This window comes from Scyliorhinus canicula, chromosome 8 (assembly GCF_902713615.1).
Source record: "Scyliorhinus canicula chromosome 8, sScyCan1.1, whole genome shotgun sequence".
NCBI classification, from domain to species: domain Eukaryota; kingdom Metazoa; phylum Chordata; class Chondrichthyes; order Carcharhiniformes; family Scyliorhinidae; genus Scyliorhinus; species Scyliorhinus canicula.
This window is the reverse complement of record NC_052153.1, coordinates 181,228,857-181,298,571: the sequence shown is the minus strand read 5'-3', so window position 1 is coordinate 181,298,571 and position 69,715 is coordinate 181,228,857. Positions and strand designations below refer to the sequence as shown.

At 50.1% G+C, this 69,715-nt stretch overlaps 1 protein-coding gene across 1 annotated transcript; it reads right to left on the bottom strand.

Annotated features, from left to right (window-relative positions):
- Positions 1 to 20,605: 20,605 nt before the first annotated feature.
- On the bottom strand, positions 20,606 to 44,313 carry LOC119970716 (scrapie-responsive protein 1-like). The gene is made up of 3 exons (XM_038805787.1): positions 44,158 to 44,313; positions 43,154 to 43,401; positions 20,606 to 20,973 (listed from the first exon to the last, which is right to left on the bottom strand). The coding sequence occupies exons 2-3, from the start codon at positions 43,387 to 43,389 to the stop codon at positions 20,919 to 20,921; spliced, it is 291 nt and encodes a 96-aa protein (XP_038661715.1). The 5' UTR covers positions 43,390 to 43,401; positions 44,158 to 44,313; the 3' UTR covers positions 20,606 to 20,918.
- Between the last annotated feature and the right edge of the window lie 25,402 nt (positions 44,314 to 69,715).

The following is a 69,715-nucleotide window of genomic DNA, read 5'->3' as shown; positions in this document are numbered from 1 at the left end:
AGTCCCTGAGGTGCAGGTACACCCACAATGCTTTATGAAGGGAGTTCCAGGATTTTGCTCCAACAACAGTGAAGGAACGGCGATATATTTCCAAGTTGGGGTGGTGAGTGTCTTGGAAGGGAGCCTCCAGGTGGTGGGGTTCCCAGGTACCCACTGCTCTTGTCCTTCGAGGTGGTGGTGGTCGTGGGTTTGGAAGGTGCTGCCGAAGGAACCTTGGCGAATTCCCGCAGTCCATCTTGTGCAGATGATACAAAAGGCTGCCATTATTTGTCGGTGGTGGAGGGTTTGAATGTTTGTGGAAATGGGATCAATGAAGCGGGCTGCTTTGTCCTGGATGGTGTCGAGCTTCTTGTGTAGTTGGAGCTGCACTCATCCAGGCAAGTGGGGAGTATTCCATCACACTTGTGCCTTGTAGATGGTGGACAAGCTTTGATTTGGGGGGGGGGCATCCAAGAGGTGAATTACTCCCCGTAGGGCATCCAAGAGGTGAATTACTCCCCGTAGGACTTTTAGCCTTTGACTTGCCCTGGTAGCCACTGTATTAATATGGCTAGTCCAGTTCAGTTTATGATCAATGGTAACCAACAGGATGTTGAGTGTGGGGATTTAGCAATAGTAATGCCATTGAATGTAAAGGGGTGGTGGTTAAATCCTCTCTTGTAGGAGATGGTCATTGCCTGGCACTTGTGTGGTGCAAATGTAACTTGCCACTTGTCAGCCCAAGCCTGGATATTGTCCAGCTCTTGCTGCATTTGGACATGGAATGCTTCCTTATCTAAGGAGTTGTGAATAGTGCTGAACATCGTGCAGTCATCTGAGAACATCCTACTTCTGACCTTATGATGGAAGGGAGGTCATTGAAGCAGCTGAAGATGGTTGGGCTTAGTCCTGGACTGAGATGATTGACCTCCAGTCACCACAACCATCTTCTTTTGTGCCAGGTATGACTCCAACCAGCGGAGAGTTCTCCCCCTAATTTCCATTGACTCCAGTTTTGCTAGGGCACCTTGATACCACCCTCAATCTAATTCTGTCTTGATGTCCAGGGCAGTGCCCCTCACCTCAGTTTTACCATTGGTTCTCCTGTTGTGAGCCAAGTTAATGACATTTGACAGGACTGTGCTGCCCTGGGAGGTGGCCCTAATGTATCTCGAGAAAGTCTGAAGATCAAACCTGGCTTTCTTCCCATTCTGAGATGAAGGGGGACACTCTAGAAATTCACCAAATTGGAGTAAACTAGGGTGGCATGGTGGCTAGAATTGCTGCCTCACTGTGCCAGGGACTCGGGTTCAATTCCGGCTTTGGATGACTGTGTGGAGTTTGCACATTCTGCCCATGTCTGTCAGTTTCCTCCAGGTGCTTTGGTTTCCTCCCACAGTCCAAAGATGTGCAGATAAGTGGATTTGCCATGCTAAACAGCCCCTCTGTGTCCACAGCCATGCAGGTTTGGTGGGGTTACGGGGACAGGGTGGGGGAGTGGGCCTAGTTGGGGTGCTCTTTCAGAGGGTCACTTATGCTCAGTAGGAATTCTATGGTTCTAAAAATGGTATTCTTACAAATGCCCCTTCGAATTAAGGTGTAGTGAACCACGCAGAGCCAAAAGATCCAGATGTTATTTGCTGTACAAAAGTGATCTTGTTTAGGATTTAATGAGGGGCCTATAATGGTTTCTAATGTCCTTCCTAAAGAAGGGAAATAACCACCCAAAGAGCTATTCCTGGTGTTTGTTGATCATTGGTCTAAAGTGTGCGTGTATGGACGTGAAGAGGAGGATTGGGATGTAGTTATCCACTCCCACAGTCGCTTTTGAAACTTTGGCTCATTATGAAAGTTTGGTCCTTGGGGGTAGGGGGTGGGGGTGGGGGGGGGGGGGGGGGGGGGGGGGGAAATATCCAGAACAAAAACTATTGTTGCAGAGAGTTACTTGCTTGAGTGTAGAAAAGGAAAACATTTGGGAGTTGACAAAGATTTTGTAACTTTTATCGTCATAATTTCCACGGGTTAATTTGAACGACATTGCGCTACAATTGTGGAGAAGAGTGAAATTTGAGTTGCATTAGCTCAAACAAGTGCCTTGTACCAGCCAGATTGATACGCCCATTATGGATTATTTTCTAGCCAGTTGACTGTTGCGCATTTTGGAGTGCTTTTACTTCAAGGTTGCAGACCGTGCCTCTTCGAAGATTAAATGGTTTTTGTGCAATGAATGACAGCCTTCGAGGTCAAGACTGCTCAAGTGTGGCTTCCAGTTTGTGCTGAACTTGCTGATTTGAAGCAGGTGTGCTATAATTAACCATCTACTTTTTGGGGTTGGAGAGAGGAGGTGGAGGAGCAGAATTCTGCATTCCTGCTCTGGGCTGCAATATAGTCTTTGTGTGTTACCCATTCCCCAACTGACAAAAAAAAGTGTCGCTAAGACAAAGGTCAACGTTTGCAAGGTACCTGGAATGTTTTTTAATTTTACTCGTTCACAGAATGTGGGTCTCGTTGGCTCTCATTTATTGCCCAGCCCCAGTTTCCCCTGAGAAGATGGTGGTGGTGGTGAGCCATCTTCTTGATATCCGAATGGTTTGCTCGGTCATTTCAGAGGGCAATGACGAGTCAACCACATTTCTGTGGGTCTGGGGTCAATGTCTGTGTGGAGTTTGCACATTCTCCCCGTGTTTGCGTGGGTTTCGCCCCCACAACCCAAAGATGTGCCGCTAGGTGGATTGGCCATGCTAAATTGCCCCTTAATTGGAAAAAATTAATTGGATACTCTAGATTTATAAAAAAATAAAATAAATTTCTGTGGGTCTGGAGCGACATAGAGGTCAGACTGTGGCAGCACAGGAGAGTTCCTTCCCCAAGGAGCACTTATGAATCGGATTAAATTTTTTTTGACAGTCTTCATTGATCGCATTGAATAAACCTAAATAAAGTTAATTAACGTGTTTACAATTCCCCACCTGCTGCAATAGGATTTAAACACGTCCCTGGATCATTAGTGCAATAGCACGATAGTCTTGATTATTAGGGGATCCGGGGTTATGGGGAGAAAGCAGGACAATGGGGATGCGAAACATATCAGCTATGATTGGATGGGCTGAATAGCCTCATTCTGCTCCTATGCCATATGGTCTAATCCTCTGTCCCTCTCGGAGTTGGTTAACAATTGATCACTCGCAAACCTGCATGTTGCTTGAAAGTATCCAAATATACACTGGACATTGGAAAACTTAGCAAGGAAAAGCAAGACTGAGGATCAGACTAAACTGGCAGGATCTACATTTTAATTTTAATTGTAACTTAAGTATTAAAAAAACCTATTTATTTTACACACACTAGTTTAATTATATATACAGAGACCATACAAGTCTTGAAATGTATTACTGGCACGCAAAACCTTAGAGTGACTAAATGAAGACTTGGGCCACTTCTGAAAGGCTGCCGACTCCTGGGTTGTACCTACAAGAGAAGGTTGAACAGACTGGGGATCTTTTCTCTCGTTACGAGAAAATTGAGGGATGATCAGGCAGTGTCTTAATGCACATTCTGTTCAATTGTTTCATTAGCATAAAGAAATTGTTTCCTTTTGTGATCAAGGTCACAACGAGGGCCAAAGATAATTTATTCACTAATAGATTCAGGAGAAACCTCTGAATTTGGAGCCTGGTTAGAACGTGGAACTGAATCGCTTCTCAGCGAAGAGCGTGAGGTCAGGTGTAATGCCTGGATCTGGTATGTCTCTCTTGTGGAGACCATGAATTGGATTAGGGATTTGCCCCTGTCCACACACTTGAGCTCTGCTCTGATAAAATAATAATAAAAAAGGAATGTGGAACTTGTTACCACAAGAGGTAATTGAAGCAAGGAGTATGCATGCATTTATGACAGAATAGCTCGAGGGAGGAAGAAATAGTGTGGTACTATGAGATTAGCTGAAGACCTTACCTAATGCACGATTTAAAAAAAATGTTGCTCAGCAAATCCATGCCAGCGTCTAGGCTCCCCACAAGCCAAGGTCTATGCCTCTGTATTCATTAATAGGCCAGTACTGCAAACTGAAGCAATACTTACTGTAATGCATGTGCATTATAGAAATACTCCTTTAGTTAGTGAAAGATGTAGGGGTGGAGAATTCGGGCTTTGATTTAATTTAAAAAAAAGAATTATTCTCCAGGTTAACCAAAACTGAACTTCAGCTTTTATAACAGCTGGGCAAATGTACAAGCAGCAATATTTCTTTATTTGGCTTTCCTGTTCAACTGGAGTGTGTAAGCATAAGAAAATAACAGCTGTACTTGGGCTACATCCACTACACTACTACCCTGCACCCCACTGGAGTATTCAGACAGGCAGATGCTCTGCTGAGGAAATAATCGTAAGTGGCCTTGGAGGAAGGTGTTCATTGGGGTGAGAACCTTCTTATCTGTTAATTTGTAAATTGTTTAGGAAAAATAATGTTTGTTGCTTCTAAGTTGACCATGCTCTCTATTTTTAAATCATCTACAAATGTTGATGTTACCACAACTTCACCTATTCCCTGATCATTGAGGCATATGTCGAAGAGTAATGGACTCAACACTGACTATTGGAGGATTCCACTATTTATACCTTTATGTTTTGATCTACAAGGGAGCAATAAGATCCTCCCTAACAGCACTGTGGATGTACCACAGACTTCAGTGGTTCAAGAAGTTGGCTCACCTTTAGAAGGGCAATTAGGGATGGACAATAAATGCTGGTCTAACCAGCGACACCCACATCCTCTGAACAAATAAATAATTAAGAAAAATAAGTACAGTAGGCTTTTGGCCCATTGGGCATGCTCTGCCATTCTGTTAAATCATGGTTGATCTGATTGTGGCTTGTAACTCCACTTTCCGGCGTGTTCCCATTGCCCTTGACGCCCTTTGTCGATCATAAACTGTCTAACGCACCCTTGAATATATCCAATAGATCAGCCTCCACTGCTCTCTGTTGAACAGAATTCCAAAGACTATAGACCTGAGGAGAAATTCTCTTCATCTCCCTCTTAAATGGGACATCCTTTATTTCTCTCTTCCCCCCCGCCCCTTTTGGAGTCCCCTTTCCTCATAAGACAACTTCTTCTTCCCAGGAATCAGCCGAGTGAACATTCTCTGAACTGCTTACAATGTAAGGATGTCCCTTACGGAAGGAGACCAAAACTACACCGTACTCCAGGTGTGGTCTCGCTAGTGTCCCATACAGCTGGAGCAAATATTCCTTATTTTTATATTCCATCCCCTTTGCAATAAACAAAAACATTCCATTTGCCTTCCTTATTACTTGCTGTACCGGCATATTGTGATTCATGTACAAGGACATCGTCAGCACTCCATTCTACAGTCTTTCTCCATTTAAAAAATATTCTGCTTTTCTATTCCTCCTGCCAAAGTGGACAACACTTTCCCACATTATATTCCATTTAGCAATGGGCGGCATGGTGGCGCAGTGCTGCCTCACGGCGCTGAGGTCCCAGGTTCGATCCCAGCTCTGGGTCACTGTCCGTGTGGAGTTTGCACATTCTCCCCGTGTCTGCGTCGGGTTTCGCCCCCACAACCCAAAGATGTGCAGGCTAGGTGGATTGGCTACGCTAAATTGCCCCTTAATTGGAAAAAAATGAATTGGGCACTCTAAATATAAAAAAGAATTCCATCTAGCAATTGTTTTTCCCATTCACTTCATCTTTCTATATCCCTTTGTAAACGGTGTCCTCACAGCATTCGTAACTATCTTTGTATCATCAGCAAATTTGACTATAATACAGTCTGCCCCTTCATCCAAGTCATTGTATAGATCTCAAGTAGTTGAAGCCCCAGCACTGATCCCTGTGGCACTCCCATAATCACAGTTTTCCAAGCTGAAAATAACCAATTTATCCTGCCTCTGTTTCTTGTTGGTTCATCAATCCTCGATTCACCCTAATATATCACCCCCAACACCTTGAAACATTTTTGTTCAAACATCTCATAAAACACCATTTAGAAATTCAAATAGACGACATCTACAGGTTCCCTTTTATTCACCCTGCTCGTTACATCCTCAAAAATAAATTTGGTCAACACAACTTCCCTTTCACAAAACCATGTTGAGTCAGCTTGATAGCATTATGATTTTCTAAATGTTTTTAGGCGGCATGGTAGCACAGTGGATAGCACTGTTGCTTGCAAGCTCCACGGTCCCAGGTTCGATTCCCAGCTCGGGTCATTGTCTGTGCGGAGTATGCACGTTCTCCCAGTGTCTGTGTGGTTTTGTGGGTTTCCTCTGGGTGCTCCGATTTCCTCCCACAGTCCAAGGATGTGCAGGTTGGGTGGATTGGCCATGTCAAATTGCGCTTAGTGTCCAAAATAAAGTTAAGTGGGGTTACGGGGAAAGGGTGGAGGTGTGGGCTTAAGTATGGTGCTCTTTCCAAGGGCCGGTGCAGACTCGATGGGCTGAATAGCCTCCTTCTGCACTGCAGATTCTATGATCTATGACCTGAGCCAATGCGCAGTTAATTCCAGCCCCACTTGACCCGCAGTCACAACACAATTGAAATAAATAAATAATTCTGAGAAAAACACCCAAAGTCTTTGGCCCTTAGTTGCCCAATGCTACAGTCACCAGGTAAATTTAAACACAAACAAGTTTATTGATAACAGTAACTATAATTCAATATGCAATAACTACAGGCTAGCTATTGTCTAATTCCAACCCCTCACTTAAACTCACCCCACCCTCTATATACACACACACACGGGACAAGAGGGGTGTAAAATAATAACAAAAGTAAAAAGCTAAAATTTGTTTCAGATGGTTATTTCGAGCACCTTTCTTCAATCTAGGCTTTCAGTTTGAGGTTTTCTGTTTCCAGTCTGTCGTGGTTCTCCCTGTAGATTCATTCAGGTCTTTGCAGTTTCAGAAAAACATCAGCTTTACAGCTTTTCTGGAGAAAACAAGAAAATGAGAGAAAGAGAGAGAGAGAGACTCATACAGCTCCTTTCCTCTTGAGTGTCCAGGACCCCAACTTTTCTCCTTGGTTCTCTGAAAAATCAACCCACGTGGGCAGGATCCTAGCACTGCCTGTTAATGGGCAGAATATGGCCTTTTGGGTGATTTATTGGCCACCGGCCAACCGATCGAACTGAGTCTCACCAATCTCTCGGGTGCCGAAAAGTCTGAGTTCTGCTGTCCGAAAGATAGCAGAGTGTTCTATTTTGTAACTTTTGAATTCCTCATTTCCCCAGCTCGACTTAAAGATACATGTCCATTCAGCTTCCATGGATCAAAAATGATAACAGCAAAAATAAAGAAAGGGAAAAAAAGGCAATCAACAGGAAGGGCCTTACAACACGCTACTACTATTACTTTAATAATGGATTCTATAATTTTCCCAACGACAGATGTTCGACTAATTGGCTTATAGTTTGCTGTTATCTGTCTCCACCTTTTCTTGAATAGTGGTGTTATCTTTCTTGTTTTCCCATTACTGGGACCTTTCCGGAATCTAGGGAATGTTGGAAGATTACAACCAATGCAACCACCACTTCTGCAGCCTCTTCCTTTAAGACCCTATGATGTGTTATGGGCCAGGGTTTAGAAAACTCCAAAGTATATCATGGAGTTCACCTGACCTACAACTACTTATCGATTTTTGGTTACGATGAACATAAGGGCCTGTCTTTCAGGTGTTATTCAAGAGGCCTTTAGCACTTTTAATCAAAAACAAGCTTTATTCTACATTAATTCATAGTATGTGTTTTTATGCAAACATAAATATCCCACAGAGCTACAGTAATCTATGTATAACCCTTAATAAATTCCCCCTTTAACTGTTCCAATTTAATAACAAGATCCCATAAACCAGTAACCCCATTTCAAAGGTGTGGCTCAACATACAACACTCTTACTATCTTTAAGACTTGGTATGGATACACCCATTTCCTTTCCAAAACAGTAGGGTTGAATTAATTCCAGAACACAGTCATCATTTTTAAGTTGTCAAGTAATCTGGAAACAGCTTTTAAACTGAAGATAGAGACACACACCAAGATACTTCCCTTTGAGTACAGTAGCCAAAATGTGAAAATGAAAGCAAAAAACTCCGATCCACAAACCAGCCCCAAACCAAAGCGAAAATAAAACCAACTCCCAGAGCCACAGCCCAGCTCCACCCACACAATGACATCACTGAAGCCATGGTATAAGACAAAAATATTTTTTGGTGAAAACCATCAGGTCAAGACAGCTTGTCTGCCTTTAGTCCCATTAATCTTTATGGTATTTTTCCTTTGGTAATCATGATTGCTTTCATTTCCACTGCCCTTTTTGCCCCTCAAGTTTCTCCTATTCTTGGGATGCACTTATTTCTTCTACTGTGAATATTTACTATTTCCTTGCTTCCCATTATTAATTTGCAATTAATTCATCCACTAAGGGATCAATGCTTATGGGAGTGGTATTTTCAGAACCCCAAAATGTATCATGGAGTTCAATCAGCCTCTCCCTTTAATGTATTGTTGCTTTTGAAGCACACGGCTTGGTCTCCAGGTGTGATATTACAATTATGGACACGTAGGTTTTTAAACACAAAACAATGTTTATTCCATGAATTCAACTTAACCTTTTTAAATAAACATTGGATCCCTAACACCCCTTACTTCAAAGATAACCCCGAAAATAATACAACACTAAATAATTCCTCAAAATGTTCCTTCAAACCTCCAAAAGATTTAACACCTTTAAACAGAAACACATCAGGTTGAAGACATTACTATTATGAGTTTAAATCACCCAAGTGATTCAGAGATAGTCTTTCATGGCAGAGATCACAGCAGAATCCAGCTCACTGCAAACGCAGACACACCCAAAGCTCTTTTTCTTCATGCAGCTCTCTCAGTAAACCAGCCAGGCACTTTTCAGCTGCTCTCTCAAAACTGAAACTAAAAGCAGAAGTGAGCTCAACTCAGCTACCCCCACCCTCTGACATCACTTCAGTAATATGAGCTGCTCCATTTCTTAAAGGTACATTGCTTAAACATCCATTTCTTAAAGGTACCCTCACATGACATTAGCTACTCTCTTCTTTTTATATACACTTTGAAGCTATTACTATCTGTTCTTATATTTCTTTCTAATTTTTTTCTTGGACTGTAATTTTGCCCTCTATTATTTTTTTTTAAGTTATCCTTTTCTGATTTCTATAGATTTCCCAATCCTCTGGCCCAGTGGTGGGCAACCTTTGACCCGGGGGCTAAATTTGACCCGGAGGAAACCCACGTGACATGGGGAGAACATACAAACTCCGCACAGCAGTGGCCCAAGCCGGGAATTGAACCTGGGACCCTGGCACTGTGAAGCAACAATGCTACCGTGCAGCCCATGACTGAAGTGATATGCATGTAAAGCAAGAGCAAGTGAATTGAGGTGCATACTGATTGCACACAGCATTGAGTGGGAGAGCCGTGAAATCCCTTTGCATCCAAATTTTAAATATTTATTTTATTTTCCGCATTTGAAGTTGATGATAGTTCTATTCATATATAAATGGTTAAGCATTTTCTGTAAAAATGAAATACGTGTTGTATTTAATTTGAATCATGGGGTCATGGACAATTGCCTGATTTCAAACTTGCGACCTACTGAGATGAAAGAGGGCCACTGATGTGACCGACTCACTAGCTTAGGTTGCCCAACACTGCTCCGGCCTATCACTAATCATTGCAGCATTGACCCTCTTTTCTTTCAGTTTGATACCATCCTTAACTTCCTTCATTGGCTGCAGATGGTGCACCCTTTGTGTCATGTCTTTATTTCTCAATGGAGTATATCTTTGTTGTGGGTTACGGAATACCTCCCTAAATGACTGCCACTGCTTCTCTATCATCTTACGTTTTAACTTATTACCATAGCCGACTCTGACTTCATATCCTTGTGAATTCCTTTATTCAAGTTTAAGACAATAGTTTCAGACCCAAATTTCTTCAACTGAATGTGAAATTCTATGATGTTATGCTCACTCTTATCTAGAGGATCCTTTACTATGAGATCATTAAGTAATCCTGTCTTGTTACACATTATCAGTTCTAAACTAACCTGTTCCCTAGGTGGTTCCAGAACATAATTGTTCTAAGAAACTGTCCCAAATATATTCTGTGAACCCATCCTCTAGGCTACCTTTGCAAATGTGTCCAATCCATATGAAGATTAAAATCTTCCACAATCACTGCAGTACCTATCCTTTAATCCCTGTTATTTTTGATTTCTACTCTGCCTTACAATGTAGCTACTGTCAGGAGACCTACAAACCACTCCCATCAGTGATTTATTTCCTTTGTTATTTCTTAGAACCATAGAATTTCTACAGTGCAGAAGGAGGCCATTCAGCCTATTGAGTCTGCACTGCACTTCTGAAAGATCACCCTAACTATGCCCACTCCCCAACCATATCCCAGTAACCCCACCTAACCTGCATATTTCTGGACCGTGGGAGGAAACCCACGCAGATATGTGGAGATGTGAAAACCACACAGACAGTAACCCAAGGCTGTAATTAAACTCTGGTCCCTGGCGCTCTGAGGCAGCATTGCTAGCCACTGTGCTGCTGTGCCGCCCCAACTCCACACAAAGAGATTCTACATTTTGATTCACTGAACCAAGATCATTCCTCACAATTATACTGATCCTTTATTATGTGATGGGTCAGGGTTTAGAGAACCCAAAGTGTATCATGGAGTTCACCTGACCCACGACGTTTACTAGATCGTGGTTTGGGGAGCACGTGGCCCACTATACAGGTGTGGTGCAGCAGAAATTTAAAAGTATTTTTTTAAAGCTAAACAATGTTTATTCTATGAACTCAGTTAACCTTTTTAAAAACACACAGTGAACATATTAGCACCAATCAATTCAAATGTAACCTCCAAAGAGCACAACATTCTAAGTAATACTTAAACTTTCCTTTTAACATCCATAAGACACCAGAACCCTTTGTACAGAAAGACATCAGGTTTAACTTCACTCCTGAGAACAGTTACCACGTTGAAATCACCAAATAGACACACATAAGCTTGCAGAGCTTCACACACATCCTGCTGTGATTGCAGCTTCTCCAAAACTAAAAATTAAACTAAAAAACACAGACACACTCAATCTTTTCCTCAAAGCGAAACTAAAAAGCAGAACCAGGGCCCAGCTCCACCCACATTCTGACATCACTGCAGCCACTTGAGCAGACAAACATTTCTTAAAGTGACATTCCCATGATACCTCCCACCCCCCCCCCCCCACCAAGAAAAAATAAATAAACCGGCAACTCCAAGATGGTTTCATTTTTTACCTTTACACTTTCCTTTAGGAAATGCAGACAGTAAATATTCTTACTTGTTTAAAAAAAAAACAACACACACAAACAGGCATGATAACATAGTCCATTTCAGTTCTTCTTCCTGTAACTCGTCATCACGTTCTTGACAAAGTATCGGCTATCACGTTTTATCGTCCTGCCACATGTAATATTTTTAAATGAAATGGCTGTAACAATAATCTCCATTGAAACAATCTGGCACTGTTATCCTGGAATCACGCCAAAAACGTCAGTGGATTATGATCAGTATAGATAAATGTGTCAGACGGATTGTTGATCACATAAATTTGAAAATGTTGCAAAGCCAGCACCAAACTCAAAGTCTCCTTCTCAATCGTGGAATACTTCTGGTGAGAATTAAATTTTTTTGAAAAATGACCAATAGGCTACTCTAGCCCTTTGTCGTTGTCTTGTCGAAGCACCGCACCTACACCCTCATCACTCGCATCAACCGCCACTTTGAATGGTTTTACGTAATTTGGGATGGCTAACACAGGAGCAGTGGTTAACATAGCCTCCAGGCTGTCAAATGCCTGCTGACACTGGTCTTTTGAAATTTTCGACATTTCTTCAGCAAGTCCGTCAGTGGAGCGACCACACTGCTAAAATTCGGTACAAATGTCCAGTAAAATCCACTCATACCCAGAAATCGCATTATTTCCCTTCGTGTTGAGGGGATTCGAAACTCCCCAATAACTTTTGTTTTCACATCCCGTGGGACCATTTGACCCTGTCCGACTGTATGGCCAAGGAAAGTGACTTGGGCTTTTCCAATTTCACTTTTGGCTAGGTTTATCACCAAACCCACCTCCTGAAGTTGATCGAATAATTACATCAGTTGTTTTGAATGTTCTTCCCATGTCTGGCTGAAAATTACCAGATCATCGATGTATACCGCACAATTGGGTCATCCTGAAACAACTTTGTTAGTTAACCGTTGAAAAGTAGCTGGGGCGTTTTTCATGCCAAATGGCATAACTTTGAATTGGTATATAACATCTGGAGTCACAAAAGCTGAAATCTCCTTCTCCCTTTCAGATAAAGGTACCTGCAGGTAACCTTTAAGTAAATATAATTTGGAAATACTAGCTGATTGCATTCTCAATGCAATCCTCCCACTTTCTCAATGCAATCCTCCAAACGTGGGATAGGATAAGAGTGCGTTCTTGTAACTGCACTAACCTTTCTGTAGTCCACACGCAACCATTTGGTACGGTCTGGTTTAGGTACCATCATTATGGGTGAGCTCCATTGGCTGCAACCCACTTCAATTATGCCATTTTTAAGCATATTTTCAATCTCTTTGTTAACCTGTGCCAATTTTAAAGGGTTAAGTCTGTATGGATGTTGTTTAATTGGAACTGCATTTCCCACATCTGCATCATGTGTACCCATTTTAGTGCTTCCCCACTTATCTCCACAAACTTGCCCACGTTACATCAATAACTCTTTCAGGTCAGTTTGTTTTTCCTCTGGAAGGTAACTCAACAATTTATCCCAATTTTTAAGAACATCTTCATTTTCCAATTTAATTTGAGGTATGTCAAATTCACAGTCATCTGGATTTGGTTCGTCACTTTGAGTTTGAATGATTAAAACCTCCTTTTTCTCTCCTTCCCTTTCAATGTACCTTTTAAGCGTATTGACATAACACACTCGGTGAGTTTTCCTTCTATCTGGCGTTCTTACCACATAATTCACCTCACTTAATTTCCTTTCAATCTGATAAGGTCCATAAAACCTTGCTTTTAAAGGTTCACCAACCACTGGTAACAATACTAAAACTTTATATCCACAGGCAAAAATACGAACTTTGGATGTCTTGTCCGCTGCCCGTTTCATCACATGTGCAACTTTTAAATGTTGCCTAGCCAATTCCCCTGCTCTATTTAATTGTTCCCTAAAATTTGACACGTAATCCAATAATGTAAGTTCTGATTTCTCACTCACCAATTTTTCCTTAATCAATTTAAATGGTCCTCTTACCTCATGACCAAACATTAGTTCAAAAGGACTGAATTTGGTTGTTTCATCAAGTGCATCCCTAATTGCAAACAGTACAAATGGAATTCCTTTATCCTAATCCTCTGGATAATCTTGACAATAAGCCCTCAACATTGTCTTTAATGTCTGATGCCACCTTTCTAACGCTCCCTGCAATTCTGAATGATACGCAGTTGACTTAAATTGTTTTATTCCTAAGCTATCCATAACTTCTTTGGATAACCTTGAGGTAAAATTTGATCCTTGATCCGATTGTATTTCCTTTCAGCTGTAATATTACAGACTGGAATGGCCTCTGGAAACCCAGTAGACACATCCATTATCGTCAAAATATATTGATTCTCACTTTTCGTTTTAGGAAGCGGTCCTATGCAACCAATTAGGACCCTTGTAAAAGGTTCCTCAAATGCTGGAATAGGTGTTAAAGGCGCTGGTTTTATGACTGCTTGAGGTTTCCTTATCATTTAACATGTGTGACATGATTGACAAAATTTAACTACATCTTTATGTAGTCCAGGCCAATAAAAATGTTTTTGTATTTTATCTTGAGTTTTCCTTATTCCCAAATGACCTGGCACTGGTACCTCATGTGCAACTCGCAACACCTCCTTTCTATACCCTACCGGCACTACTATTTGATGAACTTCTGCCCACTTTTCATTCACCTGCATATGTAAAGGTCTCCATTTTCTCATCAAGACATCACTTTTACGGTAATAACACTCTGGTATACACTCGGATTCCTCTTCTGTATATGCTTTCTGATACATCCGTTTTATTTCTATATCTTTCTGTTGTAACTCCGCCAATTTTCCTGAACTAAAAATGTCCGCCTCATCCTCCAGCTGTTCTTGTTCTTTTTCAACCATCTGATCAAAAGTCGTTTCTGATAATTGCACTTCCACTTCATCTTCACTCTTTGATTTCTCCTCTTGTCTTAACCTGTGACTTTGCGACCTTGTTATGACACAATCCGGAAAAATCCCAGGATATTCGTCCTGCTACACTTCAGTTGTCTGATTTTCCACTGGCTTATTAACCATAGTAGGCATCACTCCCACCTGCGCTCCAGCTACATCATTACCCAAGATAAACTGTATTCCTGGACAAGATAGTTTCTCTATTACTCATACTACCACTTCACCACTCTTCACTGGACTTTCCAACCTTACCTTATACTGTATAATGGAACACTACTCTTCCCACCCTGAATTCCACATATTACCGCCTTTTATGGCAATATTCCTTCCAAACTACATAGCTCCTCATCTCTTACCATTAAAGATTGACTAGCTCCCGTATCTCTTAAAATTGTGACTTCTTTACCTGCTCCTCCTGATACACATGTGTAAACTTTACTCACACAAGTAAATTCTGTAAAGAGGCCGGGTATCTTTTCATCAATCACCTCTTGATCAGGCTGTACAATCTTTTGCACTTCCTTCACTTCACTTGGGCTTTCCTTTACCACTTTAACAAACCCCACTGTCTTATCCTGTTTTACCCCAGCCTTCCCAGTGCTTTTCTTCAACGACCAACACTGTGACTTTACATGGCCTAGTTTATAACAGTGAAAACATTCTAAACTTTTCATGTCTCTTCCGCCCTCCTGGATTTCCCTTTTAATCTGAGGTACTCTCTCCTTATTATCTCCCATCAGATCACCTTTACCTTTACCATTTGAGTATTTCTCATGTCCCCAGTTTCTATCCCTCACAGGCTGAAACTGATGTCAGAAACCAAACTTTGATTTATGAACTGATTCATAATCATCTGTCATTTCTGCTGCTAACCTCGCAGTTTTATTTATTTTGAAAATAATTTTTATTCAGATTTTTCAACAATTAATTTCATCCCAACAAAGAAAATGAAAAAAATGAAAAAACAGAACCCCCCCCCCAATACAAAGCAATAAATTAACAACAAGAAAGGGTAATAAACATAGAACCATAAGAACAAACCCCCATAACCGACTCAAAATCCCCCCACCCCCGGGTTGCTGCTGAAATTGACCACCCTCTAACACTCCGCCAGGAAATCAACAAAGGGCTGCCACCGCCGAGAGAACCCTTGCACCGACCCCCTCAGGGCAAACTTGACCCTCTCCAGTTTAATGAACCCAGCCATGTCGCTGATCCAGGATTCCGTGCTCGGGGGCCTCGCGTCCCTCCACTGTAAAAGGATCCTGCGCCGGGCTACTAGGGACGCAAAGGCCAGGACACCAGCCTCTCTCGCCTCCTGCACTCCCGGCTCCGATGCCACCCCAAAAATAGCGAGCCCCCAGCCCGGATCCACCCTGGAACCAACCACCCTGGACAAGGTCCCCGCCACCCCCTTCCAAAAACCCTCCAGCGCCGGACAAGCCCAAAACATACGGGTGTGATTCGCTGGGCTACCCGAACACCTCCCACACCTGTCCTCACCCCCAAAGAACCGGCTCAGCCTGGTCCCAGTCATATGCGCCCTGTGCAGCACCTTTAGCTGAATTAAACTAAGCCGTGCGCAAGAAGATGCAGAATTCACCCTCCAGGGCGTCCGCCCACGTCCCCTCGTCAATCGCCTCCCCCAGCTCCTCCTCCCATTTCACTTTCAGCTCTTCCACTGAGGCCTCTTCCCCCTCCTGCATCACCTGATAAATTGCAGAGATCCTACCCTCACCGACCCACGTCCCCGAGAGCACCCTATCCTGCACCCCCCTTGGCGGCAATAGAGGAAACTCCGCCACCTGCCGCCTAACAAACGCCCAAATCTGCATATACCTAAAGGTATTCCCTGGGGGGAGACCCCGCTTCCCCTCCAACTCCTCTAGGGTCGCAAACTTCCCGTCGAGGAAGAGGTCCCCCAGCCGCCTGATACCTGCCCTATGCCAGCTCAAAAACCCTCTATCTATCCTCCCTGGTACAAACCGGTGGTTCCCCCGTATCGGGGTCCAAACTGAGGCCTTCACCTCGCCCCTATGACGTCTCCACTGACCCCAGATTTTGAGGGAAGCCACCACTACTGAACTCGTAGAGTACCTTGCCGGGGGAGTGGCAGCGGGGCCGTCACCAGTGCCTCCGAACGCGTGCCCAAACAGGACGCTACCTTCATCCTCTTCCATGCGGCTCCCTCCCCTTCCATCACCCACCTACGAATCATTGCCACATTTGCGGCCCAGTAATACCCACACAGGTTGGGCAACGCCAGCCCACCCACCTCCCTGCCTAGCTCCAAGAATACCCTCCTCACTCTCGGGGTCTTCTGCGCCCACACGAACCCCAAAATGCTCCTATTGACCCTCCTAAAGAAAGCCTTCGGAATCATGATGGGTAAACACTGGAAGAGAAACAAAAACCTCGGGAGCATCGTCATCTTAACCAACTGGACCCTGCCCGCTAGGGAGAGTGGCAACACATCCCACCTCCTAAACTCCTCCTCCATCTGCTCCACCAGCCTCGTAAAGTTGAACCTATGCAGGGCCCCCCAGCTCCTGGCTATCTGGACTCCCAAATATCTGAAGCTCCTCTCTGCCCTCTTCATCGGAATCTCTCCTATCTCTTTCTCCTGGTCCCCCATGTGCACCACAAACAATTCACTCTTCCCCATGTTGAGCTTATAGCCAGAGAAATCACCGAACTCCCCCAGGATCCTCACCACCTCTGGCATTTCCCCCCCCCCCCCCCCCCCCCCCCCCCCACCGCCGGATCCGCAATGTACAGCAGTAAATCGTCCCCGTACAACGACAGCTGGTGCTCCTCCTCCCCCCCCCCCCCCCCCTCCCAAGCACAATCCCCCTCCAGTTCCTCGATTCCCTCAGTGCCATGGCCAGGGGTTCAATCGCTAACGCAAAGAGCAGGGGTGACAAGGGGCACCCCTGCCTCGTCCCCCGGGACAGCCGAAAGTCCTCCGACCTCCTCCCATTCGTCACCACGCTCGCCACCGGAGCACTGTACAGCAGTCTCACCCAACTAATGAATCCCTCACCAAACCCAAATCTCCTCAACACCTCCTACAGGTAACTCCACTCCACCCTATCAAAATCGTTCTCCGCATCCATCGATGCCACTATGTCCGCCTCCCCGTCCACTGCCGACATCATTATGACATTAAGCAGCCGCCGCACATTGACATTCAGCTGCCTCCCCTTCACAAAACCCGTTTGGTCCTCGTGAATGACCTGCGGGACCACATCCTCCACCCTCCTGGCCAGTATTTTGGCCAGCAGCTTCGCGTCCATGTTGAGGAGCGAGATCGGCCTGTAAGACCCATACTGGAGGGGGTCCTTATCCCGCTTCAAAATCAGAGGAATTAGTGCTCTAGACATCGTCAGGGGAAAAGCGTCCCCCCTCCCTTGCCTCGTTCAGGGTCCTCACCAACAGCGGGCCCAGCAGGTCTGAGAACCTCTTGTAAAACTCCACCGGGAACCCATAGGCCCCCGGTGCCTTCCCTGCCTGCATACTCCCCAACACCCCGCTCAGCTCTTCCAACTCAATTGGGGCCCCCAGACCCTCCACCCGCTCCTCACCCACTCTCGGGAACTCCAGCTTATCCAAAAAGCGGTCCATCCCACCCTCCTCCCCAGGGGGCCCCGACCGGTACAGCTCCTCATAAAAGGACCTGACCACCCCATTAATGCCCCTTGCACTCTGCACCAGATTCCCTCCTACCTCTCTAACTCCCCCTATCTCTCTCGCTGCCTCCCGCTTCCGGAGCTGGTGGGCCAGCCTCCGACTCGCCTTCTCCCCGTACTCATATATCACCCCCCTGCGCCCTCCTCCACTGCACCTCCGCCTTCCAGGTGGTCAATATGTCAAACTCCGCTTGGAGGCTACGACGCTTCCTCAAAAGCCCCTCCTCCATGACATCCGCATACCTTCTGCCCACCCTTACCATTTCTTCCACCAACCTCTCCCTCTCAGCTTTCTCCCCCCTCTCCCTGTGTGCCCTGATAGATATCAGCTCCCCTCTAACCAATACCTTCAACGCCTCCCAGACCACCCCCACTTGCACCTCCCCATTATTGTTAGCTTCCAAATACCCCTCTATGCACCTACGGACCCGCCCACATACTTCCTCCTCCGACAGAAGCCCCACATCTAACCTCCACAGTGGGCATTGATCCTTCCCCTCCCCCAGCTCCAGGTCCACCGAATGCGGAGCGTGGTCTGATATGACTATCGCCGAGTACTCCGCCCCCTACCACCCTCGGAATTAGCGCCCTGCTGAGGACAAAAAAGTAGATCCGGGAATAAGCATTGTGGACGTGGGAGAAAAACGAGAACTCCTTACCTCCTGGTCTCAAAAACCTCCAAAGGTCCACCCCTCTCATCTGGTCCATGAACCCCCTCAGCACTGGGGCCGCCGCTGGCCTCTTACCCGTTTTGGACCTCGAACGATCCATAGCCAGGTCCAGCACTGTATTAAAATCTCCGCCCAAAATCAAACCCCCCCCCGACTCCAGGTCTGGGATCCGGCTCAGCATGCGCCCCGAGGCATTCTCCTTATCCTCCGCCCCGACGGGCCGAGTCCCTGACGGCGTGGGGAGCGTGTCTTCACAACTTTCTGGTGTTGCTATATTTATCTGGTTATAAATATAGCGGTCAATATGGTCGCCTTCCTTAATCATGTTTGCTCTAGAGTCGCCAGGTATCTTTCGATACCGCTACAAGGTTCAAACCCGAATACTGATCAAAGAACCAATGCACCAGTTAGTTAGTTCAAAGTCAATACTATTTATTTACACACACAGTAATATCTACTCATGCACAAAATACCACAAACTAAACTATCTCTAACGCCTATACTTAACTTCGGGTGCCCACTCAGTCAGGGGAACAATGGCCATTGTTCAGAACTGAAGCTGTTGGGTACGAAGGTGTAACAGGAGAACAGTTAAGGTCGTCCGTCTGATGGCGAGCGTTGGCCTTGGACTTACTTGCTTCTGGTGCAGCTGGTGGACGGGTCTCTCCGCTTCGAGAGCCGAGTCCGAGAGCGATTCTCTCTCGGGGGCTTCTTCTTATACCCAAAGGGGCTTTGTGCGCTTTTGGGCAGGCCTTGAACTTGGCCCCGATTAATTGGGCCGCATCTTGATCACGGGTATTGATCTTGACCAATAAAGGCTGGGCGTGCCTTAGGTGGCCATTGGCCTTGCTTTGTTCATGCTTTGGGTTTGGGGAACTGGCGCCGGGGTGTCTGGAGCTAGACCGGTTGCTTGAGTGTCTTTCCTTTGTTCCCGGAGATGGGCCATCAATATGTTAATTGACCTACAGTTTCAGTCTCATCTGCATACGCATCCAGGCTCTATGCCGGCTTGCTTTCCTAACATTGTCCATATTTCCCTACAGTCATTGCGATCATCCATTTTGTATTCTGGAATTGGCCATCCCAGATGGCTACACTGGGACCTCGGTCTGTGTCCAGCGCCGCCACTGTCGCGGGGGGAGCCGTTCTGCTGGCAGGCAGGACTTCCGCGGGGTCTGGTGGGGGTTGGTCTGGGGGTGGTGACGGTGGTTACAGGGGGGCAGTTTTTGGCAGGCTTGGTCCTCGCCCACTCGGCGCCATGTTGCGCGGCACGGCCGCCACAGGCCGTCGCTGTGTGCATGTGCAGCCATGGACCCGGTCATTCTGCGGCCGTATCCGCAGGTAAAGCCGGGGGCTTCACGCTGCATGGCTGCTAGCCCCCCATCGGGCTGAGGATTGGTGCGGGGGTGGTGCCAGCTTTCGTGTCCTCAGACCAGGTGGATCCTGCAGAAATAACCACAGAATTGGAGAATCCAGCCCCTTGTCTCCACATTTAGCCTACTTTATTCAAACTCATCCTGACCTCCGAACTGTGACCTGCGGAATCGTACAAAGAATTTGCCTTTCTTTAGGACTCAGGTAAGTGTACAGAGAGAAAATAAATCTACAAATAGGGTTGGCGTGTTCATGCAAAAATAAAATAAACTTTGACTAGCTGGAACTGTTCAAGTATTTTTTATTAAATCATGTAAAACAATGACAATATAACAAAAAATTGCTTTAATGTATAGTAAGAGAATCTATAAAATGGGGTGTTAAATGACTCTTATGTCAAGTTTTAAGACACCACAAATAGTATCAATACTTATAAGTGTTACTCGATTGTACATTTTGGAATAGATAAATTCATAGGTTCTCGGAAAAGAAGTTGTGCAGGAACAGTACAGGATTACATAATTAGTTTGGATAAATATCAGTACTTTAAGTGCATTTGAGCTTGTTCTTTCAGCATCAAAAAATTAAATGTATTTATTTTAAAAAATAACTGCTGTTAAATAGCATTGTACAGCTAACAAAAGCTGTTGATTCACAGGTTAGGTTGAAGAAGATTGTATACAAATGAGTGCGTTTTAGTGCTTACGCTATCATTTTTTGGGGTCTACAAACATAGAAAATAATTTTACGATTGCACACAGGAAATAACAACTTTTGTATTGTGAGTCACATTCTATAAACGTTTCTAAAAGAAAATGTTAGAAGTAAGCTGAACACAGGGAAGCACTTAATCCTCCACTTGATTCCAGACAGTAATTGGTTCTGCTGCTGCTGCTGTTAAGTTTCCTTTTCATTGAGAATTGCAAGGAATCACAAAAGAAATCTTTGGTCCGAAGAATATGTCCCTGAAAGAGAACAAGATTGGTACAGTCATGTGAAAAGCTGCTGAATGTCAGCAGTTCCTTTAAGGTTCCATTTTAGCTTTGACAAAAGCTGGCAGCGATAGTCTAGTGGTGCTGGTTAACAAGTGGAGCTAGTTAATGATTGGTGCTAATCACTGCCAATCAAATAGTCGAGCTAGTTGACAAGTGGTGCTAGTTTTAAAAAAAATAATTTAGTGTACGCAATTAATTTTTTCCAATTAAGGGGTAATTTAGCGTGGCCAATCCACCTACTCTGCACATCTTTGGGTTGTGAGGGCGAAACTCACGCAAAGACGGGGAGAATGTGCAAACTCCACACGGACAGTGACCCAGAGTGATGCTAATTAATGTTAGCAGATTTATCCCACTTTAAAAGGTCTGACGACAACGCTACCTTCATGCTTCATCCACACAACACACGCACAATAATTCCTGCTGTGAGCTTGCAATTATGGGGGCTCTGACTGATTTCTCCCTTCTCCTGCACAGGGTCACAAGTGATTGTCCTACCCAAGGTTAGCAAATTCAATATTGGAGGGGCAGGGAGGGTCTTCGAATGGGACCTTCATGCTCGCTGTGATGCAGGGTGGGTGTGGCAGGCAGCTGACAAGGTCCAAAAATACCAATCGCAGTTCCCAACACCATTCCTGGTGCCGTCTGTTTTAGAGGAGGCTGGTTGAGGGGCCATGTCTCCATACAATGGCCGATGAGCTCACTTGTTGAGTCTAAGTAAAGGAGGGCCACTGGAACTTTCCCCTCGATGTCCAGTTTGCCATATTGGTAGGGGACAGTTTAAGTGAGTGGGACTGGCGGTGGGTCGGAGTGCAGTTGTCCAGCCAGGCATGGGGACCTTCACCTTTGATGAGAGAGCAGGTTACCCTGTCGAAGTGCTGCCCCCATGCTGCGGCAGCCTGGTTGCAAGAACCAAATTTTATTTAAAGTTGCAAACATGTTGGTGAGAGGGCTGATGTGCTCTCGCTGTTACCTGCCACCAAAGCCTGTTGCTCTTCCTAAGCCGGAAGGGCCTCCAGCTTCGAGAGCCGACCCGCCAAACTCAATTAGACTGGGAACCTGCTTCCATGCCAATTAAGAAGGCATCTCTATGAATATTACAATGAGTGACTGTTTCTTTCTGGGAACAGTTTCGGGACCCAGAACCAATCCTGACTTCTGTTTCCTGTGCCGAGAGCGAAAATCAAGCTCAATAACGTTATCTTCATCCAGGAGATTCTACATATATCTATGTAAGAATAGAATAACTTGGATTTTCATTTACTCAGTCAAATAAGAGTAAACAAATGAAATATAATTGTGTTGTACATTACAGATGGACTAGCTATAAACTACTAATGCGTATTTGCTCAATTTGAACCATCGCGTAATCTATTGTATTCAACCGTGGTAGCTGATTACTCTGTATTCAATTATTCAGTTAAATTCTATTTAACTTGTTTCAAGGTTGAATCTGTTGACAGGAAACATCTGCTGGGGAAAGAAATAATTTGACATGCAAATATTTATTTGTGGAGAGCATGTGCGATTGTTGTGTTCTGATTTGGGGCATTTGATATACCTTCAATTCACTGAGAGGCAGAGAGAGCGAGTGAATAGTAGACTTTATTAGTCATGAACTTGCCTCGCCACAGTCAGTTGTACAGATGAATGCCGCCCACAGGCTATATATGGCCCCGGTGAGGGCGGAGCCATAGGCGGAGCCATACCGGGGTCACAGTACAGTACCTGGAAGCAGCTCATATCACCATTTCCAGGTCATAGGTTACAGTATAATCCATGCATTATGGTGAACACATTCACCACATTCACCGCCTGTTAAAAAAGTCAAGTCCAGCGGGGGTGACGTGGGGTCATTACATATTCAGTCTATCTGGAGGCCGGATCGCTCTCTTCGTCCTCCTCAGCTCTGGCGGTGCAGCAGGCACAGTAGTTGCAGGTGGTGACTCCAGGGGCGTGTGTCTGGAGCTTGAGCCTCAGTCCGGTGTGTTGGAGACGGTTGGGGTGTGGGGGTAGGCAGAGGGGTGATGGGTGGCGGCAGTGTCGGCGCGGGGCAGTACAGGAGACCCAGGGGAGCGTACGGGGCACTGTGGGTGGCAGCGGGAGGCGGGATGTAGGCAGGGGGGGCCCTTTGGCAGGGGAACAAGCTGGCGCCAGGTCCCGTAGGGAGACCGTATCTTGCCCCCCCCCCCGGGCCCCGAACACCCCGCTCAACCGGCAGCCAGCCATCGGGGGATCACCCAGGGCCACATGCAAGGCAGCCCCCAGTGAAGGCAGTGCCAGCCAACGGTGCCCCTGACAGCAGAGACGGGCAGTGGGATCACTGACGGCGCAGGATACCGACGGGGCAGGGGTGCAACGGGGCGGGGGCACTTGTGTGGGCGGGGCCCGCAGTGCCAACCGGGGCCGCCATTCCATGGTACCCAGATGGGCACGGGAGTATGCGCCATGCTAACATGTTGGCCTTTCACCCCCTGCAGACAATGGCATTCAGACACCAACCTGCGATGCTGGCTGCTGTGGTGGTGGCTGCAGCCCTGCAAGATACCCTGCGGCCACGTGAGCCTGGGCCTCTTGGAGAGGAGGGGGAAGCTGCAGCTGAGGGCCAGGCTGCAGAGCATTGGGCTGCAGAGGGGCAGGTGGCGGCCACACAGGCTGGAGGTGCCATGGAGGCGCCACAGGATGGCGCAGTACACCCGTGTACTGGCGCCGCATGTCATTCGAAGACTTACCAGACCGGGTATGCCAACGGAGACTGTAGATGAGCAGAGGGACTGTGGAACACATCTGCCAGATGATGGCACATCTGGTACCGCAGGGGTATGGGGGAGGATACCCGCTCCCAATGGCTGTCAAAGTGACAGACACCCTCAACTTTAATGCGACGGGGTCTTTCCAGGCGCCGAGTGGGGACCTGTCTGGGATCTCCGCTCCATCATGGATGCCCTACGCGCCCAGGTGGACCAGTACATCCAGTCCCATGTGGACCAAGCTCACCAGGATGCCCGGGCTCGTTGCCATCGGCGGGATACCCTGGGTCCAGGGGGGTGATCGACGGAATGCATGTCACCCTGCGGGGACCGGCGGATAACAGGCCGCTGTACCCCCACCGAAAGGAGTTTCACTAAAAGCTTGGTCAAAAACGGCTTGAAGGAGTATCTTAAAGAAAGAGAGGTAGAGTAATTTAGGGAGGGAAAGTTCAAGCTGAGGGTCTCGGCAGGGTCACAAAGGGTAGAGTGATTAAAGTTGGGGATGTGCAAGAAACCAGGTGGACAGAGATCTTGGAGGTTTGTAGGAAGGGTTTGAGCCAGTGTATGGAGATTGGATGGAGAAAGGCCTTTGGAGATGCTTTGAAACATGAATAGGAATTTAAAAATAGAACATTGCTGTACTGACATACGATTGTGGGCTCAAGTTGGTGCGAGTTAAGATGCAGGCAGAAGAGTTTTGGAGGAAGCCAAATTTACTCAATGTGCAAGGTGGTGGGTCAGCCTTACATAGATACATTGACGATAGGAGCAGGAGGAGGCTTTTTGGCCCTTCGAGCCTGCTCCGCCATTCATCACGATCGTGGCTGATCATCCAACTCAATAGCCTAATCCTGCTTTCTCCCCATAGCCTTTGATCCCATTCACCCCAAGTGCTATATCTAGCTGCCTCTTGATATTCAAAGTTTTAGCATCAACTACTTCCTGTGGTAATGAATTCCACAGACTCACCACTCTTTGTGTGAAGAAATGTCTCCTTATCTCTGTCCGAAATGATTTACCCTGAATCCTCAGACTGTGACCCCTGGTTCTGGACACACCCATCATTGGAAACATCTTCCCTGCAGCTACCCTGTCTCGTCCTGTTAGAATTTTTAAAGTCTCTATGAAATCCCCCCTCATTCTTCTGAACTCCAGCAAGAACAATCGCAACCTAATCAATCTCTCCTCATATGACAGTCCCGCCATCCCTGGAATCAGTCTGATAAACCTTCGCTGCACTCTCTCGAGAGCAAGAACATCCTTCCTCAGAGAAGGAGACCAAAACTGCACACACGCTCCAAGTGTGGCCTCACCAAGGCCCTGCACAACTGCAGCAACACATCCCTGCTCCTGCACTCTAAAACCCTCGCAATGAAGGCCAACATACCATTAGCCTTCTTTACCGCCTGCTGCACCTGCATGCTTACCTTCAGTGACTGCTGCACAAGGACACCCAGGTCCCACTGCACACTCCCCTCTCCCAATTTACAACCATTCAGATACTAATCTACCTTCATGTTTTTGCTTCCAAAGTGAATAACCTCACACTTATCCAAATTATACTGCATCGGCCATTGATTTGCCCACTTGCCCAACCTGTCCAGATCTTGCTGTAGGATCCCTGCATCCTCGTCACAATTCACCCTCCCACCTAACTTGGTATCATCTGCAAATTTTGAGATGTTTCATTTTATTCCCTCATCCAAATCATTAATATATATTGTGAATAGCTGGGGTCCCAGCACCAATCCCTGTGGTCCCCACTAGTTACTGCCTGCCACTTTGAAAAGGATACATTAATCCCTACTCTTTGTCTCCACTCTTCCATTTTTCTATCCACCTTAATACATTTCCCCCAATCCCATGCGCTTTAATTTTACACAATAATCTCTTATGCGGGACTTTGTCAAACGCTTTCTGAAAGCCCTTGAATGTATTTGAAAGTTGAGTCTAGAAAAGGCTTGCTTGAGAGGTTTAGTGGAGATAACTGAAGCAGGAGCAGAGATAGATGACGTGGAGGAGGGGAAGTAGGTGGTCTCAGTGATGGAGAGGCTATGAAGTTGTAAATTCAACTCAGGTTTAAGGTTGTGAATTGATTTAAGAACAAAAGAACAAAGAAAATTACAGCACAGGAACAGGCCCTTCGGCCCTCCCAGCCTGCGCCGATCCAGATCCTTTATCTAAACCTGTCTCCTATTTTCCAAGGATCTACTTCCCTCTGTTCCCCGCCCGTTCATATATCTGTCCAGTTGCATCTTAAATGATGCTATCGTGCCCGCCTCTACCACCTCCGTTGGCAAAGCGTTCCAGGCACCCACCACCCTCTGCGTAAAAATCTTTCCATGCACATCTCCCTTAAACTTTCCCCCTCTCACCTTGAAATCGTGACCCCTTGTAATTGACACCCCCACTCTTGGAAAAAGCTTGTTGCTATCCACCCTGTCCATACCTCTCATTAATTTGTAGACCTCAATCAGGTCTCCCCTCAACCTCCGTCTTTCCAACGAAAACAATCCTAATCTACTCAACCGTTCTTCATAGCTAGCACCCTCCATACCAGGCAACATCCTGGTGAACCTCCTCTGCACCCTGTCTTAAAGCATCCACATCCTTCTGGTAATGTGGCGACCAGAACTGCATGCAGTATTCCAAATGTGGCCTAACCAAAGTCTGTTACAACTGTAACATGACTTGCCGACTCTTGTACTCAAACCCCGTCCGATGAAGGCAAGCATGCTGTATGCCTTCTTGACCACTCTATCGACCTGCATTGCCACCTTCAGGGTACAATGGACCTGAACTCCCAGATCTCTCTGTACATCAATTTTCCCCAGGACTCTTCCATTGACCATATAGTCCGCTCTTGAGTTAGATCTTTCAAAATGCATCACCTCGCATTTGCCTGGATTGAACTCCATCTGCCATTTCTCTGCCCAACTCTCCAATCTATCTATATTTTGCTGTATTCTCTGACAGTCCTCCTCGCTATCTGCAACTCCACCAATCTTCGTATCATCTGCAAACTTGCTCATCAGACCACTTACACCTTCGTCCAGATCATTTATATATATCACAAACAACAATGGTCCGAGCACGGATCCCTGTAGATCACCACTAGTCACCTTTCTCCATTTTGAGACACTCCCTTCCACCACTACTCTCTGTCTCCTGTTGCCCAGCCAGTTCTGTATCCATCTAGCTAGTACACCCTGAACCCCATACGACTTCACTTTTTCCATCAACCTGCCATGGGAAACTTTATCAAACGCCTTACTGAAGTCCATGTATATGACATCTACAACCCTTCCCTCATCAATTAACTTTGTCACTTCCTCAAAGAATTCTATTAGGTTTGTAAGACATGACCTTCCCTGTACAAAACCATGCTGCTTATCACTGATAAGTCTATTTTCATCCAAATGTGAATAGATCCTATCCCTCAGCATCTTCTCCAACAGTTTGCCTACCACTGATGTCAAACTCACAGGTCTATAGTTCCCTGGATTATCCCTGCTACCCTTCTTAAACAAAGGGACAACATTAGCAATTCTCCAGTCCTCCGGGACCTCGCCCGTGCTCAAGAATGCTGCAAAGATATCTGTTAAGGCCCCAGCTATTTCGTCCCTCGCTTCCCTCAATAACCTGGGATAGATCCCATCCAGTCCTGGGGACTTGTCCACCTTAATGCCTTTTAGAATACCCAAAACCTCCCCCTTCCTTATGCCGACATGACCAAGAGTATTTAAACATCCATCCCTCGCCTCAACATCCGTCATGTCCTTCTCCTTGGTGAATACCGATGCAAAGTACTCATTAAGAATCTCACTCATTTCCTCTGAGTCCACGCATAAATTCCCTCTTTTGTCTTTGAGTGGGCCAATCCTTTCTCTAGTTACCCTCTTGCTCCTTATATATGAATAAAAGGCTTTGGGATTTTCCTTAACCCTGTTAGCCAAAGATATTTCATGACCCCTTTTATTTTTATTTTTTAAAATAATTTTTATTGAGAAATTTTGATTTTATACAACAATAACGCACCTTAGTAAAATACCGAAAATAACAATAATATTAACAATCATATACATTCGCCCCATCCCCATGAACAACCCAGCATTTTAACAACAACGCAAATTAACACACTATAAAGTTACAGAATAAACACTACAATAATGCACCCCCCCCCCCCCCCCCCCCCCCCGGGGTTGCTGCTGCTATTGACCCAGTTACCTATCTCTGAGCCAGGAAGTCCAGAAAAGGCTGCCACCGTTTATAGAACCCTTGTGTTGATCCTCTCAGGGCAAATTTGACCTTTTCCAATTTTATAAATCCCGCCATGTCACTGATCCAGGTCTCCACGCTTGGGGGCCTCGCATCCTTCCACTGTAGCAGAATCCTTTGACGGGCTACTAGGGACGCAAAGGCCAGGACCCCGGCCTCTTTCGCCTCCTGCACTCCCGGCTCCACCCCAACCCCAAAAATCGCGAGTCCCCACCCTGGCTTGACCCTGGATCCAACCACCCTCGACACCGTCCCCGCCACCCCCTTCCAGAATTCTTCCAGTGCTGGGCATGCCCAGAACATATGGGCGTGGTTCGCAGGACTCCCCGAACATCTGGTGCACCTGTCCTCACCCCCAAAGAACCTACTCATCCTAGTCCCGGACATGTGGGCCCGGTGCAGCACCTTAAATTGGATGAGACTAAGCCTCGCACATGAGGAGGAAGAGTTGACTCTCTCCAAGGCCTCCGCCCAAGTCCCGTCCTCTATCTGCTCCCCGAGTTCCTCCTCCCATTTAGCCTTCAGCTCCTCCACTGACAACTCCTCCACCTCCTGCATTACCTTATAGATGTCAGACACCTTCCCCTCTCCTACCCACACCCCCGAAAGCACTCTGTCCATCGTCCCCTGCGAGGGCAGCAAAGGGAATCCCTCTACCTGTCGCCTAGCAAACGCCTTTACCTGCAGGTATCTGAACATGTTCCCCTGGGGAAGGCCAAATTTATCTTCCAGTTCCCCCAGGCCCGCAAACCTCCCGCCAATAAACAGGTCCCTCAATTTGCTGATGCCCGCCCTTTGCCATCCCCTGAATCCCCCATCCGTGTTCCCCGGGATGAACCGATGGTTGCCACCCAGTGGAGCCTCCATCGAGCCCCCTGTTTCCCCCCGATGCCGTCTCCACTGTCCCCAGATTCTTAGGGTCGCCGCCACCACCGGGCTCGTGGTAACCCTCTTGGGGGAGAGCGGCAACGGTGCCGTTACCATGGCACCCAGGCTCGTACCTCTACATGACGCCACCTCCATTCTTTTCCACGCTGCCCCTCCCCCCTCCATCACCCATTTACGCACCATTGACACATTGGCTGCCCAATAGTACCCCAGAAGGTTGGGCAGCGCCAGCCCGCCTCTATCCCTTCCTCGCTCCAGGAACACCCTCCTCACTCTCGGAGTCCCATGTGCCCACACAAAGCTCAGAATACTGCTGGTCACTCTCCTAAAGAAGGCCCTAGGGATAAATATGGGCAGGCACTGAAAAAGGAACAAGAACCTCGGAAGCACTGTCATTTTGACGGACTGCACCCTCCCCGCCAACGACAATGGCAGCATGTCCCACCTCCTGAACTCCTCCTCCATCTGATCTACCAGTCTGGTAAAGTTATGCTTGTGGAGAGTCCCCCAGTCCCTGGCCACTTGCACCCCCAGGTACCTAAAGCTCTCCCCTGCCCTCCTAAGCGGGAGCCTACCAATTCTTTCCTCCTGGTCTCCAGGGTGCACCACAAACACCTCGCTCTTGCCTAAGTTTAATTTATAACCTGAGAAGGTCCCAAACTCGGCTAGTAACTCCATCACTCCCGGCATCCCTCCCACCGGGTCCGCCACATACAGTAACAGGTCGTCGGCATACAATGACACCCTATGTTCCTCTCCACCTCGCACCAAGCCTCTCCACCTCTCTGAATCTCTCAATGCCATCGCCAGCGGCTCGATTGCCAGTGCAAACAACAAGGGGGACAAAGGGCAACCCTGCCTGGTCCCTCGGTAAAGCCGGACGTACTCCGACCTCCTCCTATTCGTGGCCACGCACGCCATCGGGGCCTCATATAGCAGCCTTACCCATCTAATGAACCCTTCACCAAATCCAAACCTCCCCAACACCTCCCATAGGTACCCCCACTCCACTCTATCGAAGGCCTTCTCCGCATCCAGCGCCACCACTATCTCTGCCTCCCCCTCAATCGCCGGCATCATAATGACATTCAGCAATCTCCGCACATTCGTGTTCAGCTGCCTTCCCTTCACAAAACCTGTCTGGTCCTCATGCACAACCCCTGGCACACAGTCCTCTATCCTGGTGGCCAGGATTTTTGCCAGCACCTTAGCATCCACGTTGAGGAGAGATATGGGCCTGTATGAACCACACTGCTGGGGGTCCTTGTCCGTCTTTAAAATTAACGAGATCAGTGCCCGTGACATCGTTGGGGGCAAAGTCCCCCCTTCCCACGCTTCGTTGAGTGTCCGCACCAGCAAGGGACCCACTAGGTCCACGAACTTTTTACAAAATTCCACCGGGAACCCATCCGGCCCCGGTGCCTTCCCTGACTGCATCTGCCCGATCCCCTTAACTAGCTCCTCCAGCTCAATCGGCGCACCCAGCCCCTCCACCTTCTCCTCCTGCACCTTCGGGAAAGAAAGCCCGTCAAGGAACCTCTTCATTCCCCTCCTCTCCCCCGTTGGCTCCGACCGGTACAGTTCCCCGTAAAAGTCCATGAAGACCTCATTCACCTCTACCCCCTTCCGCACCACAGTCCCACTCTTGTCTCTCACTCCAGCAATCTCCTTAGCCGCATCCCGCTTACGGAGCTGATGAGCCAGCATCCTACTCGCCTTTTCACCGTGTTCGTACACTGCCCCTTGTGCCTTCCTCCACTGTGCCTCTGCCTTTCTAGTGGTCAGCAAATCAAATTTAGCCTGCAGGCTGCGCCTCTCCCCCAACAGTCCCTCCTCTGGTGCCTCTGCATACCTCCTGTCCACCTCCAGCATCCTTCCCACCAGTCTATCCCTCTCACTCCTCTCGCTCCTCTCCCTGTGTGCCCGGATGGATATCAGCTCCCCACGAATTACTGCCTTCAGGGCTTCCCAGACCATCCCCACCTGAACCTCCCCCGTATCATTCACCTCAAGGTACCCCTCAATACTTGCCCGGACCCTCCTACACACCTCCTCCTCCGCCAACAACCCCACATCCAACCGCCACAACGGACGTTGGTCTCGCACCTCTCCCATCTCCAACTCTATCCAATGCGGAGCGTGGTCGGAGATTGCAATGGCCGAATACTCGGCCTCCTCCACTCTCGGAATCAGTCCCCTACTCACCACAAAGAAATCTATCCGAGAGTAGACCCTATGTACGTGGGAGAAGAAAGAGTACTCGCGTGCCCTCGGCCTTACAAACCTCCATGGATCCACCCCACCCATCTGGTCCATAAACCCTCTCAGTACCTTGGCCGCCGCCGGCCTCCTACCCGTCCTAGAGCTGGACCGATCCAGTGAAGGATCCAACACCGTATTAAAGTCCCCCCCTATGATCAGACCTCCCGCCTCCAGATCCGGGATCCGTCCCAACATACGCCCCATAAAGCCCGCATCGTCCCAATTTGGGGCATACACACTAGCCAGTACCACCTTCTCTCCTTGTAGCCTGCCCCTAACCATCACATACCTACCCCCCCTTATCCGCCACCACCTCCGATGCCTCAAACAACACATTTTTCCCCACCAGAATCGCCACTCCCCGGTTCCTCACATCCAACCCCGAGTGGAAAACCTGCCCCACCCATCCCTTCCTCAGGCGGACCTGGTCCGCCACCCTCAGGTGGGTCTCCTGAAGCATTGCCACATCCGCCTTTAGCCCCTTCAGGTGAGCCAGTACCCTCGACCGCTTCACCGGCCCATTCAACACTCTCACATTCCAGGTGACCAACCGGATCAGAGGGCGTCCCGCCCCCCTCCCCCGTCGGCTAGCCATAGCCTGTTGACTGCCCGCCCCAGGCCAGCACCCCCTGCTCGACCCCGTCCCCATAGCGACAACCCCTCACCTCTGTCCCCCCAGCCCCCACCAGCTCCTTCTTGACCCTACCAGCAGCAACCCGGTATTCCCCTTTCCCCCCCTCCCTTCCCCCCCAGGCTAGGAACCCTCCCAGCCGCGAACCGTCCTCCATTGTACTTCCGTGGGTCAGCTAACTTCTGCTGACCCCGGAAACTCCCGCCAATAGCCCGACCCCTCCTGAAGTGGGATCATTCATGACCCCTTTTAGCCCTCTTTATTGCGCGTTTGAGATTCGTCCTACTTTTCCGATATTTCTCCAAAGCATCATCAGTTTTGAGTTGCCGCGATCTCGATTTGTTCGGCTACAGACAGTAGCCAGGGAGGGGGATGGAGTTGGTGGTCGAGTTTATAATGAGGGCCAAAATCACTGGGTGGGATTCTCCGTGGGCTGATTCCCAAATCGGGAAAGGCGACTGGGCGGTGAATCGGTCGTGAAGCGAAAATCGTGGCACGTATAGTTAACGCCATTTGCATATCATGGCTGATAAAAGCTGAGAGACCCCGCTCCCTGGATCTACCTGGCTTGCAACGCCTTGTGAGGCGTAACACAATCTCGTAAGTTGTTGCGATCTGAATCCCACCCATTGAGTTTGGGACCTCTTTTTGGCAAATCTGCGAATTACAGTGAGTCAGCTAGTCTCACCCAGGGACCATAGTTCAGCTAGAGCTCACTGCTCCAGTGCCCCACCACCATCCCCCCCCCCCCCCCTTTAAACCCCCCCCCCCGCCCAACCTACGCCACCCCAGGGATCCGATGGGGCTATGTGATGGAATGACCAGCTCACCTGCAGGGTTCACCCAGGTGGACGGAGGAAAGTGCTACCGCGGGCAGGGGTCAGACGTTGTCAGACGATGCGGAGCACCAGATCTCATCCCAGAACGGGTGGTCACCAGCCTTCCATCCCATGGGCCAGGCCTGCTGGTACTGCGAACACAAGGCCCTCACCCTTTAGTGAGGCATGTAATTATCACAGCAAGGGTTACAAGCCGGGGGGGGTTTACAAGGCCGGGGGGAGGGGGGGGGCGGTGTTGGTTGGGCAGGGAGGCTGTTGCTGGGAGAGGGTGGTCAGCCGGGGGGTGGGGTGGGGAGGAGATGTCCGTGCCACTGGCCAGTTTCGCCTGTCGATGAACCTGGATTAGAGAGTCCTGTGCGTGCTGGCCTAGGGGCACAGGTTGTGCAGCCTCCCTTGCCTGCCCGGGCTCCATGTCCCGCCCGCCCATCCTCACCCTCCCCTGCATCCTCTTCCTCCTCCAGCATGCGCCCCTCTGCAACACCATGGTGTGGAGGACGCAGCAGGCCACCACCATGCAGGAGGCTCTCCTCGCGCTGCACCAAAGGGCCCCTCCAGAACAGTCTTAGCACCTGAACCGCTTCTTCAGGATGCCGAAGCACCGCTCGATAATGCCCCCGGTGGTAGCATGGGTGTCTTTGCAGTGGGTCTCCAAGTCTGTCTGTGGCCTCCCGATAGATGTCATCAGCCACAACCACAACGGATTACCCCTGTCGCTCAGGAGCCAACCCCTCAGCCGGGAGGGGAGTGGGTGGGGGTGTGTCCTTGAAGAGGTCAAGAACTGACAAGTGTGCCAGGAAGGGGCTGGTTTAGCTCACCAGGCTAAATCGCTGACTTTTAAAGCAGACCAAGGAGGCCAGCAGCACGGTTCGATTCCCGTACCAGCCTCCCCGGACAGGCGCCGGAATGTGGTGACTAGGGGCTTTTCACAGTAACTTCATTGAAGCCTACTCGTGACAATAAGCGATTTTCATTTTTTCATGAAGACGTTGCTCAGGTATCGGGCACAGTCATGCATGATGTGCAGCTCACGCTCACACACTAACGGCACATTCATTGAGTGGAACCCCTTTCTGTTTGTGAAAACCGGCCTCTCATGGGCCCATGCTCGTAGGGGGACATACATCCCATCGATCACCCCCTGGACCTGGGGCATCTCGGCAATGATGGCGAACCCCATTGTGCGGGTATCCTGGTGGGCTCGGTCCACATTGAGTTTGATATATTGCGGTGACCGATTGTATAGAGCCTCCGTGATGGCACAGATACACCTGTGCACCGAGATCCCGGACAGATCCCCACTCAGCGCCTGGAAGAACACCGTGGCGTAAATGTTCTGGGTGAGTCCCACATGATGGCCACCGGTAGCGGGTGTCCTCCCCCATTCCCCGAGGTGCCAGGTGTGCCATGATCCGGCAGATATGTCGCACTGTCCCTCTGCTCAGTCGGAGTCTTCGACGACATGCCCAATCTGACAGGTTATCGAATGACAGGCGCTGCCGGCACACACGAGGCCTCATGCGGCACTTCGTTTGCATTTCCTCCTCCTCAGTCTATTGCGCGGCTGGCTCTCCATCCTCACCGGCTGCTCCCTGTTCCCATATCAGGCTCCAATGCTGCAGCTCCCTCCTCGAGCAGCTCCAGCTCGTACAGTCTCAGGGCATACCCCAGGGCTGAGGTGACCAGGAGGAAGGCCACCATTCTTGGTTGCATTTCGAAGTCCATTGTCTGCGGGGGCTGACCGTCAGACATGTTAGCATGGTGCATACCCACCCTGTGCCCATCAAGGTCCACTGGGCTACAGGGTGACTCCAGCATGTTCCCCTCCCCCCTCCCCACACCCATTGGCATGCTGCTGGCCGCATCCCTGACCTTGTTGGTGCCTGGCCCGGGGGGGGGGGGGGGCTTGGGCCCTGGTGCCTGCTGCCAGGTGCTACCCGTGCCAACGGTACACTCCGCTGCCATCTGGCGCCCTCCTGCTGGGACTACTGTGGGCATTGCCCTTTGATGGACAGCGTGCTGCCCTGCCTGTGGGTGGCTGCCGGCTTTGGGGGGGGGGGGGGGGGTTCTGGTGCGGGGGTGATGGCACCCACTGGGCTGGTGTCAAACTGCACAACCATCACAGGTGGCATCTGGACACCTCGGTCCCATGGAAGGTCACGCTGAGCCCACGGCCCGTCCCCTGGTCACCCCCTGTTGCCCCTGCCAGTGGCCTCTGCATGTCCTCCCTCCTCCCTCTCCCTCGTCGGCCACGGCGCCTGTTTCCCGATTTTCAAAAGCACAAGTGACATTTGCCATCGGGCATTCCCCCCCGGTGGTGGAGTAGGATCGCGGAATGTCCGGAGAATACCATATCAGGCCCACTAATGATATGCTTTTTGGGCGCATTGTGGCCATTAAATCATGCCCTCTATCTCTGGGGAAGGCGATGGCATAGTGGCATTGTCACTGGACTAGCAATCCAGAGACCCTGGGTTTAAATCCCTCCATGGCAGATGGTGAAATTTGATATAAAATAAATCTGGAATTAATAACAATGACAATGATACCAGTGTTGATTGGCGTAAAAACTCATCTGGTTCACTAATGTCAATTAGGGAAGGAAATCTGCCATCCCTACCTGGCCTGGCCTACATGTGACAGCAACTCTGTAAAATCACTCAGTTCAAGGACAATTAGGGATGGGCAATAAATGCTGGAGCAGCCAACAATGCCCACATCCCATGAATGAATTAAAAAAAAATTGATATCCAGTTTTTGGAGTTATTTAAGTCTGATCTTTAACAAAAATATTCTGGAAAAAAATCAGCACTCTGGCAATGAAAGAAGACTGAATGTATGGTAATATAATGATAGATGTTTATTTAATGACATGAAATAATGCTTAGGTTCGCTGAAGCAAATGCCACCTTTAAGGACCCGGACACATAAAAATACGGAACATAACATAAACTGAGAACTACATCTTCATTAATGTTAGCAACTCAAAAGAGGAAAGAAAAATTTGTATTTATGTTGCACCTTGAAGTGTAATTACTGGCCAGGGTATCAAGCTTTAATCACCCACTCCTCTTCAAAATAGTGCCATGGTGCGTTTCATATCCACCCAAGAGAGCAAGGATCAGTGCTGGGGTCTGAGTTATTTACAATCTATATTCATGACTTTGATAAAGAGACAGAGAGGAATCTATCTTAAGTTTTTAAAATTCTTTCTCAGGATGTGGACTTCCCTGGTTAGGCCAGCACTTTTGCCCATCCCTAATTGCCCTTGAGAAGGTGGTGGTGAGCTGCCTTCTTGAACCGCTGCAGGCCATGTGGTGTAGATACACCCACAGTGCTGTTAGGGAGGGAGTTCCAGGATTTGACCCAGTGACAGTGACGGAACGGTGATATATTTCCAAGTCAAGATAGTGAGTGGCTCGGGAGGGGAATTTCCAGGTGACGGTTTTCCCATGTGTACACTACCCTTATCCTTCCAGATGGTAAGTGTCCGTGGGTTTGGAAAGTGCTGTCTGAGGAGCCTTGGTGAGTTCCTGCAGTGCATCTTGTAGACGTTACACACGGCTGCTACTGTGCATCAGTGGTGGAGGGAGTGAATATACTTGCATTGGAGGCAGTATAGCAGAGGTTCACTAGATTGGTCCCTGGGATGAGAGAGTTGTCTGTCCAATGATGTGAGGCCGAGTAAACTGGTCCTGTATTTTCTGGAGCTTAGAAGATAGAGAAGCGATTTCATTGAAATATACAAGATTCTGATGGAGGTTGACAGGGTAAAGGTTGTTTCCCTGGGCTGGGGACTCTAGAACGTGGGGGGGGGGGGGGGGGGGGGGGGGGGGGGGGGAGAGAGGAGGACAGTCTGACGATAAGGAGGCGATCATTTACGACTGACATGAGAGGGAATTATTTCACTCAGAGGGTCGTGAATTTCTGGAATTCTCTGCTCCAAAGCGATGTAGATATTCCATCATTGAATATATGTAAGGCTGAGAGACAGATTTTGGTCTCTTAGGAAATCAAGGGATATCATAGAATCCCTGCAGTGCCATTCAGCCCATCGAGTCTCCGACCCTTGGAAAGAGCACCTAGGCCCACTCCCCCCCAACCTAGCTTTCTAAGCTCCAATGAGTACAATATGGAAAGGGAAGCTGAAGATCAAGATCATATTGAAAACAGGCTATAGGGCCTACTCCTGCACCTATCTTGTGTTCACACAGAGCCTCAATTTAAGGTCGCATGAACAAGTTGGCACCTCTGCCAATGCAATATTTCCTCAGTACTACATGGGGGTGCCAGCTGGGATGGTGTGCTAATATCCCTGGAATTGGACTCAAAACCCTCAACCATCTGACTCAGAGTCTCCCAAGGCAGAGGCTCCCTAAATTGGTGAAAATAAACGTCACTGGAAAACTAACATTAAAAAAGAACGAATATGAGTAAATGACTTCATAGAATCCCTACAGTGCAGAAGGAGGCCATTCAACCCATCGAGCCTTCACCGACCCTTGGAAAGAGCACCCATGCACCCGTAACCCAGTAAACCCACCTAACCTTTCGGACACTAAGGGGCAATTTAGCATGGCCAATCCACCTAACTTGCACATCTTTGGGCTGTGGGAGGAAACCGGAGTACCCGGAGGAAACCCATGCAGACATGGGGAGAACATGCAGACTCCGCACAGACAGTGGCCCAAGCCAGGAATCGAACCTGGGACCCTGGAGCTGTGAAACGACTGTGCTACCGTGCTGCCCCGAGATGTCTCGTTTCCAATTAATTTTTTTTCACAAATTTAGAGTACCCAATTCATTTTTCCAATTAAGGGGCAATTTAGCTCAGCCAATCCTCTTACCCTGCACATCTTTTAGTTGTGGGGGCGAAATCCACGCAAACACGGGGAGAACGTGCAAACTTCACACAGACAGTGACCCAGAGCCGGGATCAAACCTGGGACCTCGGTGCCATGACACAGCAGGGCTAACCCACTGCGCCTTTCAAACTGAGATGAGGAGGAATTTCTGGTGAATCTGTAGAACTCTTTATTGCTGCCCTCATTTTTAATTCATATTGATCTCTGGATTTCTTGAAAACTAATAAATATAATATTTAAAAATTGTATTAGCTGCGAGAGGAGCAGGTAGTATTGAGGACGCAGAGGGACTGCAAAAGAACTTGGACAATCTAGGAGAGTGGGCAAGTGGCAGATGGAATACAATGTGAAAAAGTGTGAGATTAGGCACTTTTGTCGGAAGAATACAGGCATAGACTATTTTTTAAATGGGAAAAGGCTTTGTCAATCAAAAGCACAAAGGGACTTAGGAGTCCTAGTTCAGGATTCTCTTAAGTTTAACATGCAGGTTCAGTTTGCATTCATTTTGAGGGTTCCAGAATACAAGAGCATGGATCTACTGCTGAAGCTGTATAAGGCTCCTTTTGGCATATTATGAGCAGTTTTGGACCATGTATCTAAGGAAGGATGTGCTTGCCGAGGAAAGGGTCCAGAGGAGGGTCACAAGAATGATCCCCGGAACGAAGGACTTGACATATGAGGAGCAGTTGAGGACTCTGTATCTGTGCTAGACGGAGGAGAGGTCTCACTGAAACTTACAGAATACTGAGAGGCCTAGATAGAGTAGATGTGGAGAGGACGTTTCCACTAATAGGAGAAACTGGAACCCGAGAGCACAGCCTCAGGCTGAAGGGATTTTCCTTTCAAACAGAGATGAGGAGAAATTTTGGTGAATCTGTGGAACTCTTTGCCACAGAAGGCTGTGGAGGCCAAGTCACTGAGTGCCTTTAAGACAGAGATAGATAGGTTCTTGATTAATCAGGAGATGAGGGAGGGCAGCACGATGGCGCTGTGGTTAGCACTGCCTCCTCACCACACTAAGGACCCAGGTTCGATCCCGGCCCTAGGTCACTGGCCGTGTTGAGTTTGCACATTCTCCCATGTCTGCGTGGGTCTCACCCCCACAACCCGCAGGGTAGGTGGATTGGCCATGTTAACTTGCCCCTTAATTGGAAAAGAAAGAATTGGGTATTCTAAATTTATTTTAAAAAAATAAGGGGATGAGGGTAGAAGGTAGGAGAATGGGGATGAGAAATATATCAGCAACTTTTTTTTTAACAATAAATTTAGATTACCCACTTATTTTTTTTCCCAATTAAGAGGCAATTTAGCGTGGCCAATCCACCCAGCCTGCACATTTTTGGGTTGTGGGGGTGAGACCCACGCAAACATGGGGAGAATGTGCAAATTCCACACAGTGACCCAGAGCCGGGATCGAACCCAGGTCCTCAGCACCGTGAGACAGTAGTGCTCACCACTGCACCACCGTGCCACCCCTGTCAGCCATGATTGAATGGCAGAGCGGACTCAATGGGCCGAAGGGCCTAATTCTGCTCCTTTATCTTATGGTTTTTTGTGAGAAATTAAAAAGGAGTAATTCAATGAAAACCCTTTATGGAATCTTGGAATGTTAGATTCTATATATCTTTACAGGCTGAAGACACAGCAAGTTGTGTGTCCGGCTACTCAAGCCACAGGTCTCTTGTGCAATGTGCCCCTGCTGTAAAAGCTCCCTTGTAACTGCAGGTCAGACCTTCCAAGGAAAGCCAATCACAGCTGGATTGACATTCTGCTCATTTTACTTACATCTTACTTACAGCTGCACACCTCGCACCCGAGCTTTTGACTTAAGCCTCCTCAGAAAAGTGCAATGCAGCGGATTCCTGAGGCCTTCGGTATAGTGCAGCAGGAGTCAAGGAAGCGGGTACTTTTAAAGGTCACCGCCACTTTGAGAAGCCAGGGGGTAAACGGAGTGGGTGCGAGTTGGGAGGGTAGTTGGCGCTGTATGGGCGATGATTCTGGGGATTGGGAGGGTGGTGGTAGGGGGGTCAGGTTATAGATGTTAGTTGTTGGGGTAGTCACATGGTCCAGTGGGATTGGAGGGGGGGGGGGGGGGGGTCACTGGGTAGGTAGGGGCATCAGGATTGTAGTCAGCTGGATGAGTTGGGGCATGGGGATTAATTGCGGGTTGGGGGTACTTGGTGTCCATTGGGGGGTTAAGGTGGGGGTCAATGCTATAGTTACCCAGGAGTTGGAAGTTGTTTAAATTCTTCTATCTTTTCCTGTGTAACTATTCTGCTCAGAGAGTCAGGACTATCAGAAGTCTCCGATTGAAATTTGGGGCAGCAGGGTAGCATGGTGGTTAGCATAAATGCTTCACAGCTCCAGTGTCCCAGGTTCGATTCCCGGCTGGGTCACTGTCTGTGTGGAGTCTGCACGTCCTCCCCCTGTGTGCGTGGGTTTCCTCCGGGTGCTCCGGTTTCCTCCCACAGTCCAAAGATGTGCGGGTTAGGTGGATTGGCCATGCTAAATTGCCCGTAGTGTCCTAATAAAAGTAAGGTTAAGGGGGGGTTGTTGGGTTACGGGTATAGGGTGGATACGTGGGTTTGAGTGGGGTGATCATGGCTCGGCACAACATTGAGGGCTGAAGGGCCTGTTCTGTGCTGTACTGTTCTATGTTCTAAATTGAAGTTTCAGATGGTGCCCAGCGCAGGGTAATTGTCCATTGGAAGTTTAGTCTTCCCAAGCCAATTCCTATCCAGTCCTTGTGTGGGGGCTTCCAGCCTGTCCCCCAGTGAATCATCTGGGGCACCTTCTGGGTACCACTCATGTGGAGCTTGGAAGTTCTGGGCCTATAATTCTATGCTCAAAAGACCATTAAAAGTCTGAGTTCAGCTCTGTGCATGATCAAGAGCAAGAGCCATTCCTTCCGCACTGATCACAAAATTTGGGCTGGTAACTTCATGTAGATTCTTAAAAGTTCATTTACAGGATGTGGGCACTGCTGGCAAGCCCAACATTTAATGCCCATCCCTAGTTGCCCTTCAGAAGGTGGTGTTGAGCTGCCTCTTGAACTGCTGCAGTCCCTGATGTGTAGCTACACTCACTGTGCTGTCTAAGAATCTTTATTGTCACAAGTTGGCCTACATTAACACTGCAATTTAGTTACTGTGAAAAGGCTCCAGTCGCCACATTCCAGCACCTGTTCGGGTACACACAGAGAATTCAAAATGTGCAAATTACCTTACAGCACGTCTTTCAGGACTTGTGGGAGGAAACCGGAGCACCCGCAGGAAACGCACGCAGACACGGGTAGAACATGCAGACTCCACACAGACAGTGACCCATGCCGGGAATCGAACATGTGACCCTGGAGCTGTGAAGCAACGGTGCTAACCACTGTGCTACTGTCCCGCCCAGGGAGGGAGTTCCAGGCTTTTGACCCAGCGACAGTGAAGGAACAGCAATATAGTTCCAAGTCAGGGTGATGAGTGACTTGGTGGGGAACCTCCAGGTGGTGGGGTTCCCAAGTATCCGCTGCTCTTGGCCTTCTCGATAGTAGTCATCATGGGTTTGGAAGGTGCTGCCGAAGGAAACTTGGTGAGTTCCTGCAGTGCATCTTGTAGATGGTACACACGGCTGTCACTGTAGTTAGTGGTGGAGAGATTGAATGATTGTGGAAGTGGACTGCTTTGGTCTGGATGATGTTGAGCTTCTGTTGTTGGAGCTGATGGAGTGTAGTCCTGCACACTCCTAACTTGTGCCTTGTAGATGGTGGACAGACTTTGGAGGTCAGGAGGTGAGTTACTCGCCATAGGATTCCTAGACTTTGACCTGTTCTGGTAACCACAGTATTTTTTTTTATAAATTTAGAGTAACCAATTCATTTTTTTTCCAATTAAGGGGCAATTTAGCGTGGCCAATCCACCTACCTTGCACATCTTTGGGTTGTGGGGGCGAAACCCACGCAAACACGGGGAGAATGTGCAAACTCCACACAGAACAGTGATCCAGAGCTGGGATCGAACCTGGCATCTCGGTGCCGTGAGGCAAGAGGGCTAATCCTCTGTGCCACCGTGCTGCCCCGTAACCACAGTATTAATGTGGTTAGTCCAGTTCAGTTTCTGATCAATGGTAACCGCCAGGATGTTGATTGTGGGGGATTCAGCGATGGTAATGCCATTGAATGTCAAGGGGCGATGGTTAGATCCTCTCTTGCAGCAGATGGTCATTGCCTGGCACTTGTGTAGCGTGAATGTTCCATTCCACTTGTCAGCCCAAGCCTGGATATTGTCCAGGTCTTGCTGCATTTGGACATGGACTGCTTCATTATCTGAGGAGTGGCGAATAATAATGAACATTCTCATTACAATGTTGCTGAACATTGTGCAGTCATCTGCAAACATCCCCACTTCTGACATGATGGAAGGGAGGCTATTGATGAAACAGCTGAAGATGGTTGGGCCTAGGGCACTACCCTGAGGAACTCCTGCAGAGTCCTAGAGCTGAGATGAGTGACCTCCAACCACAACCACCTTCCTTTGTGCAGGTACGACTCCAACCAGCGGAGAGTTTTCCCCGATTCCCATTGACCCCAGTTTTGCTAGCGCTCCTTGATGCCATACTCAGTCAAATGTGGCCTTGATGTCAAGGGCAGTTACTCTCACCTCACCTGTGAAGTTCAGCCCTTTTGTTCATGTTTTCACCAAGGCTGCAATGAGGTCAGGAGCTGAGTGACCCTGGCGGAACCCAGACTGAGCGTCCGTGAGCAGGTTATTGCAGAGTAAGTGCCGCTTGATAGCATTGTTAATGACTCCTTCCATCACATTACTGATGATTGAGAGGAGACTGATGGGGGGTGATTGGCCAGGCTAGATTTGACATTTCTGTGTACAGTATACACCTGGGCAACATTCCACATTTCCCGGTAGATGCCAGTGTTGTAGCTGGAACAGCTTGGCTAGGGGTGCGGCAAGTTCTGAAACGCAAGTGTTCAGGACTATTGCCAGAATATTGTCTGATCCGTTGGTTGTGAGATCGGTAAGCTCTGTCTACTACTTGCTACTTACGCTATTTGGTGCGCAAGTAGCCCTGTGCTGCGTTGACACAGTGTGGATACCATGGGCCAAGTTGGCCTCTTTCTGTGCCGTGAGCTTTTAATGATCCCCTGGTCATTCACCTCATTGCTGTGTGTGGGATCTTGCTGTGTGCCAATGGGCAGCTGTGTTGCCTGCATTGTAACAGCTGCAGCCCCTCAGGAGTATTTCATTGGCTGTTAAACGCTTTGGGACGTGAAAAGCACTTTATAACTGCAACTTGGCTGGTTGCAGGCAATTCATGACATGTGAAAGGCTTGGACACAGTTCTCGAGGTGATGTGGCTGCATGCCACATGTCACTCCTCAGAGGTGCCTCTCAGCTACAAGGCCCTCCCTGAATACACGTTTCTGGTTTTGGAGAGAAGGGCGAGTATTCAGTGTCTTTATTAAGCTAGACTTGGCGGTATTTATCAGTGAATCCCAGTACGGTGCAGGGAAAATAGTGTACTAGTTTGCTAAGTGACTCATTCACTCCTGGCACTGTGTGCAAGTCAGGTTTCAGTGGCGTGTTAAAGCTGCTCCCCCTACCGGCGAGGCCGGGTGGTGGAATGAGAGTCACTTACTTGGGGCAACAAAGCAATTCTTGGACATTGCAGTAGCAGACGATCTCGCAGTCGTTGCCGGCCCAGAAGTGATCCACCAGCCCCTTGTCTATGGGGCGCAAGTGCTCGGTGCCATCGGGGATGTTGTGGCAACTTCGACCCTTCAGGAGCTTTTTGTAACATGACAGACGATCAGCCGGCATGGCTTGGGTCAGGAGCAGAGAGCTCAAAACCAGAGATGCAATTAGCCTCTTCATCCTTCACTCAGGCTGTGGGACAGAAGATGGCAAGGTTCTTCATCGACTATTTTATCTTAGACACACACAGACACATCACATAATATATTACACATAACCTGCTACATATCAGATGCAAAACAACCTGGAGGATTTTGCAATTTGTGGGCAAAACAAAAACGTTGATTTCAATTTTCTTATTTTCTTGCCACACTTTATTCGAAATGTTTACCTCCAAAGCAATAAATGTCAGAATAGTTCCAACGTGAATTCAGTTTCCACAACCACCAACTCAGACGTGAGCTCTCCAGACGAAACAAGTCATTGAATTCTATATTTTTGGAAGCGAATCTATTTACACACGGCTCGTCTCACAATCCAGGAATCACTGTATATAGTCAGCCATTCTCAGCCAGACAGAGTGGTTGCTACGTTACCAATTCATATAGTAATCCAGATTTCTTTGACAAACAAAAATATATATATATTTTTTAATGTATGCATTTGACTGCTGTGAGAAATTTAAAAAGGTGGGGGGGGGGTCACATTCGATTGCAAGCCATGTATGGAATCAAGGTTTTAAAAAAATCAGCATAGTTGAATAAATCCCATTAGCTTTTACCATTTAGATATTGTGCAGATTAAATAGATACTTGCTCTGGAGCAGAGAGATATATCGCATTGAAGATCAGTCGCTAAGATAATGCTGCCCCCTCCCCAGGATTTTGAATACAGATTTGTTTATATTTAAGAATAACTGTTTAAACATGCGGTTTAAAGCTCACTTACCTTTCTGGAGTAGTGTGTGTGTGTGTGCAGCTGAGGGAGGGGAGATGTGGGCGCTGACACTCCCTCAGTGTGGATTGTACAAGGCACACACAAACGGGGCTTTGTGTTTGGTGGGGTTGCAGCCAAGGCTTGCTCGCTACCCACTCCCCCCACCAGCCCCCCCCCCCCCTCCCCTCACTCCTCCCCCAGCTTTCCAAGGATTAGAGTCAGCTCACTTTTAACAGCCAAGATCCAGGGGCGGGCGCAGTACGTGTTAAGGGAGAAAAGGAACAATCACTTCAAATTGGAAGGAAATAGCAAATGCTCAGAGCGGGGGAAGCTGATGGATGCCCTCCACCGTGTGTGTGTGTGTGTGTGGGAGGGGGGGGGGGGGGGGGTCTGAATTCTGTGCAACACTTTTTGCATCTCCTGCTCAAATGACCAGCCTCGATGCAGGTTGCAGTTCAGGTTTAGAGGGTAGAATTGAGACGCCCCCCCCCCCCACTCCAGCTCAAAGCTTGCCCCCCCACTCCAGCTCAAAGCTTGCCCCCCCTAACTCCAGCTCAAAGCTTGCCCCCCCCCACTCCAGCTCAAAGCTTGCCCCCTCAACTCCAGCTCAAATCTTGCCCCCCCTAACTCCAGCTCAAAGCTTGCCCCCCCCACTCCAGCGCAAAGCTTGCCCCCCCTAACTCCAGCTCAAATTTGCCCCCCCCACTCCAGCTCAAAGCTTGCCCCCTCAACTCCAGCTCAAAGCTTGCCCCCCACTCCAGCTCAAAGCTTGCCCCCCCCCACTCCAGCTCAAAGCTTGCCCCCCCTAACTCCAGCTCAAAGCTTGCCCCCCCCACTCCAGCGCAAAGCTTGCCCCCCCTAACTCCAGCTCAAATTTGACCCCCCCACTCCAGCTCAAAGCTTGCCCCCTCAACTCCAGCTCAAAGCTTGCCCCCCACTCCAGCTCAAAGCATGCCCCCCCACTCCAGCTCAAAGCTTGCCCCCTCAACTCCAGCTCAAAGCTTGCCCCCCACTCCAGCTCAAAGCTTGCCCCCCACTCCAGCTCAAAGCCTGCCCCCCCACTCCAGCTCAAAGCTTGCCCCCCCACTCCAGCTCAAAGCTTGCCCCCCCTAACTCTAGCTCAAATTTGCCCCCCCCACTCCAGCTCAAAGCTTGCCCCCCCACTCCAGCTCAAAGCTTGCCCCCCCCCACTCCAGCTCAAAGCTTGCCCCCCCCGACTCCAGCTCAAAGCTTGCCCCCCCACTCCAGCTCAAAGCTTGCCCCCCCCACTCCAGCTCAAAGCTTGCCCCCCCCCACTCCAGCTCAAAGCTTGTCCCCCCCACTCCAGCTCAAAGCTTGCCCCCCCCACTCCAGCTCAAAGCTTGCCCCCCTAACTCCAGCTCAAAGCTTGCCCCCCCACTCCAGCTCAAAGCTTGCCCCCCCACTCCAGCTCAAAGCTTGCCCCCCTAACTCCAGCTCAAAGCTTGCCCCCCACTCCAGCTCAAAGCTTGCCCCCCTAACTCCAGCTCAAAGCTTGCCCCCCCAACTCCAGCTCAAAGCTTCCCCCCCCACTCCAGCTCAAAGCTTCCCCCCCCCCCCCCCCCCCCCCACTCCAGCTCAAAGCTTACCTTTATTTTCTCAGTCCTGTCCCTCTCTCCATTGAAATGAAAGAAAACACCTACTTTAAAAAAGGGAGAGGGGGAAAGAGAAGTTGGGGCACCCTTGCGGTGAGCCAGTAGCGGCCCGGCGGGCCGAATGGTCTTCAACGTTGCGCGGTCCTGCTGTGATATAAATAATTCTGTCTGATGGAATAGAGTGGGATTTTAGTTTTTCTTTTAAAAAGAGGGGTTAATTCTGGGTCACTGTCCGTGTGGAGTTTGCACATTCTCCCCGTGTCTGCGTGGGTTTTGCCCCCACAACCCAAAAAAATGTGCAGAGTAGGTGGATTGGCTACGCTAAATTGCCCCTTAATTGGAAAAAAGAATTGGGTAATCTAAATTTTTTTTAAAAAGAGGGGTTAATTTAACAACAGTGCGAACCAAGTTTCATCTCACCCACGTGTTTCTATTTGAAGTTATTTAACTTTTCTCCTCTTTTCAATGCTTTCTCTCCGGCGTCACCAGTTATTTTCTGGCCGTTTTAACCTCATCAGGCGTGATATCTGGTGTGACTGCAGAATGTTGACTCTTTTTTCACCTGAACGGGGGGGGGGGGGGTTGGCGGGGGGCGGGGGGAGGGGGGGAGGGGGGGGGACTGTTTCCCTGATCCATTACTGACTGCCTGGCAAGTGGGAAGATCGCAGCTAGTGGGAGAACTTTGCACAAGGCACAGTTCCTGCAAGTGTGGAAGCAGAATCTGTAAGGGGGTGAGATCAATCATATAATTTACAGCCCAGAAGGAGGCCATTCGGCCCATCGAGTCTGCACCAACCCTTGGGAAGAGCACCCCACTCAAGCACGCAACTCCTCCACCCCGTCCCCTTAACCCAGTAACCCCAATTAACCTTTTTGGACGCTAAGAGCAATTTAGCATGGCCGATTCACCTAACCCACACATCTTTAAACTATGGGAGGATTTCGGAGCACCTGGAGGAAACCCACACACACACACACGGAGGGGGGGGGGGGGGGACGTGCAGACTCCACACTGACAGTGATCCAAGCTGGGAATCGAACCTGGGACCCTGGAGCTGTGAAGCAACCGTGCTAACCACTATGCTACCGTGCTGCCCCACATAACAAAGCATAGCTCTGTCCGGACATATTTTGTTGCTGTTTCGCATTTTTCCACAATGTAGTCACCCAACCAGCGAGCAGTGTTTCCATTAACCATGTGGATCTGGGCAGAGAACTTTAAAAACACACAGAAAACCGGCTTGGCCCAGCACCATCTCACACCATCTCCTGAAGCGAAAGAACCTCCAAAGGCCGAGCCCCCTTTGATGGCGAGGGGGCTCTCTGCTGACAGCTGGAAAGATGCACAACAACCCAGGCAGGTCGTGCCAGCCCATTCACTGATATTAAACACACACAGGTTATTCAAGAAGGCCCTGCCTTCTCAACCTTTCCTCAGGTCTGGTGATCCTCAGGTTAAATCACCGCCAGTCAGCTCCTGTCTCTCAGAGGGGAAAGCAGCCTCTGGTCATCCACAAACCATAGGCCCATGTCACATGACTCCCACCTTTCTGCACTGACAAGGGATGGCCAGAGACACTCAAGATAGGATGAGAAGGAAAAGAGAGGTGTTTAACAAGTATAAGGGGAGCAAGTTTGCAGAGCCATTCGTGACGCACAGAAAGTGCAGGATGGAGCTTAAGAAATCAATTAGGAGAGAAAAGAGGGGATACGAGAAAGCTTTGGCTGGTAAAAGTAGGGAAAATCCCAAGATAATTGCTTCCCAGCTCCAGGGTCCAGGTTCGATTCCTGGCTTGGGTCACTGTCTGTGTGGAGTCGGCACGTTCTCCCTGTGTCTGTGTGGGTTTCCTCGGAGTGCTGCGGTTTCTCCCACAAGTCCCAAAAGACGTACTGTTAGGTAATTTGGATATTCTGAATTTTCCCTCTGTGTACCCAAACAGGCACCGGAATATGGAGACTAGGACTTTTCACAGTATCTTCATTGCAATGTTAATGTAAGCATACTTGTGACAATAAAGATTATTATTATTAAGTATATAATTGAAAGATAATAACCAGGGAAAGAGTAAGGCCCATTAAGGAGCAAGGGCGAAATCTGTGGGTGGAGCCAGGGGACGTTGGTAGGGTGTTGAACGAATATTTCACATTTGTCTTCACCCAAGAGAATGAGGAGATAGTTACGGAACTCGAAGAGAAGGATTCTGAGGCGCTTGAGCAAATGGTCACAGGGAGCAACAAGATATTAGAGATATTGGCAGGACAAATCTCGAGGTCTGGATGAACTATGTGCCAGGCTGCTACAGGAGGCGAGGGAGGAGATTGAAAGGTTCTTGATTAATAAGGGGATCAGGGGTTATGGGGAGAAGGCAGGAGAATGGGGATGAGAAAATGTCAGCCATGATTGAATGTCGGAGCAGACTCGATGGGCTGGGGTCTGACCCAAATGTTTAATTCCTCGCTGGCCACAGGGGAGGTGCCAGAGGACTGGAGAACAGCTAATGTGGTCCCAGTGTTTAAGAAAGGTTGTAGAGATAAGCCAGGGAACTATAAACCAGTGAGTCTCACGGCAGTGGTTGGGAAACTACTGGAGAAGATTCTGAAGGAGAGAATCTATCCCCACTTGGAGAGGCAAGGTTTGATCAGCGATAGTCAGCATAGCTTTGTCAGAGGGAGGTCATGTCTAACAAATCTGATTGAATATTATGAGCATGTCACCAAGTGTATAAATGAGGGCAGTGCAGTTGATGTAGTTTACATGGATTTCAGTAAAGCCTTTGACAAGGTCCCAAATGGGAGACTTATTAAGAAGACAAATGCACATGGGATACAGGGTGATTTGACACGGTGGATTGATAATTGTCTCAGCGGTAGGAGATAGAGGGCGATGGTAGATGGCTGCTTTAGTGTCTGTAAGCCAGTGACCAGTGGTGTATCACAGAGATCTGTGCTGGGCCCCCTATTGTTTGTCATTTATGTAAAAGACATAGATAACTATGTGGGGGGTGGGAACTGTAAGTTTGCGGATGACACAAAGATTGGCTGGATGGTTAACAGTGAGGTTGAGTGTCTTGTGTTTGATGAGACCATCAATTCAAGCGACACGTGGTTAGAAGTGAACAGTGGTTTTAATCGTCTTACAACAGAGCCTGCCTGTGACAAGATGAACTCCAGATGAACTGGCAGGCAGGCTCGAAGCATCAACATTTATACTTCCGGTTAGGGGGAGGAGCCGTGGGTGGAGCTAAGGGTGGAGCCCAGTACAAACTCCGTACACTCCCAGTGCATCTCCCCCTAGTGGCAGAGCAGCGCAACTGCTCGTGTGCCGAGCTTACAGAGACATAGTACAACATGTGTAATACAGTGTGAATTACGCTACTGTGATTCACCACATTCACCCCCTGTAAAAAATCAGGTCCGGTGGCGGTGGTGGCTTACAGATTGAGTCTGTCCGGTGGCCGAGTTGTCCTCTGTGATCGGCAGAGCACCGGGCTTGCAGCCCCTTCTGGTGGCTGGATGAATACTGTCGGTTGGGGTACGATGGCGGACTCCGGGGGGAGATTCCGCCCGAGCTTAGTACCCGTCTGGTTCGACTGGGGACTGGGGGCGCTGGGAGCTAGCTGGCGCGGGCGCGTGAAAAACATGTAGCAAACTGGTAGGTGCGGGGCCATGGGGGGCGAGTTGGGTGGGATGTAGTGTGAGGGGTACCTCGGCGGTGGTAGTGGGGGGGTTGGATCCTGCAGGTGCTAGGTCCCGGAGGGATACAGTGTCCTGGTGGTCGTCAGGGAACTCTACGAAAGCGTACTGGGGGTTTGAATGCAGCAGGAGCACTTTCTCTACGAGTGGGTCAGTTTTGTGCGCCCTGATATGCTTCCGGAGGAGTACTGGGCCCGGTATCTTCAACCATGCCGGGAGCGAAACCCCCGTGGTAGTGCCCCTGGAAAAATTTTTTTTTTTTTTTTTTTTTTTTTTTTTTTTTTTTCCCCCCCCCCCGCCCCGGTACCTGCCCCTGGAAAAAATAAAGAGCCGCTCGTGAGGGGTCTGGTTGGTAGCGGTACATAAGAGGGACCTAATAGCGTGGAGCGTGTCGGGGAGGACTTCTTGCCAATGGGAGATCGGGAGATTCCTGGACCGGAGGGTCAGTAGGACGGTCTACCAGACCGTCGAATTCTCCCTCTCCACCTGCCCGTTCCCCTTGGGGTTATAGCTGGTAGTCCTGCTCGAGGCAATGCCCTTGTCGAGCAGGTACTGACGCAGCTCGTCGCTCATAAAGGACGAACCCCGGTCGCTGTGTACATAGCTGGGGAAACCAAACAGGGTGAAGATACTATGCAGGGCCCTAGTGACTATGTGGGAGGTCATATCGGGGCACGGGATAGCAAAGGAAAAATGGGAGAACTCGTCTATGATGTTCAGGAAGTACACATTCCTGTTAGTCGAGGGGAGTGGCCCTTTGAAATTGATAGCGAGGCGTTCAAAGGGCCTCGAAGCCTTGACCAGGTGGGCCCTGTCTGGTCTGTAGAAGTGCGGTTTGCACTCCACGCAGATCGGGCAATCCCTGGTGATGGCTTTTACCTCCTCGGTGGAGAAAGACAGATTTCGGGCTTTAATGTAGTGGGCGAGCCGGGTGACCCCTGGGTGGCAGAGGTCATTGTGGATGGCTTTTAAGCGGTCGCTCTGTGCGCTGGCACATGTCCCGCGGGACAGGGCATCTGGGGTCTCGTTGAGCTTCCCCGGTTGATACATAACATTGTATTTGTAGGTGGAGAGTTCGATCCTCCACCTCAGAATTTTGTCATTTTTAATTTTGCTCCTTTGCGAGTTGTCAAACATGAAGGCAACCGATCTTTGGTCGGTGATGAGGGTGAACCTTCTACCTGCGAGGTAGTGCCTCCAGTGACGAATAGCCTCCACAATGGCTTGTGCTTCCTTTTCGACTGAAGAGTGTCGAAGTTCCAAAGCGGAGAGGGTTCGGGAGAAAAATGTGACTGGTCTCCCTGCCTGATTTAGTGTGGCTGCAAGAGCTACCTCTGAGGCATCGCTCTCAACCTGGAAAGGGACGGATTCATCCACCGCCCGCATGGCAGCCTTGGCGATGTCCTCCTTGACGCAGTTGAAGGCCTGGCGCGCCTCAGCTGACAGGGGAAATAGTGTGGCCTTAAAGAGTAGGCGGGCTTTGTCCGCATATTGAGGGACCCACTGTGCATCATACGAAAAGAATCCCAAGCACCGTTTGAGGGCCTTGGGACAATGAGGGAGAGGGAGTTCTAAGAGGGGGCGCATACGGTCCGGGTCGGGACCCAGGACTCCACGACAAAGCCGAGGATGGCCAGTCTGGTTGTGCGGAAAATGCATTTCTCCATGTTGTATCTGAGGTTAAGCTTCTGGGCCGCCTGGAGAAATCGGTTGAGGTTGGCATCGTGGTCCTGCTGGTCATAGCCGCAGACGGTGATGTTATCCAAGTACGGAAATGTGGTCCGCAGCCCGTACTGGTCCACCATTCGGTCCATTGCTCGTTGGAACACCGAAACCCCATTTGTGACGCCAAAGGGAACCCGGAGGAAATGGAAGAGGCGGCCATCGGCCTCAAACGCCGTGTAGTGGCAGTCCTCCGGGCGGATTGGGAGTTGGTGGTATGCAGACTTCAGATCCACCGTGGAAAAAATCCGATACTGGGCGATCTGATTCACCATGTCTGCAATCCTGGGGAGGGGGTACGCGTCGAGGAGCGTAAACCGATTAATAGTCTGACTATAGTCTATGACCATGCGGAGTTTTTCCCCGATGTTGACGACCACCACCTGAGCTCTCCAGGGACTGTTACTGGCCTCTATGATCCTCTCACGTAAAAGCCTCCGGACCTCGGATCGAATGAACACCCTGTCCTGTAGGCTGTACTGCCTGCTGCGAGTGGCTATGGGTTTACAGTCCGGAGTGAGGTTGGCAAAGAGAGGAGGGGGGGAGATTCGCAGCGTGGCTAGGCTGCAGATAGTGAGTGGGGGTAGGGGTCCGCCGAAGTTGAGGGTGAGACTCTTGAGATTGCATTGAAAGTCGAGTCCCAATAAGAGTGGGGTGCAGAGTTCGGGCAGGACGTATAGTTGGAAATTAGAGTAGCTAGCGCCTTGGATTGTTAGAATTGCGACGGAGCGCCCTTGGATATGGACAGAGTGGGAACCCGAAGAGAGGGAGATAGTTTGCCGCGCAGGGAAAACGGGGAGCGAACAGCATCTTACCAGATCTGGGTGTACGAAGCTCTCAGTGCTCCCGGAGTCGAAAAGGCACGGCGTGCTGTACCCGTTGATTTGGACCGTTGTCATCGAGTTGTGGAGATGCTTTGGACGCGATTGGTCCAGTGTGACTGCGTTGAGTTGCAGGTAGTCGGCGGCTCGGTCGGCTGCACTGGGATGGCCCCGCGATGAGTGCCCGCTGAGGTCGCAGTCTTCAATTGAGTTTTCTCAGTGGGGAGAGGATGGGGCCCAAGATGGCCGCCCCCGTGGATCGCACGTGGCGGGCGGCGAGGAAGATGGTGGCCCCCATGAATCGCCCGTGGTGGACCGCGTGGTGGGGGTCTGCCAAGATGGCGGCCCCCATGGATCACACGTGGTGGGTGGGGGCGGAGTCGGGGCATAGGTTTGATTCCCGGCTGGGTCACTGTCTGCGGAGTCTGCACGTCCTCCCTGTGTCTGCGTGGGTTTCCTCCGGGTGCTCTGGTTTCCTCCCACAGTCCAAAGATGTGCGGGTTAGGTGGATTGGCCATGATAAATTGCCCGTAGTGCCCTAATAGTAAGGTTAAGGGGGGGGAGTTGTTGGGTTACGGGTATAGGGTGGATACGTGGGTTTGAGTAAGGTGATCATTGCTCGGCACAACATCGAGGGCCGAAGGGCCTGTTCTGTGCTGTACTGTTCTATTCTATTCATAGGCCGCTGCGTTCCGGGGCCTGCGGGCCTGCGAGTGCGGAGGGTGATTACTTTGTGCTGCTGGAAGTTTAGGGGCTGGGGCCTTCCTTGCCGGGCACACTCCGGCGTAGTGGCCGAGCAGAGCTGCCGTGGATGCTGGGGCTGGCCACAAAAGTGGTAGGCTGGGGCAGCATTGTGGCTGGGTGGCCACGCGGCACAGGCCTGGGGGAGTCGCTGATCGGGGGCCCATGACGGGGTCGCGCAGTCGGCAGGAAACAAGGTGAGGCTACGAAATGAGACCTCCATAGTTGTAGCGAGCTCAACAGTATCTTCTAAATTTACGGCCCCCTTCTCCAGCAGTCGCTGGCGCACATAATTCGAACTATGGCCTGAAACAAAGACATCATGGACAGCAAGTTCTCTATGTCCTGCAGCAGTTACAGCCTGATAAGTAGAGTCCCGGGATAAGGCTTTTAAGTCTCTGAGGAATTCTTCTAGCGATTCTGTAGGGCGCTGGCAGCGAGTAGTAAAAACGTGGCGCGCGTAGACCTCATTGATAGGCCTCACGTACATTTTGTCGAGTAGGGCCAGGGCCTCTGTATATGAGCCGGTACAGTTTAGCTGAGTAGATATACGATGGCTCACCCTCGCATGAAGTAGACTGAGTTTCTGCTCCTCCTTCGTTTCTGGGGTGCTTGCTTCAGCCAGGTAGGCCTTGAAACATCGGAGCCAATGCAAAAAGATTTCTTTCGCCTCTGCATCCTGCGGGTCGAGTTTCAATCGATTAGGATTGAGGGCTGATTCCATGGTCATTCCTTACTGTTTCTTAAGACGATTAAATTGACGAGACCATCAATTCACGCGACACGTGGTTAGAAGTGAACAGTTGTTTTAATCGTCTTACAACAGAGCCTGCCTGTGACAAGATGAACTCCAGATGAACTGGCAGGCAGGCTCTCAGCATCAACCTTTATACTTCCGGTTAGGGGGAGGAGCCATGGGTGGAACCAAGGGTGGAGCCCAGTACAAACTCCGTACACTCCCAGTGCATCTCCCCCTAGTGGGAGAGCAGCGCAACTGCTCGTGCGCCGAGCTTACAGAGACATAGTACAACATGTGTAATACAGTGTGAATTACGCTACTGTGATTCACCACAGTGTTATAGTAAAATATAGAAGGGATGGTCAAATTGGTGGATAAGTGGCAGATGGAATTTAATCCTGAAAAGGGTGAAGTGATACACTTTGGAAGGAGTAATTTAAAAAAAAATTAGAGTAACCAATTCATTTTTTCCAATTAAGGGCCAATTTAGCATGGTCAATCTACCTAGCCTGCACATCTTTGAGTTGTGGGGGCGAAACCCACGCAAACAGGTTGAGAATGTGCAAACTCCACACGGACAGTGACCCAGAGCCGGGATTCGAACCTGGGACCTTGGCACCGTGAGGCTGCAGGGCTAACCTGCTGGAAGGAGTAATTTGACAAGGAAGTTGTGGTGAATGTATTTCACCTAATGCATGAACTGTCTGTACTGTCTGTATAATGATGTGACCCATGACCTGGAAGTGATGATACGGGCTACTTCCAGGTGCTGTACTGGAACCCCGGTGGGCTCCGCCTCTGGCTCTGCCCTCACCGGGGCCATATATAGTCCGGCCACTCATTTGTATAGCCGACTCTGGCAGGCGAGTTCATGGATATTAAAGCGTAATATTGACTCCTTCTCACGGTCTCACAGTGAATTGACGGTATAACAATTTTATATCCATCGACAGCACCATGGAAGTCGCTCCAAAGCCAGATAAGCTCGAACTCGACGCGCTCGCGTCAGAAGCCAAGGAGATCTTCCAACATTGGCTTTGCTGCTTCGAGGCCTACCTTGACTCCTCCACAATGCCTCGCACTGAAACCCTCAAGCTGCGACTCCTCCACGCTCGGGTGAGCCACGGAATCTCTGTGATGATTGAGAAAGCGGCCACGTACGAGGCGGCGGTCGCAACCCTCAAGGCGCATTTTGTGAAGCCAGTAAACGAGGTGTACGCCCGACATCTCTGTGGTGAATGTGTAATCACTATAAATTCACACTGGGCGACTTCCGGTGGCGGCAATGCGGAGCTAAGCCGCATGTTCAGCAGCTCCCGCTTTTATAGGACTTGTGGGCTCTTTTAAGGGCCCCAAACGGCGCTGATTCGACGATTCCCGGTGTGTAAAGGGGTCTGGATCAAAACCCCCGGGATTTATGGTGCGGACCCGGAGTGGGGCGAGGAAAAAAGCAGCAGCAGCTCCCCTGGAAAAGCGGGGGAAGATGGACAAAATGGCGGCCGGTGGAGTGGAGGCAGTGGGCAGAGGAGCAGCAGGCGGCCCTTCTGCTCTACTTTACGGAGCTGAAAGTGGAGTTGCTGGACTCTCTGAAGGTTATGACAAGTAAGCTGCTGGAGACCCAGACAACCCAGGGTGCAGCGATCCTTGAGTTGCAGCAGCAGGCCTCTGAGCGCAAGGATGAGGTCTCGGCCCTCGTGGGGAAGGTGGAGATGCACGAGGCGCTCCACAAAAAGTGGCAGGATCGCTTTGAGGAGATGGAGTTTCGGACAAGGAGGAAGAACTTGCGGATCCTGGGCCTCGCGGAGGGGCTGGAGGGGTCGGACCTGCCGGCTTATGTGGCCGTGATGCTGAACTCGCTGGTGGGGGCAGGATCTTTCCATCTGCCCCTGCAGCTGGAGGGGGCCCACAGAGTACTGGCCAGGCGGCCTAAGGCGAATGAACCCCCGCGGGCGGTGCTGGTGCGGTTCCATCGGTTCAGTGACCGGGAGTGTGTTCTCCGATGGGCCAAGAAGGTGAGGAGTAGTCAGTGGGAGAATTCGGTAGTGCGTATCTACCAGGACTGGAGTGCGGAGGTGGCCAAGCGGAGAGCCGGGTTTAACCGGACGAAGGCAGTGCTCCATGGAAAGCAGGTGAAGTTCAGCATGTTGCCGCCTGCGCGCCTGTGGGTCACCTACAAGGACCGGCATCACTATTTTGAGTCCCCGGAGGAGGCATGGGCCTTTGTGCAGGCTGAAAAGTTGGACTCGAACTAGGGATTGGGGACTGTGGGGTGTTTTTTGTATCACTGCTTATGCTGTTGCTGGCTATTCTGTTTGTTTTTTTTCCCGTTTTCGGATGATGTTGGTTATGGTTTTGTGTTTTAAGGGAGGTGTTGGGGTCTGTGGTTGTTCTGTTTTTGTTTGTACGGGGTTGGTGGATGGGTTGGGACTGCTATTTGGGAGCTGCGTTGGGAGGGTAGGGTGGGGCAGCGGGAAAGCGCGGGCTTTCCTCTGGTTTCCCGCACTGCGGGACGAGGGGGGTGGAGCTGGAGGCAAGGGGCGTGGATATCAGTTCCGTTTTCCCGTGCTGGAGCGGTGCCAAGGAGCTGCTGCGGGGGGGAAGGGTGACCCCATATCGGGAGGGGTCGGAGCTAGGGCGGGAGCTGCCGGGGTCAGCAAAAGTCAGCTGGCTCACGGGAGTTCAATGGAGGGAGCGTCGCGGCGAGGAGGGGTCCTAGCCTGGGGGGGGGGGGGGGGGGGGGGGGGAGGGGGAGGGGGGGATACCGGGTTGCTGCTGGAATGGCCAGGGAGGAGCTGGTGCGGGTTGGGGGGGGAGGGGTGAGGTTCTATCGCCAGGGGAAACGGGCCGAATGGGGGGTGCTGGCCAGGGGCGAGCAGTCGATGGGCTATGGCTAGTCGACGGGGGAGGGGGGCGGAGTGCCCCCGATCTGGCTGATCACTTGGAATGTGCGGGTGTTGAATGGGCCGGTGAAGCGGGCCCGGGTATTTTCGCATCTGAAGGGGCTGAAGGCGGACGTGGCCATGCTCCAGGAGACTCACCTGAAGGTGGCGGACCAGGTTCGTCTGAGGAAGGGGTGGTTGGGGCAAGTTTTCCATTCTGGGCTCGACGCGAAGAACCGGGGGGTGGCGATCCTGGTAGGGAAGAGGGTGGCATTTGAGGCGTCTGAGGTGGTGGCTGATAGTGGCGGGAGATATGTGATGGTGAGCGGTAAGCTGCAGGGGAGTCTGGTGTTGGTAAATGTATATGCCCCAAATTGGGATGATGCTGGTTTCATGAGGCGTATGTTGGGCCACATTCCTGACCTGGAGGCGGGGGGCCTGATCATGGGTGGGGACTTCAATATGGTGCTGGATCCCCCTCTGGATCATTCTAGTTCTAGGACAGGCAGGAGGCCGGCGACGGCCAAGGTGTTGAGGGGGTTTATGGACCAGATGGGAGGAGTGGATCCCTGGAGGTTTGGGAGGCCGAGGGCTCGGGAGTACTCTTTTTTCTCCCACGTGCACAGGGTTTATTCCCGCATTGATTTTTTTGTCCTATGCCGAATATTCGGCTATAGCCATTTTGGACCATGCTCCACATTGGGTGGATCTGGAGATGGGGGAGGTGCGGGACCAGCGCCCGCTCTGGCGTCTGGACGTGGGGCTGTTGGCTGATGAGGATGTGTGCAGGAGGGTTCGGGGATGTATAGAGAGGTACCTCGAGGTCAATGATACTGGGGAGGGATGGTGTGGGAGGCTCTGAAGGCAGTGATTAGGGGGGAGCTGATCTCCATCCGAGCCCATAGGGAGAGGGGGGAGAGGAGGGAGAGGGTGAGACTGGTGGGGGAGCTGCTGAGTGTAGATAGGAGGTATGCGGAGGCCCCGGAGGATGGATTGCTGGGGGAGCGGCGCAGCCTGCAGGCCAAGTTTGATTTATTGACCACCAGAAAGGCGGAGACACAGTGGAGGAAGGCGCAGGGAGCGGTCTATGAATATGGAGAGAAGGCGAGCAGAATGCTGGCGCATCAGCTTCGCAAGCGGGACGCGGCTAGGGAGATTGGTGGAGGATGGATAGGGGTGGGAATGTGGTGCGGCAGGGGGCAGAGGTCAATGGGGTCTTTAGGGACTTCTACAGGGAACTGTATCGGTCGGAGCCGCCGGTGATGGTTGGGGGGGGGGGATGGAGAGCTTTTTGGACAGGCTGCGATTTCCAAGGGTGCAGGAGGAGCAGGTGGAGGGACTGGGGGCGCCGATCGAGTTAGAGGAGCTGGTTAGAGGGATTGGCCACATGCAGTCGGGGAAGGCGCCGGGACCGAATGGGTTCCCGGTTGAATTTTATAAAAAATACGCGGACCTCCCCGCACCTGCGGGAGATGTTCACAGACTCGCTAGCTAGGGGCACACTGCCACCCACGTTAGCACAGGCCTCAATCTCGCTGATACCTAAGAAAGACAAAGACCCAACGGAATGTGGGTCATACAGACCCATATCTCTGCTGAACGCAGACGCCAAAATACTGGCCAAAATCCTAGCCAAAAGGCTAGAAGACTGTGTACCTGAGGTGGTCACAGAGGACCAGACGGGCTTCGTCAAAGGTAGACAGCTCACCTCGAACATCAGGCGCCTGCTGAACGTGATAATGACCCCCTCCGGGGAGAGAACACAAGAGGTGATCGTCTCCCTGGACGCAGAAAAGGCCTTCGACAGAGTCGAATGGAAATACCTCATAGAGGTACTGGAGCGGTTCGGGCTTGGAACAGGGTTCACCGCGTGGGTAAAACTCCTATACAACGCCCCCATGGCGAGTGTACGGACCAACAATACCAACTCCCAATACTTCCAGCTGCACAGGGGCACCAGACAAGGATGCCCACTGTCCCCACTGCTGTTCGCACTAGCAATCGAACCGCTAGCAATTGCGCTCAGGGCAGCAAAAAATTGGAGGGGGATCCGAAGGGGAGGCAGAGAGCACAGAGTCTCACTCTATGCAGACGATCTGCTCCTCTACATCTCGGACCCACAAAGCAGCATGGACGGAATCATCACGCTCCTGAAAGAGTTTGGAGCCTTCTCGGGCTACAAACTCAACATGAGCAAAAGCGAGATCTTCCCAGTACACCAGCAAGGGGGGGGGGGGGGGGCAGCACTAAAGGGGCTGCCGTTCAAACAAGCCCGACATAAATTCCGCTACCTGGGGATCCAAATAGCCCATGACTGGAAAGGGATCCACAAATGGAACCTCACCAGCCTGGCGGAGGAAGTAAAAAAGGACCTGCAAAGATGGAACACACTCCCGCTCTCCCTCGCGGGGAGAGTTCAGACGATCAAAATGAACGTATTGCCCAGGTTCCTCTTCCTGTTTAGATCCATTCCGATCTACATCCCCAAGGCCTTCTTCATAGCGCTGGACAAACTTATCATGGCGTTCGTATGGGGGGGGGGGTAAAAATGCTAGGATCCCAAAGAAGGTCATACAAAAAACAAAATCCAGGGGGGGGCTAGCCCTCCCGAATCTACAATTCTACCACTGGGCGGCAACAGCCGAGCGAGTAAGGGGATGGATCCAGGAGCCAGAAGCCGAGTGGGTGCGTGCGGAGGAGGCCTCCTGCATGGGGACCTCCCTCCGGGCCCTCGCCACGGCAGCACTCCCATCCCCACCCAAAAAACACTCCAGCAGCCCAGTGGTGACAGCCACCCTCCAATCCTGGAACCAACTGCGGCAGCAATTTGGCCTGAACAAAATGTCGGACAAGGCTCCCATCTGCAACAACCATAGGTTCAAACCAGCACTGACTGACGCCACCTTCAAAAGGTGGAGACAGGACGGGGGGACACTGACAGTCAGGGACCTATACACGGACGACAGGATCGCAACACTGGACGAACTGACAGAGAAATTTCAGCTAGCTGGGGGGAACGAGCTACGGTACCTGCAGCTCAAAAACTTCCTACGAAAGGAGACAAGGACGTACCCACAACCGCCACGACAGACACTATTGGAAGACCTACTGGACGCAAGTATCCTAGAGAAAGGGAACTGTAGTGACATCTATGGCCGACTGGTAGATAGGGACGACACCGTACTGGACGCAACAAGAAGGAAATGGGAGGACGACCTGGGGATGGAGATAGGGTGGGGACTCTGGAGCGAAGCACTGCATAGGGTCAACTCCACCTCCACGTGCGCAAGGCTCAGCCTGACGCAACTAAAAGTGGTACATAGAGCCCACTTAACGAGAAACCGTATGAGTAGGTTCTTCCCGGAGGTGGAGGACAGATGTGAGCGGTGCCAAAGAGGCCCGGCCAACCACGCCCACATGTTCTGGTCTTGCCCCAGACTCGTGGAGTACTGGACAGCCTTCTTCGAGGCTATGTCAAAAGTGGTGGGGGTGAGGGTGGAGCCATGCCCGATAGTGGTGGTCTTCAGGGTTTCAGACCAGCCAGATCTATTCCTGGGGAGGAGGGCGGACGCCCTTGCCTTTGCCTCCCTGATCACCCGCCGTAGAATCCTGTTTGGCTGGCGGTCAACAGCACCGCCCAGAGCTGCAGACTGGCTGTCCGACCTCTCGGATTCTCTCCAAATGGAGAAAATCAAATTCGCCATCCGAGGGTCGGACGACGGCTTCCACAGAACGTGGGAGCCATTCATGCAATTGTTCCGGGACCTGTTTGTGGCCAACGTACAAGAGGAAGAATAGTCGGGGGAAGGTAGCCGGCGGGGAGGGGGGGGGCTACGGGCTCGTTACGGGGGTTTGATGGCTAGCTAAGGCCCAAAACCAAACTAAATAAATGCCAATAAACATGTTGGGGAATGTAAAATATGTATGCCGGCAAAGAGGGGGAGGCCACAGTTATTACTACGAAGATGCTCACCTGTAAATATATATGTTAATTTTTGCGTGTTTTTTTTTTCTCTCTCTAACAAGTTGTAATTTGTTCAATATAAAACATGAAAACTGAATAAAAAACATTTATAAAAAAAAAAATACGCGGACCTGTTGGGTCCCCTGTTGGTTCGGACCTTTAACGAGGCATGGGAGGGGGGAGTTTTGCCCCCGACGATGTCACGGGCGTTGATTTCCCTGATCCTGAAGCGAGATAAGGACCCCTTGCAGTGTGGATCATATAGGCCAATTTCACTGCTGAATGTGGACGCCAAGTTGCTGGCGAAGATCTTGGCCACTAGAATAGAGGACTGTGTGCCGGGGGTGATACATGAAGATCAGACGGGTTTTGTGAAGGGGAGGCAGCTGAACACTAACGTGCGAAGGCTGCTAAATGTGATAATGGTGCCGGCGGCAGAAGGAGAGGCGGAGATTGTGGTGGCATTGGATGCGGAGAAGGCCTTTGATAGGGTTGAGTGGGGGTACCTGTGGGAGGTGTTAGAGAGGTTCGGGTTTGGGGAGGGGTTTATTAAATGGGTGAGGTTGCTGTGCGAGGCCCCGATGGCGAGTGTAGCAACAAATGGGAGGTGGTCCGAGTACTTCAGGTTCTATCGTGTGACGAGGCAGGGGTGCCCCCTGTCCCCCTTGCTTTTTGCGTTGGCAATTGAGCCTCTGGCCATGGCTCTCAGGGAGTCGAGGAGGTGGAGGGGTTTGGTGCGGGGTGGGGAGGAGCACCGAGTGTCGCTGTATGCGGATGACTTGCTGCTGTATGTAGCAGACCCGGTGGCGGAATGCCAGAGGTGATGGAGATTCTTGCTGAGTTCGGGAGTTTCTCGGGATATAAGTTGAACCTGGGCAAGAGTGAGCTATTTGTTGTACACCCGGGAGATCAGGAGGGAATTGGTAGGCTCCCGCTAAAAAGGGCAGTGAGGAGTTTTAGGTACCTGGGGGTTCAGGTGGCTAGGAGCTGGGGGAGTCTTCACAAGCTCAATTTTACTAGGTTGGTGGAGCAGATGGAGGAGGAGTTTAAAAGGTGGGACACGCTGCCGCTGTCGTTGGCGGGTAGAGTACAGTCCGTTAAAATGATGGTGCTCCCGAGGTTTTTGTTTTTGTTTCAGTGCCTCCCCATTTTCATTCCGAGGGCCTTTTTTAGGAGGGTGAATAGCAGCATCATGGGATTTGTTTGGGCGCACGGGACTCCGAGGGTGAGGAGGGTCTTTTTGGAGCGGGGCAGGGATAGGTGGCGCTGCCCAACCTCTCTGGGTACTATTGGGCGGCTAATGTCTCGATGATACGCAAGTGGGAAATGGATGGGGAGGGGGCAGCATGGAAACGGATGGAGATGGTGTCCTGTGGAGGCACGAGCCTGAAGGCACTGGTAACGGCGCCGTTGCCGCTCCCTCCAACGAGGTACACAACGAGCCCGGTGGTGGCGGCTACCTTCAAGATTTGGGGGCAGTGGAGGCGACACATGCGGGAAGTGGGGGGCTCGGTGGAGGCCCCGCTGTGGGGGAACCACCGGTTTGTCCCAGAGAACATTGATGGCGGGTTCCTGGGGTGGCACAGGGCGGGCATAAGGAAGTCGGGAGACCTGTTCATTGACGCGAGGTTTGCGAGCCTGGGTGAACTGGAGGAGAGGTTTGAGCTCCCCCCGGGGAATATGTTCAGGTACCTTCAGGTCAAGGCGTTTGCTAGGCAGCAGGTGGAGGGGTTCCCTTCGCCTCCCCCGGGGGGGTAAGGGATAGGGTGCTTTCGGGGGTGTGGGTCGGGGATGGGAAGGTGTCTGACATCTACCAGGTGATGCAGGAGGTGGAGGAGGCGTCGGTAGAGGAGCTGAAGGCTAAGTGGGAAGTGGAGCTGGGGGAGCAGATTGAGGAGGGGACATGGGGAGACGCCCTGGAGAGGGTGAACTCCTCCTCTTCATGTGCGAGGCTTAACCTCATCCAGTTCAAGGTACTGCACAGGGCTCATATGTCCGGGACGAGGATGAGCAGGTTTTTTGGGGATGAGGACAGGTGCATTAGGCATTCGGGGAGCCCAGCGAACCATGCCCATGTGTTTTGGGCATGCCTGGAACTGGGGGAATTCTGGCAGGGGGTGCCGAGGACGGTGCCAAGGGTGGTAGGGTCCAGGGTCAAGCCAGGCTGGGGACTCGCGATATTTGGGGTTGGGGTGGACCTGGGAGTGCAGTAGGCGAAAGAGGCCGGTGTTTTGGCCTTTGCGTCCCTAGTAGCCCGGCGGAGGATTTTGTTGCAATGGAAAGATGCGAGACCCCCAAGCGTGGAGACCTGGATCAATGACATGTCGGGATTCATTAAGCTGGAGAAGGTCAATTTCGCCCTGAGGGGGTCGGTACAAGGGTTCTTTAGGCGGTGGCAGCTTTTCCTCGACTTTCTGGCTCAAAGATAGGGAACTAGGTCAGCGACAGCAGCAACCCGGGGGGGAGGGGGGGAAAAATGGGGGGGGTTTCAGGGGGGGCATTGTTTATTTTAACTTAATTTATTGTTAATTTATTTTGTTGTTTATTGGGTTTGGGGGGGGGTGGGGGGGTTCACTATATGCGTTTTTATGGGTGCCGGGGGGGTGTTTATTATTGTTATTGTGATTATTATTATTGTTCTGTTGTTATACATTTTTCAAAAATCTCAATGAAAATTATTTTTAAAAAATAAAATAAATTCACACTGTACATTACTGTGTCCCTGTGGGCTCCATCTGTGAGCCGTTGTGTGGCTCTGCCCACAGGGGGAGATGAGAAGCATGTACAGGGCTCCACCCTTGGCTCCGCCCCCAGCAGGAAGTATAAGTGCTGCGGTCCTACGAGTCCGCCCTCAGGCAAGCTCAGTTGTAAACCGATTAAAGCCACAGTTTACTTCAACTCGTGTCTCTGAATGAATTGATGGTCGCATCAATCTCCTCACTACTCGCTGTCAACGTGCTGGGGAATTACTAGATGAGTACCTGGAAAAACTGACCCTACTCGCGAGGAACTGCAGCTATCGGGATGTGATGGCGGAGGAACTGGGACTGGGGTCCGATCAAACTACATCAGGCAGCGCTTGCAGGAAAACGGGACCACTGACCTGCAGGACACGGTAAAGCTAGCTAGGTGGCCTACCAGAACCTCAGTGCGTTCCCCACGGACCCGGCGAACCCCTTGTGGACACCATCGTTGCGGCCCCCGGTGGACCCGACTACGTCACAGGCCTGTACCGCGCGGCTGCCAGTCCAGCCCGGGGAACCGCAGTGCTACTTCTGCAGCCAGGGTCAACACCCTCGGCAACGTTGCCCAACCCGCACAGCGACGTGCAGCGACTGTGGGAAAAAGGGACACTTCGCCAGAGTCTGTCTGGGCCGACCTGAAGTCCAGAAATCGAACTCTCACCAGGCCCACCCGTGGACTCACCGGCCCGCCGACCCCGCAACGTGGCTGCGTGCCTGCCTGGACGCCCCCTTCAGGCGCGTCATCAGCCTCGTGCGACTCATGGGGGCTGCCATCTTGCCCGCTGGCTCCAACACCGACCGACACATGCGACTCGTGGGGACCGCCATCTTGGTCGTCGGCTTCAGCACCGATCAACACGTGCGAACGATGGGGGCGGCCATCTTGGTCGCCATCTTCTACCTGGCCCAAAACGTGCGACTCATGGGGGCTGCCATTTTGTGACCCCGACACCGCCAACTGTACTGGCTACCCGCAGCTGGGCGCAGTCACCCTCGACCAGTTGCAGACGAAGCACCTGAAAAGCTCAATGATGGTTGTCCGAGTCAACGAGCAAGGGATCCCCTGTCTTTTAGTTTCCGGGAGCACAGAGAGCTTTGTCCACCCTGACACGGTAAGGTGCTGCTCTCTTCCCATATTTCCCGCATCCCAAACAATCTCCCTTGACTCCGGATCCCATTTGGTCCAGATCCGGAGGTAATGTATGGCTAACCTCGCGATGCAGGGTGCCGAGTACGCCCGCTTTAAGCTGTACATCCTCCCTCACCTCTGCGCCCCCCCTACTGCTTGGGTTAGACTTCCAATGCAGTCACCGAAGCCTGACCCTATAGTTCGGCGGACCCTTACTCCGCTCATGGTATGCAACCTCGTGACCCTCAAGGTCTCCCCCCTTTGCTCTTTGCGAACCTCACTCCTGACTGCAAGCCCATCGCCACCAGGAGCAGGCGGTACAGTTCCCAAGATGTGGCTTTTATCAAGTTGGAGGTGCAGCGGCTGTTGAGTGAAGGGATCATCGAGGCCAGCAACAGCCCATCGAGAGCGCAAGTGTGGTCGTCCGGACCGGGCAAAAGAACCGGATGGTTGTAGACTACAGCCAGACCATTAGCCGGTTTGCCCCCCGCATAGCAGAGATGGTCAACCAGATCGCACAGTACCGTGTGTACTCAACGGTCGATCTGAAGTCGGCCTACCACCAGCTCCCAATCCGCCGGGAAGAACGCCACTACACTGCCTTTGAAGCAGCCGACCGACTCTTCCACTTCCTCAGGGTCCCCGGTCTCGGTCTTTCAGAGAACGATGGACCGAATGGTGGACCAGTACGGTTTGCGGGCTACATACCCGTACTTGGACAATGTCACCATCTGCGGCCATGATCAGCAGGATCATGACGCCAACCTTCAGAGGTTTCTCCAAGCCGCCCAATCCCTCAACCTCACGTACAACAAAGAGAAGTGCATTTTCCGCACTACACGACTGGCCATCCTCGGCTACGTCATGGAGAACGGAGTCTTAGGGCCCGACCCTGACCGTATGTGCCCCCTCACGGAACTCCCCCCTCCCCACAGCCTCAAGGCCCTCAAACGATGCCTGGGGCTGTTCTCCTACTACGCCCAGTGGGTCCCCAACTATGCGGACAAAACCCGCCCACTTATTCAAACCACCACTTTTCCCCTGACGGATGAGGCCCGCTCGGCCTTCAGCCGCATTAAGGCCGACATCACCAAGGCCGCTATGCACGTGGTGGACGAGTCCGTCCCCTTTCAGGCAGAGAGCGATGCGTGAGACATCACATTGGCCGCCACACTCAACCAGGTGGGCAGGCCAGTAGCATTCTTCACTAGAACCCTCCACGCTCCGAGATCCGACACTCCTTGGTCGAGAAGGAAGCAAAAGCCATAGTGGAAGCCGTGCGGCACTGGAGGCACTACCTAGCCGGTAGGAGGTTCACCCTCATCACCGACCAGCGGTCAGTCGCCTTCATGTTTGACAACGCACAACGAGGCAAAATAAAAAATGACAAAATGCTGAGGTGGAGGATCAAACTCTCCACCTACAATTACAATATCAAGTATCATCCTGGGAAACTCAATGAGCCCCCAGATGCCCTGCCCCGCGACACATGCGCCAGTGCGCAAGATGACCGACTTCGGGCTATCCATAATGACCTCCGTCAACCGGGGGTCACCCAGCTTACCCACTTTATTAAGGCCTGCAATCTGCCCTTCTCCAGCGAGGAGGTCAAGGCCATGACCAGGGACTGCCAGATCTGCACGGAGTGCAAACCACACTTCTACCGGCCAGACAAGGCCCGCCTGGTAAAGGCTTCCCGGCCCTTTGAGCGCCTAAGTATGGCAGATGAATTTAATCCTGAAAAGGGTGAAGTGATACACTTTGGAAGGAGTAAATTAAAAAAAAATTTAGAGTAACCAATTCATTTTTTCCAATTAAGGGGCAATTTAGCGTGGCCAATCTACTTAGCCTGCACATCTTTGGGTTGTGGGGGCAAAACCCACGCAAGCACGGGGAGAATGTGCAAACTCCACACGGACAGTGACCCAGAGCCGGGATCGAACCTGGAACCTTGGCGCCGTGACGCTGCAGAGCTAACCCACAGGAAGGAGTAATTTGACAAGGAAGTATACTATGAAAGGTCGGACACTGGGAAGTTCTGAAAGGACAAAGGGACCTTGGTGTGCTTGTCCAGAGATCTCTGAAGGCAGAAGGGTAGGTTAATAGGGTGGTGAAAACGGCATTTGGGACAATCGCTTTTATCAATCGGGACATAGATTACAAAAGCAGGGCGGTCATGATGGAGCTGTATAGAACTTTGGTGAAGCCACAGCTGGAGTTCTGTGTGCAATTCTGGCTGCCACATTATAGGAAGGATGTGATTGCACTGGAGGGGGTGCAGAGAAAAGTCACCAGAATATTGCCTGGGATGGAACATTTAAGTTATAAAGAGAAGTTGGATAGGCTTGAGTTGTTTTCTCTGGAGCAAAGACTGAGGGGAAACCTGATTGAGGTGTGCAAGATTATGAGGCACATGGACAGGGTGGATAGGGAGCAGCTGTTCCCCTTAGTTGAAGGGTCAGTTACAAGGGGACATAAGTTCAAAGCGAGGGACGGCAGTTTTAGGGGGGATTTGAGGAAAAGTTTTTTTACCCAGAGGGTGGTGACAGTCTGGAATGCACTGCCTGGGAGGGAGGTAGAAGCGGGTCGTCTCACACCCTTTAAAAAGTGTTTGGATGAATACTTGGCACATCATAACATCCAAGTGCTGGCAAGTGGGATTAGGTAGACAGGTCAGGCCTTTCATGTGTCGGTGCTGACTCGATAGGCTGAAGGCTCTCTTCTGCACCGTAGTATTCTGTGTATCCCTCATCTGGGTCCCCGGGATTATTAAATATTTCAACAATTAAGAATTGGAAGGAAGGTTGTGGGGCCCTTTGTCTTCGCAGTCAAGCAGACACCTATTGGCCAGCTTGAATTATGAAATGCAGATGGCCTTTGGCAACCAATAGTGGATCAGTAGTGGCTCCCCAGAGGCAATGAGGTTTGAGTTTCTCGAATACTTCAAGGTAGCTAATGTCACACAGACATAAATTCAGCCATTTTTAAAGGTGTTTTTACAGTTTTTAGAAAGAATAATCATGAGGATATTTATATATATTTTAGAAAAGTATCCCAGTGTGAAGTCTTATCCACCTTGCATATGTGACTGATGAGAAATCTTATCGTGTTCCATGATGTTATCGGCAAGCCCATCTTAATTGTAGAGTTCAAAGAGTCAGAAAGCTCTGCCGAAATAAGCTTCAAGAAGGCAGCTTACCACCGCACTCTCCAGGGCAATTAGAGATGGGCAATACATTCTGACCTAGCCAGCGAAGCCCACATCCCATGAATGAAAAAGAAAGACTTTCATTTATATAGTGCTCTTCCCGAGGATGTCTCAAAGCACTTTATAGCCAATGAAGTGCTTTGGAAGTGTAATGGAGGAAGCACGGTGGCCAATATGTGCACAGCAAGATCCCAAAAACAGATGTGTGATAAGGCCCAGATAATGTGTTTTTGTCATGTTTTCTGAAGGACACCAGGGAGATCTCCCCTGCTCTTTTTTGAAAAAAAATGCCATGAGATCTTTTACCACCCAAATGGACAGATAAGGCTTTGGTCTGTTGCATCATCTGAAAGACAATTTCAAACAACGTAGCACTCCGTCAGTAATGCACTGCAGTGTCAGCCATGATTTTGTGTTCAGGCCCTGGAATGGACAACAAGTTGAGGTTGCGGAGAAAGTACAAACTCCACACAGACGGTCACCAGAGGTTGGAATTGAACCCGGATCCCTGGCGCTGTGAGGCAGCAATGCTAGGTAATTTGGACATTCTGAATTCTCCCTCTGTGTACCCGAACAGGCGCCGTAATCTGGCGACTAGGGACTTTTCACAGTATCTTTCATTGCACTGTTAATGTAAGTCGACTTGTGACAATAAAGATTATTATTATAATAACTGTGCCACAATGCCGCCCCAAAATATCCCTTGGCATTATTTTAGTGAAGAGGAGGGTTGTTCATCCCAGATGCCTTGGCCAATATTTATTCCCCAAACAACGTCACAAAAAAAGGATTATCTGGTCATTACCGCATTGTAAATCTTTGAATGCCATTCTTTTTGATGTCATCTGGTGGTTTTGCTGATTAGGAATGCCAAAGTGAAGGAATGCTTTATTGCCGTGTTAACTGCCTCTGTTCTGAAAGAGTAGACGTTACCCAGGTGGGCTGGGAGTGCGGGTGGGGGGCAGTGGGAGCTGAGATACAGATCAGACATGATCTAAGTTGGTGGTGGAATGACCTCTTCATGCCCATAAGTAACAGCAAACAAGTGAGAAATCTGTAGCAAGAAGATACAGCTCCTGCATAACATTTGCAGAAGATATTAAGTTATAATTTGTGTGCTGCCTCACGGCACCGAGGTCCCAGGTTCAATCCCGGCTCTGGGTCACTGTCTGTGTGCAGTTTGCACATTCCCTCCAGGTCCCTTTGTATATCAGCACATCCCAATCTATCACCATTAAATACCACTTTCCCGTTCTGTTTCTCTGTCTGAAGTGGATAACTTCACACTTATCCATGTTATACTGTAACTGCCATATAACTTGTCGAAATTGTCTTGAAGCCTCTTAACATCTTCCTCACAACTCCTATTTCCACCTATGTCTCATCAGCAAAGTCAAAATATTACATTTGGTTCTCTCAGCCAAATCAATGTTTTATTTTGTGAATAGCTGGCACCCAAGCACTGATCCCTGTGGTACCCCATTAGTCACTGTCTGTCACTTGTGGCGGCACGGTGGCACAGTGGTTAGCATTGTTACCTCACAGCACCAGGGACCTGGGTTCAATTCCGGCCTCTGTGTGGAATTTGGATGTTGTCTACGTAGGTTTCATTTGGGTGCTCCGGTTTCCTCCCACAGTCCAAAGGTGTGCAGGTTAGATGTGGTTACGGGGACAGTGTGGGTAATGAGCCTGCATAGGGTGCTCTTTTGGAGGACCGGTGCAGACTTGATGGGCTGAATGGCCTCCTTCTGCGCTGTAGAAATTCTAAGATTCAATCTTAACCTATGATTCTAAAAATACTCATTTAATCTTGCTGTCTCGTTCCTGGCTGCTAACTAATTCTAAATCCATGACAATATATTACCCCAATCCCATGTGCTTTAATTCTGCACGCTAACCTCTATGTGGAACTTTATTAAAAGCTTTCTACACCCACAGTGCTGTTAGGAAAAGAGTTTGAGGGTTTTGATCCAGGGTAAGTGAAGGAATTGGATATATTTCCAAGTGGGGATGGTGAGTGAGTTGGAGGGAACATCCAGATAGTGGTACTCCAAGGTATCTGCTGCCCATATCCTTCTGGATGTAGTGATCATGGGTGTGGGTGGCATGGTAGCATAGTGGTTAGCACTATAGCTTCACAGTGCCAGGGTCCCAGGTTCAATTCCTGGGTTGGGTTACTGTCTGTGCATAGTCTGCACGTTCTCCCTGTGTCTGAACATAGAACATAGAGAAATACAGCACAGAACTGGCCCTTCGGCCCACGATGTTGTGCCGAACCTTTGTCCTAGGTTAATCATAGATCATAGAATTTTGGACA

What these genes read in the sequence shown, in the direction of transcription:
- LOC119970716 (XM_038805787.1), bottom strand. Translation starts at nt 43,389, where the DNA reads ATGAAGAGGCTAATTGCATCTCTGGTTTTGAGCTCTCTGCTCCTGACC. An exon ending in GAATTGCTTTGTTGCCCCAA is followed by an intron (nt 20,974 to 43,153) that starts GTAAGTGACTCT and finishes GTTCTCTTTCAG; the next exon opens with GGACATATTCTTCGGACCAA.